Here is a 68,870-nt window from a genome sequence, read left to right on the forward strand (position 1 = left end):
TCTTCTTTCAGAAGGAGGAGCACAGAGGTGTGGGTATTGAAGGAAAAAAGTTAACTCAGTGCCAATGTTGTTTACTATACTGTGCCTACTAATCTTCACCTTGTGTGCACTTTCTTCCATTTCCCCCACATTATAAAATGTTTCCCTTAGTTAGGATTTCAACCATGCTTTGAAATCCAAGGTTCTACATTTTCCCCACTTAGGTGTACATAATGTCTGGCATTTACATGAGTGAACCCTCACATGGGCCTATCTCGTGGGCTCCAAAACTCTACTCCACTAGCTATACAACATTCTTGCCTACTTTATATAATATTTTTTTAGTGCAGCACAGTTAGGAGGTGTGGACTCTGTGACTATTTGTGAAAATCTAGAGGGCAGTTTAAACATGTCATGAAAAGTTCCTTGCAGTAACTTGTTCCTTGACTCAACTTTCCTAGATAACGAGAGAAAAAAATGCCTGGATTCTTTGCTTACTCATTCCCCTCTATGTAAACTGCCCTCTCTCTCTCTCACCTCTAGATAATTCAGGCTTTGATAGCCACTTGCTCTCTCAAAAGGCAGCACAAATTGCTCTTTCAACTGATTTTGACAGTCTTTTAAAGGTCCTTCTATGGTGAAGGGCTGCATTTTATCAAATTACTTCTTCTACCAAATCTTTTTTTTAGGTTTTTTATTTATTTTGGAGAGACAGAGAGAGACAGCACAAGCAGGGGAGGGTCAGAGAGAGAGAGGGAGATACGGATCTGAAGCAGGCTCCAGGCTCTGAGCTAGCTGTCAGAAACAGAGCCGATGCGGGGCTCAAACCCACAATGAGATCATGACTTGAGCCAAAGTCGGACGCTCAACCGACTGAGCCACATAGGCGCCCCTCAAATTACTTCTTTTTATGTCTCTCTGACAGTGAGAACAAGCCCAGTTACCATATGTAGTCTTCCAGTTCCAGGATCAGTGCACAGCAAATAGCAGAAACTTGGTAATTCTTGGCAGAACCAAAATTAAATATGAAAATCAAAATTATTACCTGTTTAAGGAAAAGTAAGCAAACTTAAGTTTGCTTTGAAAGAAAATATTCTCAGAATTAATTTTCATAGGAGCTTTTTAGAAAAAAATGAATTATGAATGTAATTAATTATAAATGAATTATAAGAGCAATAGTGGAGAATAATAGAAAAATGAGAACCAGAAACAGCTCAAATAAAAATGTAAAAAATCATGATTAATTCTAAAACATAATTAATAATGGAGCGACACATCAATTGCTTTTTTGGCTTTCTAATCTCCTCTACTCTTTCTGGAACTTGAAGTCTAGTTTAAAATTTGACCCTAGAAACAATTACTATATTCTAGGTCATTTTATTATTTTTTAGGGGATCTTTCCTCATTAATTTCAAGGCAAGGTCTTAAATTGCAGGAGAATAGAGACAGGGAAAGACAAAATAACTGACCAGTTAGGACTTTCCTCCTCTTACTATCCTTATGGCTACAGAGGAGGTACAGATAAATCAGAGATTGGAGACAACTATTATAAAATTCCACTTAGTATCTTCAGATAAATCAGGAGCTATTATAGTCACTGAAACAAAAACAGATGTTAATAAAAAGAACAATCAGTGAAATTTCTGAAAGGGAGTAGCTCTACCAGTAATCCCAAAGCCTGCCTGACTGTAGCACCCAAATTAGTAGCCATATTTCCAGAAAGACATCCCACTGGTTGTGCAGAACAGCAGTGTTAGACTAAGCTGAGAGCTGACATTGATTTTGACATCCATCTTTTTAATGACCCTTATTAAAGTATAATTTATATATGACAAACTACACTTATTTTAAGTATACCGTTAAAAGAGTTTTAACAATTTATAACTACCACAATTTGTAACCATCATCACTATCCAAATACAGAACATTTCCTGGGGCTCCTAGGTTGGCTCAGTTGGTTACGCACCTGGCTCTTGATTTCACCTCTGGTCATGAGCCACTTTGGGCTCCATGTTGCTCCCCCATCCCCACCTCCCCCCTCTCTTCTCTCAGTCTCTCAAAATAAATGAGTAAAAATTTAAAATAAAATTTCCTCACCAAAATATGTTCAGTGGCTCTTTGCAGTCAATCCCACCTCAGTCCTGGACCTCGGAAACCACTTAACTTCTCTCTCTCTCCCAGTGGGTTAGTTTTGTATTTTCTAGAATGTGAATAGAACCACACAGTATGTGCTCTTCTTTGGCTTCTTTGCTTCATATATGTTTGAGATTCTTCCACGTTGTGTGTTCTTTTCTCTTTATTACTGAGCAAAATTCCACTGTATGGCTATTCCACAGTCTGTTTATTTACTCACTTGCTGATGGACCTTTGAGTTGCTTTCTGTTTAGAGCTATTATGAATAAATTTGTTATGAATTTCATAAGCAAGGCTTTGTATGGACATGTATTTCTATTTATCTTAGGTAAATATCTATGCATGGAATTATTAGATAATATGATGACGGTATGCATAAACTGCAAAACTGTTTTCCAAAGTATGTGTAATATTTTATACTCCTTCCAACAATGTATGAGTTGTGGATGCCTCACATCTTTGCCAACATTTGATATTACTAATCCCTTTCTTCCTTCCTTCCTTCTTGTCTGTCTGTCTTTCTTTCTTGGCATTCTACGGGGTAAGTAGTCATAGATCACTATAATTTTTGTTTTCATTTTATTGATAACTAATAATGCGGAGTATGTCTTTATGTATTTTCTTGGCCATTTGTGTATCTTTGTTTGCCAATTGTCTGTTCAAATCATTTGCTCATTTTATTACTGGATTCGTTGTCTTCCTATTTTTGAGTTGTAGGAGTTCTTTATATATTCTGGATACAAATAACTTCTTCATAAATATCAAAAATAATCTCTCCCACCCTGTGGCACGCCTTTCATTTCTTTAATGGTTTCGTTGAAAGAATTAAAAGTTTTAATTTTGATTAAGTACAATTTATCCTTTTAAAAAATGTATGGTTTATACTATCAAAGAAACTGTTGCCACTCCAAGGTCATATAGATTGTCTCCTATACTTTTTCTGGAAGTTTTATAATTTTGACTCTTAAATTTAGGACTGTGATCCTTTTCAAGGTAATCTTTGTATATAATGTGAAGTACATGATGTGATTCATTTTATTTCTGTGGGTTTCCTGTTATTTCAACACCACTCATTGAAAATATTACCACTTGACCCATTCAATTACCTCAAAATCTCAACCACAAGCCAATTCATATCCAATTTATGGATATATTATAATTATAGCTCTGTATGTAATTATAATTATAATCAATTTGTGTACATATTTCTGGATTCACTATTCTATTCCACAGACCTATATATCTATTCTTTGCTAATATCCGCTATCTTAAGTTATGTAACTTTATGGCATCTTGAAATTAGACAGTGTACATTTTTAACTTGATTCTTATCTTTCAAGATTGTATTCAATATGCTAGATTTACTGCACTTCCCTAGAAATTTGATAATAACTTTGCCAATATCTACAACAGAAAGACTACAGGAAATCTGACTAGGATTATGTTGAATCAATAGAAGAATTTGGGGAATTTTGAAATTTTAACAGCATTAATTCCTCCAACCTGAAAACCTATACACATCCATTTGTTGAGCTCTTCTTTAAAATTTTTTTAATGTTTTTTTTAATTTATTTTTTGAGAGACAGAGAAAGACAGCATGAGCAAGGGAAGGTCAGAGAGAGAGGGAGGTACAGAATTTGAAGCAGGCTCCAGGCTCTGAGCTAGCTGTCAGCATAGAGCCTGACATGGGGCTTGAACCTACAAACCATGAGATCATGACCTGAGTCGAAGTCGGACGCTCAACCAACTGAGCCACCCAGGTGCCTCATGCTGAGCTCTTCCTTAATTTTCCTTAGCAATATGCAGTAATGTTCTGGGTGCAAATATTAAATACATCCTGTTAAATTCATTACAGATACTTTATTTTTGTGCTATACACATAATATTTCTTTTAATTTTCAAATTGTTCATTGCTCATACAAAAAATCCAATAGAGTTTTGTGTATTGAAGTTGTCATGCCATCTGGATAAATTCACTTATTCTAGTACCTCTTTTGCAGATTCGTTAGGATTTTTTACATCTACTATCACATCTTCCACAAATAGAAAGTACTGCTTCTTTCTCTCCAACCTATATTTGTTTTTCTTGCCTGTTGTAACAACTAGGACCTCCAGGAAAACAGTGAATAAAGGAGGTAAAATTAAATGCCCTTGCTCACTCCAAAGGAAAGGCATCAGTCTTTCACTAGCAAGCATGATGTTAGTTGCAGGGTCTTCAGACTCTATCAGGGTGAAGAAGTGTTCTTCTACTTTTAGTTTCCCTAGGATTTTTATTAATCATTGTTGTGTGTTGAATTTTCTAAGTACTTTTGCTCTACCTATGGCAATAATAAACTGATTATCACCCCTTGTTATTCTTTTAATATGGCGAATTACCTTAACTGATTTTTGAAGGCTAAGGTTAAACCAGTGTTGCATGTCTGGGATAAATCTCCTTTGGTCATGAGGTGTTATCCAATTTATATATTGCTGAGTTTGATTTGTTAATATTTTTTAATGTTTTTATTTATTTTTGAGAAAGAGAGAGCACCAGCAGGGAAAGGGCTGAGATACAGAATCCAAAGCATGCTCCAGGCTCAAACGCACAAACCGTGAGATCATGACCTGAGCCAAAGTCGGACACTTTAGTGACTGAACCACCCAGGCACCTATTTTGTTAAAAATTATTCTGTGTTTCGGGGTGCCTGGGTGGCTCAGTTGGTTAAGCATGTGACTTTTGACTTCAGCTCAGGTCATGATCTCCCAGTTCATGAGTTCAAGCCCCAACATCAGGCTCTGTGCTGGTAGTGTTAGAACCTGCTTGGGATTCGGTCTCCCTCTCTGTCCCTCCCCTGCTTGCTAGTTCTCTCTCAAATAAAAATTTAAAAAGTAAATGAATAAATTTTTTAAAAAAAGAATTGTTCTGTGTTTCTGAAGGATTTGGGTCTTTAATTTCATTATCTTTTAATATCTTTGTTTTCGGGAGAATTCTAGCCTTGGGAAGGGTTCCTTTCTCTCTGTTTTCCAGAAGCTTTTATGTATGACTGATACTACTCTTCCTTAAATTTTCGGTAGAAGTCACTAGTAAGTCCATCCAAGACTAGAGTTTTTTCTGTGAGGAGGCTTTTAATTATAAATTCAAATTAAGATATAAGGCTACTCAGATTTTAGGCTTCTTTTTTTTTTTTAATATTTGTGACTTTCACTATGTCCACTTTTGTTTCTATCTTAGCAATGCATTTCTGTCATTAAGATCTATTTTACCTGGAGCAACTCTGTAAAAATTTCTGTAGGGATAATTATTAGGCATGAAACTGGAGGCTTTGTTTATCTTAATGCCTCTATTTTCTTTTACATTAATCTCTGCTTTTATTATATTTTTATATTGTATTTTCCTTGTTTTCTTTGGTTTTATTTCATTTTTTCCCTAACTGTATGCTTTGCTTCTCGATTTTCAACCTACATGCTTTCTCTTTAAAAAGCATTTCTTACTATAAATTTCCCTTTAAATACCTTTTTGCCCATCTCTGAAGTTTTATCTTTAGTATTTTCTTTATCATTGAGTTCTAAGTATACTTTAATCATCATTATTATTTCTTTTTGGCTTAGAGTTACTTAGAAATACATATTTACAAATGTTCAAATGTATTATGTTTGGGTTTTTTACATTTTTGTTATTGATTTTACACTAGATGGTATTGTTGACAGAAAATCTGAGCTGCAGGGGCACCTGGGTGGCTCAGTTGGTTACGCCTCTGACTTCGGCTCAGGTCAGATCTCACATTCGTGCATTTGAGCCCCACGTCGGGCTCTGTGCTGACAGCTAGCTCAGAGCCTGGAGCCTGCTTCTGGTTCTGTGTCTCCTTCTCTCTCTGACCCTCCCCCTCTCATGCTCTGTCTCTCTCTGTCTCAAAAATAAATGAAAAACATTTTAAAAATTAAAAAATAAAAGAAAATATGAGCTGCGTGATATATACCTTTCGTGAATTGTTGCAGCTGGAGGCTGGCTTTATAGCCCTACCACATGATTAGGTTGGTTCGTTTGTTCCTTATGTTCTCAAGAAGAATGTGCATTCTTTCATCTCTGGTTCTATAAACCAATGGTTCTATATGCATCTATTAATCAAGGCTTCTCAGTGCATGATTCAGGTCTTGCATTTAAACTTGCATATAAATTTTTGGTCTACAATTCAAATATATTATTTGTCCACTTCTTGTGTGATTACATCAATTTTGTTCTCTGTATTTTGAGACTTCATCATTTTTATACTGTATTTTATATTTTTACTGAATTCTGTAAAGTTAGAATTAGACTTTCCTGTTGAAACAAGCATTTTATCATTAGGTTGTAAGTCTCCTTATCTTTAGCAATACTTTTTTGTCTTATATTCTATTTTTACTAATATCAATGCAGAAACTCCAACATTTTTTGGTTAGTATTTTCCTGGCGTACTTTTTTAAAATTACTTTTACCCTTTCACTTTCAACCTTTCTTAGTCCTTATGTTTTAGATGTGTCTCTTATAAACATGCAATATCCATGTTTATAACAGTCTATCAGTCTCTGTCTTTTAGCTGATGAGTCAGCTGACTTATTGATATTGTTACCTGAACTAGTTTCTATCATCCTGCTTGTGCTTTTTTTCCTTTGTTGTATTTTTGCATGTTTCTTCTTGCTTCCAGAAAATTATTGGTTTGCTTTCATTTTTTTTAAAAATTTAGGTAAAATATATATATACCATACATTTGCCTCTTAAATCATTTTAAAGTATACAATTCAGTGACATTAATTACATTCACAATGTTGTGCAACCATCACCACTGTCTATTTCCAATACTTCTTCATCACTTGAAACAGAAACTCTCTAACTGTTAAGCAATAACTCCTTTATTCCTCTAGCCTGATAACCTTAATCTGTTTATGAATTTGCCTATTCTTGACATGCCACATAAGTGGAATCATACAATCTTTATCCTTCTGTGTCTGGCGCATTTCACTTAGCATAAAGTCTCCAGGTTCATCCATGTTGTGGCATGATCAGAACTACATTCTTTTTTGTGGTTTCATAATATTCCAATGCATGTATATACTGTATTTTATTAATCCATTCATTGGTTTACGGACATATACCAACATACTGATAAAATATGATATTTCATTTACCTTGACTGTAATAATGAGTTTTGGAACTATGTCATCTTAAGTACCCTAAATTGCTCCCTCTATGCTTTACTTGTGGCTTAGCAGACCGATATCGCTCCACTGTTCACGGGTCAGCATACAGTCCTCAAGTACCCAGTACATGGCAGCCCAGTTCCAATCATTAAAGACACAGCTTTGAATATACTGACAAAAATGAATGCCTTCATATTTGAACAGACATCTCCAAAGAAGATGTATAAATAACCATAAACACATGAAAAAATGTTCAGCATCACTCATCATTAGGGAAATGAAAGTCAAAACCATGAGATACCACCTCACACTCTCAGGATGGCCTCTAACAAAAACAAGCAAACAGAAAGCAACCAGAAAATAATAAGTGTTGATGAGGAGGAGGATGTAGAGAAGCTGGAACCCTTGTGTATGATAGGTAGGAATGTAAAACTGTGCAGCCACTGTGGAATACGGTATAGTGGTTCCTCAAAGATTAAAAATAGAACAACCACTATAAAACAGAACTACTGTATGATCCACCAATTCTACTTTTTGGTACGCACTCGAAAGAAATGAAATCAGAGTCTGGAAGAGATATTTGTGCGCACAGTTCAGAGCAGCATTATTTAAATTAGCTAAATTGTGGAAGCAACGCAAGTGCCCATAGATAGACGAGTGGATACGCAAAATCTGATATATACATACACTGGAATATTATTCAGCCTTAAAATGGAAGGAAGTTCTGACACATGCTACAACATAAATGAAACTTAGAGACCTTATGCTAAGTCAAATAAGCCAGTCACAAAACAAACCAATACCATAAGACTCTACTCCTATGAGATACTTGAAGTAGTCAAAATCATAGAGACAGGAAGCCTGGTGGTTGTCAGGGACTCGAAGAAGGGGTGGATTGGGGGTTAATGTTTAATGAGTATAGAGTTCTAATTTTACAAGATGAAGAGTTCCGGAGATGGATGGTGGTGGTGATGGCTGCACAACAATGTGAATGCTCTTAATCCCACTGAACAGTACACTTAAAAGTATTAAGGAAAAAAAAGAGCTCGAGATAGTAAATTTTATGTGTATTTTTCACCACAATAAAAAATATTTGAGGCGTACCTGGGTGGTTCAGTCAGTTGGGTGTCCAACTCTTAGTTTCAGCTCAGGTCACGGTCTCACAGTTTTGTGGGTTCAAGCCCCGCATCAAGCTCTGTGCTAGCAGCATGGAGCCTGCTTGGGATTCTCTCTCCCTCTCTCTCTGCCCCTCCCCCACTCACACTACCTCTCTCTCTCTCAAATAAAATATAAAAAAATTTTTTAAATAATTCCTTGAGAGAATTTACAGATAGAAAGAAAGGAAATGAACAAACAAAACACATGCTAGACCAAATGCTGAGAGTGTTCTAGAGAAAAACAAAACAAGGCAAGGAGACAGGGAATGCTGGGGAAAGGCACTGGAGGCAGCTGCAGTGGTCAGGGAAGATTTTACCAAGCAGGTGATTCTTGGGCAAAGACCTTGTGCTAGAGAGGACTAGCTCCGCCCTCCCCATCTTAGAGAAGAACTGAGGCTAAGCCGTGGCCTCTGAGCCCGGACTACATTTCCCAGCCCCTCCTGGGTCTTGATGTAGACCCATAACCGATCTCACCAAGGGAATTTGGGCAGACATGCTTTCTCTTACCACTAAGCCAGAGCTGTTAGGAAGCTGGTGTGTCTCCTCCACTGGCTCTTCCCTCTTCTGTCAACTGACGCAGAAGACTCGGAGGCTTCAGAACAGTTGTCCAAGAGAATAATGTGAACTACGTTATTTTTAACTCTCCAATAGCCACATTAATCTGTGTTTGGAAAAAAAAATGGGTGAAATTCATTTTAATAATACATCTTTGGCTATTGTTGACATTGCTGCTATGAACATTGGGGTACATGAGCTCCTATGCATCAGCACTTCTGTATCCCGCTGGGTCATAAGGGAGTTCTATGGATAGGTTTTTGAGGAACCTCCACACTGTTTTCCAGAGCGGCTGCACCAATTTACATTCCCACCAACAGTGTAGGAGGATGCCCATCTCTCCACACCCTCACCAGCATCTATAGTCTCTTGATTTGTTCATTTTAGCTGCACTGCTAGGGATTTACCCAAGGGATACAGAAGTGCTGATGCATAGGAGCACATGTACCCCAATGTTCATAGCAGCACTGTCAACAATAGCCAAAACATGAAAAGAGCCTAAATGTCCATCACCTGATGAGTGGATCAAGAAGATGCGGTGTATATATATATACAATGGAGTATTACATGGGAATGAGAAAGAATGAAATCTGGCCATTTGTAGGAATGTGGATGGACCTCGAGGGTGTCATGCTAAGCAAGATAAGTCAGGCAGAGATGGACAGATACCATGTGTTTGCACTCATACGTCTAACAGGAGAACAGGAGAAACCTAATGGAGGACCGGGGGAGGGGAAGAGGAAAAGAGAGTTGGGGAGAGAGAGGGATGCAAAACTTGAGAGACTATTGAATACTGAAAATGAATTGAGGGATGAAGGGGAAGGCGGAGAGCGGAAAAGAGGTGGTGGTGGAGGAGGAGGGCACTTGTGGGGAAGAGCACTGGGTGTTGTATGGAAACCAACTTGACAATAAACTATTTTTTTAAAAAAAAAGATGTAAAAAAAATACATCTTTGAACCCAATATTTCCAAAAATTATTTCAACATGTATCCAAGATAAAAAATATACTAATGAGATACTTTCTATTCTTTTGTTCAAAACCCAATATGTGTTTTACACTTAAGGCACATTTCAAGTGCTGCTAGCACTTTTTCAAGTAACAGTAGCCACATGTGGCACTACATTAGACAGCACAAGTCTATGATATGGTGGAGCATAGAAGATGAAATGAGGAGGGTCCTTGACTCTCCGTATGGAGGACAGCCATGCATCAACCAGAAACACCCACATTTCATCGTGGCATGAAAAATAACTTCCTTTCTGTTAATTTTCCAAAGATTTGAGATCCATTTTACAGAAACTGATTCCTTGAAGTGCTGTAGAAAATTTAAAAAACGAAAATATAGAGCATTGGTTTACAAATCAAGTAACAGGTAGCACAAAGAGACGTTAAGAAGTTGGAATCAGAGACTCATGCTATGTGCTGATAGAACTATTAACTGTGCACACTTGTGAGACAGAACAGGTACACATAGTGATCCTGTAACATTATAGTAATTTAAAAAAAAAAACAAGAATGCCAACAGAAGCTGTAGTAGTCTGCTCAGGCTGCAATAACAAAATACCACACACAGGGTGGCCTATACAACAGAAATGTATTTTCTCACAGTTCTGGAGACTGGAAGTCCAAGATCGGCCCCAGCAGGGTTTCTGGTAAGACCTTGCTCCTTCACTTTCAGATAGCAGCCTTCTCTGTGTCCTCGCACAGTCTTTTCTCTGTGTGTGCATTCTCCTGGTGTCTCTTCCTCTTCTAGTCCTCTTGGATCGGGTTCTCACTGTTATTATCTCATTTTACCTTAACTACCTCCTTAAAGTCCCTGTCTCCAATCTGGGCACATTGAAGGTTAGGGTTTCCACATACGAATTTGGAGGAACACAATTCAGTTCATAAAAGATGCTGAGTGCTCCTCTCTGTACTGAACAGAGTACGAGTAAGAAATGTGTTCAAAGGGGCACCTGGGTGGCTCAGTCAGCTAAGCGTTCAACTTTGGCTCAGGTCACGATCTCGCAGTTTGTGGGCTGGAGCCCCACATCACACTCTGTGTTGACAGCTCAGAGCCTGAAGCCTGCTTCGGATTCTGTGTGTGTGTCTCTGCCCTTCGCCTGCTCACACTCTGTCTCTCTCAAAAACAAATAAACATTTTAAAAAAATGCGTTTAGAAAAGAAATGGATTGTCTGCAAGCGGAAATAAAATGAAGAGAATCTAGAACTCAAGATGAATTCAGGCCTTGCAGGTTTGGAAAGCTGACTGCTTCTAGATACCAAGCAGTAGGAGATAATATCTGAAATGCTTTGAGCAAAAGTGTCCACCAAGTTGTTTTCGGGTAGGCAGAGGTTTGCAAGGCTAAAACACAGATCGTTAACAGAGTAACTCATTCTCTTCCCACTAAGCCTATTCCTCAAGGGGGCCTCAAGTTAGCCTCATGAAATTACAAGAAAAATAAGTATAGAGGCAAGGAGGGAAAGAAATGGAGCAGGCCTAAGAATAAATTATTTTTTATTTTTTACTGTTTATTTTGAGAGAGACAGAGACAGAGCATGAGTAGGGGAGGGACAGAGAGAGAAGGAGAGAATTTCAAGGAGGCTCCACTCTGTCAGCATAGAGTCTGACGCTGGGTTTGAACCTGTGAACTATGAGATCATGACCTGAGCTGAAATCAAGAGCCGGACACTTAACTGACTGAGCCACCCAGGTGCCCCAAGAATAATATTCAAGAAAGAACTTTGGATGTGGTTACCGGCCCATAGAACTGACTAGAAATCATGGGAATAATGTTTCCAAAGAACAGTGATCGGAGCCTTAAAAAGCCTGTAACTAAAATATCCTCCTACAGACCTCAAGTATCCAACAGCAGTATGCAGGCTGTGAAAGCTGTGCACGCTCCAAGGAAGTCAGATTCTTTACTGCGGCTCTCAGATATCGCCAGAAAGGATAACGGATAAAAAAGAATGCCGCAGAGGGCAGAGCCAAGGACCACAGACAACAGCGAATAAGCAAGTTCCTCCCACCAAGCAGAACCACAGTCTAATGAAGGAACCTCTTACACCATGAGGACAGGGAGACTTCATAATGCCTGTCCAGTTAGATTTGCCATTGCTGGGAACCAGGGACTGCTGAGTCTCCCAACTGCCCTTTCCCAAAGTAGATTTTCTATTGCTGTCCTATTCTTAATTCATATTTTTTATGTGAGGTTTGCTGTGGGGGAGGTAGGCAGACAATGTGACTTTGAATTCATAGGCCTCTGAACCAAAGGAACACATTACCCAGAGGGCCCAGACTGTTTCCTGGATGCAGCACCAGGACGGAACTTCGGGTTGTCTCCTTCAGGAAGGAGGCCACACAGATACTTGGTGGGCAGGAGGCAGTCCATGGCAATATAGCTCACTGCCTCAAGAGTTGTTACTCCCTGTCTCTAGGGTCAGGCTCTCACTGGGAAGGTGCTGCCAAGCTAGCAACTAGCTGTTGTCTCAAGAGAATGTGCACACAAGTGATACATGCCTTGTCTACTGTCTGTTTCTCCTTCCACCAGTGAGAGACAGAGGTCTCTGAGGGTTGTCTAAAGACAGAGCACACAAATGGAAGGAGCCCGGGTCCCAGAGTTGCCACTTATAGGAAATCTACCTGGCATCCAGGAACACAGTTATCAGACTGTTACATGGGTGAGAGATTGACTTCTGTTTTATTAAAACACTTTACACTGAAATTGTAAAGTTTCTTTGCTATAGACGCTCACATGAACCTAATTAATGTGCCCCTGAAAGAGGTAAAAGAGAGAGCTATACATCTTGAGACAAAAAGCATTCCAGGCAGAAAGAAGGGAACAGTAAATGCACAGCCCCTTTCGGCAGGAGAATACCAACTGTGTTCAAGGATTAGCAAGGAGCTGAGCACGGTTGAAGCAAAGCAAACAAGGGGGAAAATTGAAGGTGATAAGATCAGAGTTGTAAAAAAGAGGCCAGGTCCTTAAAACCTTGTAGGCTACCAGAAGGATTTTAGCTTTTACTCTGAAATGAATTGGAAAGCCAGTGCAGTATTTGGAGAGGAAGGAGGACATGATCTGACATTTTAATTTGGATCACTATAGCTGGTGCTTAGGAACAAATTACAAGGGAACAACAAATAGGGTAATCAGCTCTGAGAATATGAAAGCAATCCAGGGAGAGATGGAGGTGGTTTAGAATCGGAGGTTGTGGAGCTGGCAGTAATCAGTGTTCGGATTCTGCGTATACTTTTAAGGCAGTGCCAAAGGCTCGCTGTCTGAAAGTCAGCCATAGATGATCCGTATGCCTCTGGGTGGGTTAGGTCAGAGAACTGCATATGCATCATGACTAGAAATTGGCTCCCAGCAACTCATAAAGTACTTAGTGTTCTCTGCAGTGAAAGGGGAATAGTATTATTGTTTCGGTATAGGTCTAAATAATTAATGTCTAAAAAGTAAATGAAACTAACTGAAGGTCTTATGAATGCTTTCAGAGTTACCCAGCCCAGAAAGAACTTCTCATCGAGATTTAATGCTATTAAGATAGATGCAGCTTCAGTGCCACCTTTAATATTAACTAGGAGATTGTCATTGGCCTGAGAGAGGTTGCTTTGGTTTCCTTTAAACAGAAAACTGTGATTGTTCTAAAACAATCAAAGAAGCAAAAATCAGCTACTACTTTAAATTTCCTATTTAGGAATCCTATCAAGATGTCAGTTTTACAGCTGTGAAATTCAGTGAAACTTGCCTTACAGGCTATATAGAGGTTTCTCTTACTTTCTCTTTACATGTTTAACAAGAGAATCATTAGAAAATAGTGACCAAGATTATTCTTACCATTGTGCAAATTTTATCTCTTGCTTTTACATTTTTAATTTTTGTCCTATGGGTCCCACATGTGGTATCCCCCACGAGCAATATGGTCTGCTTTCCTCTCCTCAATGTCCCAGTTATGCTTCAGCTGAGCTTGTAATTTTTTTATGCCTTTAGAAGAGTCACGGGAAAAAAGGTAAATCATTTACATAACTGTATTTTTCCTCAACTAGCAACTTTGCTTGGTTTATGTTGACACTGACGAAGGTGAAATCTTTTCAAAATTTTTCATTATAAAAGAAACTGCAAGATTACAAAATTTTAGGAAAGAGCAAACACAAATTACCCCAAGTGGATACTCCAGCATCATGTCGTCATGATTGCAAACATCAATAAAGTATTTAACAACCATGAGACAAGTAAAGAAATCATTAAAATGGAAAAACACATTTCCAGAGCAAATTTCAGCAAGCTTAAGAAAATAGAAGTCGCCATGTGGGAACATAATTAAACAATAAGAAGCCCAGTAAAACTGGGTATGAAGAAAGGAAAAAATCCTTGAGTCAAAAGAATAGGAAAAATTTAACTTCATCAGCCAAAAAAATGTCAAATAACTGAAATGAGAAGGAATTACACACATACACACACACAAATACACACACACGTGCATGCACACACAGAGTGTTAGACTATTTCACTATGCTGGTGTAGGTCTATGGGGGAAAAATAAATGCAATAAAATATTAGATATCATTTGCAAAAACCAAAACACATAAGGATAGAAAAACACTGCTGCTTTGCTTTCTTAAATTACATCAAGTAAAAGATAAAATAAAAGAAACTATGCTCTCTTGTGGATAAGGACCTACAACTGTTAAAAGTAACATCACACAGAAGAAACATAATTTTTTGGCATTCCTTTGGCCAAAACACGATCACACTTGATGGCACTTTTATAACAGAGAACATCTGGAGAAGAGAGAAAGAAAACTTAATTAAAGTATGTCATTAGAATGTAGATCAAAAGGGTATGTCCTAACTCACAGGACCTTGTAGCTCCCTGTGTGATATGGTATCATATGTGTGTGCAGCTGAATACAAGAAGACAGAAGTCTCTGTTCTAACATCTCAGAAGCACCAATTTATTTCACAGGCGTGCTCTAGATATCCAGGGAAGATTTTATTCAGATCTTTTAAATCTTTAACAAGAATAATAATCCAGGAATCCCAAGCAATTGTATTAAGTTGGTCATACAGACTGCTGTCTTCTGCACTCTTTTCTGAATCCTTCTCCATCAGGAGACTCTCTCCTCCAAACCTGTTAGGAACGTGGGGTCACTTCCCATTCAAGCCTTCCCCTGGAGGAAGGAACAACTCCTGCCCCAATCCTACCTGGTTCCACTCATACCTGTACCACTCAAATAAGCCTTCCCTGAGCCCTTTCTTCTTGGGGCCTATACCTTTGTGGTCCTGTTCTCCACAGCCACACTGACAGAGTTGCCTGAGAGTAGCAGGGCCATTACTGAATATGCCCAAGAAGTGGTCATGTTGGTTTGTAGGTAAAGGAGCAGAGAGGAGCATTTGGGGAAATATTCACCGAAAGAGATCAAACTTTGGTCCAGTTACAATGCCTCTGCTATTGCAGGAGGGAAGGAATTATGAGTACAGCATAGTGTCTACAACCCAGACTTGGCCACCGGCCTAGAAAATGAATTCGCTTAGAAAACAAATAAGAAATAAAAAGTAACTACCAACAGGGATCGTTCTTGCACTCCATATGTCAGCACAGAGAAACAGTGGCCTGATAGGACTTTGCTGGGTGAGAGGAGAGCACGAGAGGGCACCAGCCATATCCCGTAGTCCATGGTGGTAGCACCTGCCAGAAGCGGTAGCAGCAGCAACACTGGTCCTAAAAGCAGTGAAGACCTAGTTCTGGTTTCATAAGGTAGCAGCAGCAGCAGCCAGCACCCGTGATGGGGGCACAGGGTCATCACAGAGCATCCCTGACTTGAGTGCCAACAGCTCTGCTGGCCAGAGGTGGCCATGCCACCTGGAGATACCTGATGTCACGCATCACTAGTAAGGGCAGAAGGAAACATGTGGGCAGTGGAGGCCTCGGGTATCAGAGAAGATTGAAAGAACTTGTTTTGAGAGTATGTATGACCGGGGACTCTCAAAATTCACTGGTGAGACTAGGGTGAGTCTCTGAACAAGCTAGAAAGTCTGGTGCGTTACATCAAGTTATTCCAAAGAAATTAACACTGTTTTCACCTCCAGGAATGCGCTGAAGAAAGATGTCTTAACAAGCTCCATGGGCGATGGTGGTTAAATGATTACTCTTTCCAGGAACAGTTTGCATTTTAACAGGGACTTCTTGTAGACAATACATTAACCTTTGTACACGAACATTTCCCCGATTGTTTACAGAAGACCTGGGCTAATACATCTCCATCTGGGCTCAATATTCTAATTCTCTAGTTTTCCCAAGGTGGAAGGCCCTGCATATGATAAGGTGGTTCTGGGTTAGGAAAGGTAATATCTGTAGTATTTAAGCATAACTTTCCAGTCCCTGAGCTGCTAACCCCAAGTCTTCTTTCTATCACTTCCAACCCCAGCCTCCTCTTTCCACTGCACAATGGAAACATCTTTGTGTGGTCCTACAAAGGATCACAATGAATAAATGCTATTAGTATGATGCTATTAGGTAGATACAGAAGTCCATTCAGCCATTTAATTCTAAGCTTAGAAGAATAAAGGTTACAAAGGTCAGCCTTTGGCCTGATATTTTTTAATAATCTCCTTATTAATGTATGTACATTATGTAATGTAATAAAGAGGGAAGTTACTTCAGTATTATTTCAGTAATATTCAGTATTATTTCAGTAATATACTTATATATCCAAAGGACTCAGTAGGAAGTAGTTTTAAGTAGTTTTAAGTAGTTTTAAGATGATAACCTAAGTGTCCAGTAAGTATTTAGAATGACCGAACTGGCAGGTTCAGGGGTTTTCCAAACCAGCACTACCACATAATTTTTTTAATCTGTATTTATTTTTGAAAGAGGAAGAGTTTGCACATGTGTACACACCAGAGAGAGATAGAGATAGAGGATCCAAAGCAGGCTCCATGCTGACACAGGTAGTCCGATGCAAGGCTCGAACCCACAAACCACAAAATCATGACCTGAGCCGAAGTCAGGTGCTCAACCCACTGGGCCACCCACTTTAGGTGGCACCCTAGCCCTACCACTTTAAGAAGAAAGCTGAGACCCAGGTAGGCAAAACTTTTGTGTTCCAGGTTATCCAGCAAGCTCTGGCCCAAGGCTGGGTTAAAACCTGTTTCTCTACTCCTCAACGTGAATTCCTTCCCTTCTCTAAGGCTCTGGAAAGTAAGGCAAAGTTTGTCCCACATTTTTTCCGGAATCTCAATTCTAGGGCAGTGATCACTTTCCATTTTCACTTTCCCATCCCTCCAGAGTGGTAGCATAGGTGTGGGGCCACATAAAGGGTGCACCATTATACATTCTCCACTGTCATATTTCCAGAAACAGCTAACCCAGCTCGAAATCCAGGCTGTCTGTTGTGGTCTAGAATGTTTGTTCCACAGCACAAACCCCTCTCCACACCCCAGCCTTCAACATGCACACATGGATACACACATAAACACATGTGCACATCAAACATACCACTTTTTCGTTTAGTGAAAACATAAATTACATGATCACTAAGGAAAATGACCTTGTTCCACAGTGCTGAAAATGACAAAGAGTCTATAAAGATAATGAATGAATTCCTCCGTTCCTTACGGAACATGTAATCACAGCTTAGGTACCTCTCTTAGAATAGCTGGACCTCTGGATGCAATTTGAGATGGAAGCCATAACTGCCCTTCGGTATTAATATGATTTTTTTGTTGTTGTTGCTAAGGCTATGCGCAGGAACCAATCATGGACTTACTCTCCTAACATTGCTTAGGGTCAGCCAACAATAAATCTTCTGCCTTCTCTGAACTTGCTAGCAGTTAGAGAAACAAAAGTATTAGGCCCATGAATGGCAGAAGACAAAGGCCATTTTAAATAACAGCCCTCAGTTTAAGAACTGTTAAAGTGACCCACTCAAAAGAGACTTGAGAATTGCCAGGATATGAAGCCAAGGTTCCTCTGTTGCCCATGTGGAGAAAAATCAGCCTCTAATTCCCTCTGTAACTGCACTTTTGAGAACAGATGCTACACCCAGATGACCGTGGGAATGGAAGAAAAGGAAAACATCAGGGCGCCTGGGTGGCTCAGTCGGTTAAGCATCCAAATGGGCTCAGGTCATGATCTCAAGGTTTGTGGGTTCAAGTCTCACATCCGGCTCCATGCTGACAATGCAGAGCCTGGAGCCTGCTTCAGATTCTGTGTCTCCCTCTCTCTCTGCCCCTCTCCAGCTCATACTCTTTCTCTCTCTCTCTCAAAAATAAATAATTAAAAAGTTTTAAAAAAGAAAGAAATGGAAAATATCTCAGTAAGCTTAAATATTAAATGGAAAACCCAACCTGTCTGATTGACATGAATTAGTATTTCGCTATCGTGTATTTTCACTGTAAAGTGTAAAAAATCTTGGGGTTTGGAATCCTAAAGGGATAAAAGACTATTTGCAAGTTTGATAAGCTGTGGAATAAGTTTTTGCACAGAGGAATGTCACCTGTCATCCATGTATTTTGTCTTGGTCAAAACCCTTGCTGCTCATTCTTTTGTTACACCTCTACCTCACCCATGAGTTCTCATACACAACCACAGCTCCTTCCAAAAATCAGTGACATAGCCATGAACCAGTGAGACCCACCCTTCTGAATTCTGTACCTCCTCCAGAGGGTGACCCACTGGCCCAAATCTTCCTCTCTTCATTGATGGCACAAGAGGGTCCATTTCTGAAATCACTGAGTCAGAAGCATCCCCCAAAATCAATGAATAAGCACACAACCAGCATGATGCTAAGGCACAAGAAACTAGGCATTGGGAAAAAACACAATTCCAGATCAGATAAACTAGGAAATCTCTGGGTGTGCGATTCAGGTGCTGGTATTTTAAAAAATCTCCCCGCAAAGGATTCTAAAGCATAGACAGGGTTGCGAACCACAGGCCTCACACAATATAGAGCCCTGGTGACTGCTGCCATGTGGGCAGCACAAGACTGTCCCAAAGTCAGTGACCTCTCAGGCAGAGTTTATAGAGGTCGGATCGCAAAATAATTAAATCAGCATGAAAGCTGGTGTGGCAGTTTTCAAATATAGCCCCAAATTGTTCGACATTTCTTCCACTGAAACATACAGTGTATCAAAAATAAATTCCAAATGGATGAAAGACCTAAATGTGTTTAAAGACCATTACCTAGAAGAAAACACAAGTGGAAATCTTTTTGACATCGGCCGAAGCATCACCTTGCTAGACATGTATCTGGAGGCAAGGGAAACAAAATAAAAAGTAAAAATGAACTATTTGGGACCTCATCAAGATAAAAAGCTTCTGTACAGCTAAGGAAACAATCAACAAAACTAAACGGCAACCTATGGAATGGAAGAAGATATTTGCAAATGACATATCTGATAAAGGGTTAGTATCCAAAATCTATAAAGAACTTATCAAACTCAATACCCCACCCAAAAAAACCCAAATAATCCAGTTAAGAAACGGGCAGAAGACATGAATAAACATTATTCCAAAAAAGACATCCATGTGGCTAACAGACACATGAAAAGATATTCAACATTACTCTCATCATCAGAGAAATCCAAATCCAAACCAAAATAAGATACCACCTCACACCTGTCAGAATGGCTAAAATTGACAATGCAGAAAACAACAGGTGTTGGCAAGGATGCAGAGATAGGGGAACCCTCGTGCACCGTTGACGAGAATGCAAACTGGTGTACATATTCTGGAGAACATAGGGAGCTTCCTCAAAAAGTTGAAAATAGAACTTCCCTATGATCCAGCAATTTCACCACTGGGTATTTACCCAAAGGACACAAAAATACTGATTTGGAGGGGCATGCACCCTGTTGTTTATAGCACTATTATCAACAATAGCCAAATTGTGGAAGATGCCCAAATGTCTACTGACTGATGAATTGATAAAGATGTGGTTTTATATATATAAATAAATACATACACACACACAATGGAATATTAGCCATTAAAAAGAATGATATCTTGCCATTTACAACAACATGGATGGAGCTACAGTAAATTATGCTAAGCGAAATAAGTCAGAGAAAGACAAGTATCATATGATTTCACTCATATGTGGAATTTAAGAAACAAAACAGATGGGGTGCCTGGACGGCTCAGTCGGTTAAGTATCTGACTTTGGTTCAGATGAGCATTCTCGTGGTTTGTAGGTTCAAGTCCTGCATTGGGCTCTGTTCTGACAGCTCAGAGCCTGAAGACTGGTTCAGAGTCTGTTTTCCTCTCTCCCTGCCCCTTGCCCACTCACACTCTGTCTCTCCCTCTCTCTCAAAAATAAATAAACATTTTAAAAAATTTTTTTAAAAAGATGAACAAAGGGGAAGGAAAGAAAAAAAGAGAGAGGGGAGGCAAACCATAAAAGACTACTAACTATAGAGAACAAACTGAGGATTGCTGAAGAGGAAGTGGGCAGGGGATGGGCTAAATAGGTGATGGGCACTAAGGAGTGTACTTATGATGAGCACTGGGTGTTATACGTAAGTGATAAATCACTAAATTCTACCCCTGAAACCAATATTATAAGTTAACTAACTAGAACTTAAATAAAAACTTGAAATTAAAAAAAAGAAGAAGAAGAAGGGTAGGGTGTGTATCCTTTCCTCTCCTATCAAGTATGGGCGAATCTTTGATGGCTTCCTCCAAAAGATATAGCAGAATTGCTGCTAACTTAGTTCTAAAGTTACATCATGAAAGGCAATACAATTTCCACTTTGTGGACTTGGGTACTCATCACAGAGTACCCAAGAAGTCCAACTGCCTTAACCGCCATGCTGTAAGGAAGATGAAGCTACACTGAGAAGCCACGTGCAAGGACTCTTGTTGATGCCCCACCCAAGTTCTCAGCCACCATCAGTATCCACTGAGTAACTGAGAGATTGACAGAATATTTATAAATTCTAGGACTGGAAAGCAGCAAAGTAAGTACATTAGAGGAATGTCTCCTGATTTGCCCATCAAACGCTCATTTTCCAGTTTCCCTTCAAATTTAACACCACTCTTATTACAAGCAAGAGATGAAATTACAAGTCTGAAGCTACATGTTGAGTTATTCTTGTTCTGAATAGTGGCTACATTTGAAATGTAGATAGAAAAAACACTGAAAATGCTAGGAAAAGGTCTGTATCATAAAACTGCCTAATCTCAAAGAAACAACCATTATTATTTTAAAATAGCAGAGAAATGAATGGACTTCAATCATTTGAATGTGGGTCTAGAAAGCAGAATGGTGGTCCCAAAAAGGAATATTCATGTCCTAATCCATGGAACCTATGGATGTTACCTTATTTAGAAAAAAAATTTTTGTAAATGTAATTAAGTTGAGGCTCTTAAGCAGAAACCATCCTGAATATTCAGTAACAAGTTTCCTTATGAGAGATACACAGAAGAGATTTAACAAATCGAAGGCGAGCAGGCCACGTGACCATGGGGGCAGAGAACTGGGTAAGCTGGCCATGTATCAAAGATTGCTTCCGGCCACCAGGAGCTGGAAGAGGCAAAGAACAGATTTTCCTCTAGAGCCCCAGAGGGAATGTGGCTCAGCCAACACCTTGAACTCAGACTTCTGGCCTCCAGAACTGTGAGAAAATAAATCTCGATTCTTCTAAATCAACCAGTTTGTAGTAATTTGTCACAGCAGCCACAGGAAATTAATACAGTTGGGAAAAAAAGATATTTCCTAATCAAAATTTTCTGCTTCTATGTAAGTGCAAAATTTAATAAATGGCAATTTTATTCTTTTTACTTGTCTCCTTATGCTTCTACCTATAAGATAGATTTCAGGTCAAAATATCACTTCTAAAGTAAAAATGTCAAGTTTTTATTACGATTGTTATTTTCCTATATGTTTAATGTTCCCATGCTTGTCTCTTTGATACCATCTAACAGTGATTTCTAGGCTGTATTTTTTTTTATGTTTTTTATTTTATTTTTGAGAGACAGCAAGAGCAGGGGAGGGTCAAAGAGAGAGGGAGACACAGAATCGGAAGCAGGCTCCAGGCTCTGAGCTAGCTGTCAGCACAGAGCCTGACACGGGGCTCAAACCCATGAACCGTGAGATCATGACCTGAGCTGAAGCTAGACGCTTAACCAACTGAGCAACCCAGGCGCCCCTATTTATTGACTAATTACAGTTTATTGTCCAGTTGGTTTCTATATAACACCCAGTGCTCTCCTCCATGCTCATCACCTTCCTTTCCCTCTCCCCACCCCCATCAACCCTGTTTGTTCTTAGTATTTAAGAGTCTCTTATGGTTTGCTCCCTCCCCCTCCTTAACTATTTTTTTCCCCTTTCTCTCCCCTATGGTCCTCTGTTAAGTTTCTCCTGTTCCACATATGAGTGAAAACATATGGTATCTTTCTCTGCCTGACTTATTTCACTTAGCATAACACCCTTGAGTTCAATCCATGCTATGTTGCTACAAATGGCATTCTTTCTCATTGCCATGTACTATTCCATTATATATATATAAACCACATCTTCTTGTCCATTCATCAGTTGATGGACATTTAGGCTCTTCCATGATTTGGCTATTGTTGACAGTGCTGCTATGAACATTGGGGTACATGTACCCCTATGCATCAGCACTTCTATGTCCCTTGGATAAATCCATAGCAGTGCTATTGCTGGGTTATAGGGGAGTTCTATCGATAGTTTTTTGAGGAACCTCCACACTGTTTTCCAGAGCAGCTGCACCAGTTTACATTCCCACCAACAGTCTAGGCTGTATTTATCAGCAACCTAAATAGAGTACAAAGTGAAGGACTTGATTGAGCATTCTAAATTTTCCTTCAGAGGTGAGGCATGGAGAGCAGAGCACTAGAGAAGAAAGGATAAGAAAGAAGAAGAAATCGTTTGTGTAAACTACATGATTTGTTGGGAAGTGTGTAGACCTGCTTTTAAAAGGATGTCTCAAATACCAACAGCAGGATATCCTACAAAATGACTTACCAGTTATTCCTTAAAACCATGGAGGCCAGCAAAAACGAGGAAAGTATGAGAAATCATCATAGCCAAGAGGAACCTTTGGAGATATGAACACGAAATACAATGCGGTATCCTAGGACATAAAAACATTAGGTAAATTTAAGGAAATCTGAATAAAGTAATGACTTCAGTTGGGTATGTCATTATTGGTTCATTAATTTCAACAAGAGCCCCATACAAATATAAGGTGTTACAGGTAAAACTGGGTGCGGGACATATGGGCACTCTGTGTCCTATCTTCTCCATTTTCCTGTAAAACTGTTCTAAGCACTAATCTTATTAAAACACACCATATACATATGCACACAGCTGTCTCTACCAATATTCATATTTCAAATAAGAAACTAAAGTTGAAGGAAGTGAAACATTTAATACAAATCAGTAAGTCGAGGAAATTTTCTCGACTACTTCCCGGAATGCTAGTGCATGTTGCAAATAATTATTTATTAAGGCTTTACTCCCTTAATTATTGGCGATGTTCTTAAAAAGGAACCCCAAAAAAACTTTTTTCCAGACTTAACAAGTAGAAGGGAAAGGAAAGGAAAAGCACAAAACAGCTGGTTGTGCTTGCAGTCTAGTTTCCAGGGCTAACTGGCGTGCCATCTGCTCGCAGCATAGAGTGGTAACCATGGTTCACGTGTCACACCAGCGTGCGGTGTTACGAAGTTTGTCCCAACAAGCCTGGACAATTTAGCTTCCGCGCAGGTTGCTGAGAGTAGGGGGTGGCGGTGGCAGCGTCCAGAGCGTGTATATCGTTTATCCAAACTCCATCTGCTCTCCCCTCCCCTGGCCGTGCCCGCAGTCTCCCAGCGCGGCAAGCCAAAGGGACCTGACGGGTCTTTTATGCATAACAAAAGAGCTCTCCCCCTTCTCCCGCCGCCCCCGAGCCACCCCCGAGCCGCCCCCACCTTGGCTTTCCCGCGGCCGCCGGGGCCCGCGTCCCCGGCAGGAATTGGCTCCCGGGGCCCGAAGTTTCCAGGTACCCGGAAGGGGGAGGGGGCCGAGGCGGCAACAATTGGGCGGGTGAGGCCGAAACGCGCGGCTCGGAGCGCCAACACTCCTAGGGGCGGGGGGCCCGGGCTGTGCCGCCGGGCGATTGGCCCGGGCCACCCACGGGCCGACGCTGATTGGCCGATTCTCAAATTCGGTCTCAAGGCGCCAGAGGTGGTGTTTTAGCGGGGACTGCGATCCGGGACTGTAGCGCTGGCACTGCCCTGACACCGTGGGGTCCCCGCCAGCTCTGGGAGCTCGGAGCGGGGATCTGCGCGCCTCGCTTTCCCCGCCCGATGTCGCCATCCGCCTGCTGATCTCCTCGCCCCTCTGGTCCCTCGCCGGTGTGAGGTCGTGAAGGTCCCCACAGAGGCAGGAAGCCTCCTTCTCAAAGTGGGAGTAAGTAGCGTGCGCCCCTAAGACCTGAGTGGAGGCGGGAATTGGGGGGAAAGGGGAGCCCCCTCCCCGCCCGGGCTGCCAGTCTGCCTCCCCTCCTCTCCCTCGCTCCGGGGATCGAGGCATTTCTGCCGCTGGACCAGGAGCATGTGAGGTGTCCTGGCTCTTGCTCTCCCTCCCGCGGGTCAGAAGAGGGGACTTGTTCTTCCTCTCGATCTGGGGGGTTCATTGGAAGAGTTTATCCTGGGGATCTGCTGGGAGGCCTGGGAAGGGGCTGCGCTAAGATCTGAGTGGGTTTGGTCTAGCGATCAGGTTTCTCTCCCCCCGATTCAAAACCCCCTCAAAACCGAATTCTTCCCAGTGCTTTGCGCCAAAATTAACTGACCTAGGAGACCCTGTCCTTTCTGACAGATTTGCCCTACCCTCTCCTGACTTGGTAACTTTGTTTTGTGCTGTTGTTTTTCATAAAAAATTATCAGTTTTGTCGATTTTTTTTTTGCCTTCCTAGTTTTTAGTAATTATCAAACACACTTTATTAAGTGTTCGTGTTATTCATGTGCGTTTTGGAGATGGGGTGGCTACACTCCTGGAAATTCCCAGGATGAGTTTAGAGAGGGAGAAGTTCATGTTCATGAGCAAGTAATAAATAGTTTTGTTGGAGGAGAAAACATCCAGTTATAAAATCACTTTCTAATGTAATTGTGCATTCCAGATAGAGGTAAATTGTTTAACATTAAAAGACCTGATCAACCCCAGGCAGCCCAGAATAGATTTTGCCATCGAAGATGGGGGAAATGCACAAAAGGTAAATGGACTTAAATACCTTAAGCGCTAACATATTTAGGATAGTCATGTCTAATTCAATGAAGTATTCCAACATATCACTTGTATTTGTCTTATAAACATAATAATGTTGATCATTATAGAAATATATACTTTTTAAATGGATACATCCAAACCATTAATGTCGAGTTTCTCATTCATTGTGCATTAGAAAGAGGCTAAGTTAGATGTGATGTTGGAACCAATTTATGTGAATCGAAGATGTGCTGGACATTGCAACCAAAAGTTTGTAATACTTCCAGTTGCCAAGAGTGGAATTAGCTAATGCTGTGCAGGAATGTTACCCCTTGGTTCCTGGAATCTAGACTCTACACTGTAATTACTGGATATTTAAAGTGCCACGAAATGTTCTTCATACCGATGAACTATCTCCTCGTGACTGTTGCATCCACCCGAAATTAAGATCTGTGCCTCCCAGACATAGGGAGCTACAATGACTTAGCCCACTGACATACTCTGAATATTTTACAGTGCTATTCCTGGTTCTGTACTGAGACTTTCTCTCCCTTTTGCACCCCTTGTGACTCTTAAGACCATGGTTGTGTCTTCAAGAAACATAACAAAGTGGCCATAGTAATGTCTAAACTACCACCACACCCACATCAGCACAACTGCACTCACCAGCTAGTGCCCTACTGAAAAGGTGTAATAGCTTGCTTGTGAATGTCTACGCATTTTTAGGCAGAAGCCAAATGTAGAACAGAAACTTTGAATATAGATCTGAGCATAGCAACTTACTTGGACATTGAACTTCTCTAGGTTCCTTGTCTTATTTTTAGCCTTGCCATCAACAATGCAACTGTCTGTTTGCAACGCACCTGTTAGGTAGACCTTTGAAGAATCCTTGACAACTATGAAGTTTGGATAGGTGTGCAATTGTATGTTTTTGTCGATTTCTCCCCGCTAGCATTCAAAAATTTTTTGTTAGGAAAAGAAGTATACCAAAACATTGTTGTTTTCAAGAGGACTTTCTCAAAATGAACCTAAGCCATATGAGGATGGAAATGCCCAGACTTTAAAATGTATATTGGGAGTTTCGGCTCTGGGAGTTTCAGAGCAAAACGTTTTGTTTTCCTTGATCATTTGGATGGAATAGCCTTGAAGGAACACGTATGCACTTATATAAAGCCCAAGGTAGCGTCCACTTCTTTCCTTTCAGGTCAGTGATTTTTTTATCAAGTGCCTTCCACAAGGGTGTTCTACTCTAGTTAGTATCAGTGAGTGCTGTGTCCAGGTGAACTTTCCCATTTTAATGGGTGTGGAGAAAAACTCCAATGAGTTCACAAAGAGGTCGGGAAAGTGGTTAAATGTTTGAAATGGAATGTATGAGCAGGGATTCACCTTTCAAAGAGAAGGCAAGGAATGAGAACAGTGTTTCTGCTCAGAGATGAGACTTTTGTCTCCTTTTCACATTGCTGTGTAGGAAAGGAAGGAAGATTTTGAGGGAGGGCAAGAACATGGGGTTTGCAAGAACATGGGGTTTGCAGTAACAGAGATCAGGGTTTGGCTTCCTGCTCTGCCATTGATTAGCTCCATAACCTCGAACTAATGTATCTATTCAGTCACTCAATAAATATTTATATTCCAGGTGCTGAGATACAGTAGCGTAAGTTTCCTAACTTCTCTAAGCCTGTTTTCTTCCTTCCGTAAATTGGAGCTAATAAATAGCACCTCCCTCTTTAAGTGTTTGTAAAGTACCCAGCAATACACACTGTTCACACTGTACGCAGTGGAACTGACAACCCAAAGATAAACATGTAAGGCCCTGAGAGACTTTCAGGGACTCAGATGCAAAACTAACCGACTGTATTATGATTTGCTAAGTGCCATCACACAAGTGGGAACAAAATGTTTGGCAAAATAAAGGAGGAGGAAGTATATTCACAAGGGATCCCAAAAGATTTGGGAGAGGAGGGAACATCGGGGCTAACGAAGCCTCCATGGCTGAGGACATTCAGCCTACAAAAAAACAGGAGTGAGCAAGATGGACATTGTAGGCAGAGGAAACAACGTGAGGTGCAGGCATACAAAAAATGTTCAAGATACTCAGAGTGGCCAGAAACTGGCGGTGCTGAATTGTTGCTTGAAAGCCTCTGGAAGATGCCTGGTACAGTGTTTTGTGGGTCAGCTGGCATTTAGAGGATTTCTCTTTCTTGACTCTCTACACATTGGTCAAGAACTAGAAGTACGGTATTGTGCGAGCATCTTTTTGCTACTCATGGAGAAATTTTTTTAAACATACAGTTTTCAGTTTCATTACTGAAATTCATTTCATCGCATTTACTGAGCCCAGTTGCAAGATAATAAACAAGACAAACTCCTCTTCAGTTGTTTACAGAGCATTTGGGGAGGACAAAGGAAGAAAACGGATGGTTTGGCATGCAGGGGTGAGTAAGAAGGATTGAGCTGTTGGGGTGCTTTGTGAAGGAGGCAAACCTGAACAGGGGCTTGAAGGGATGAATGCTAAGACTTAGGCAAGTGGAGAGGGAGGCAGGTACATTTGGGGACAGTGCCCAGACTTAGTGGGCACCGGTTTTCTCCGAAGGTCATTCATCACTTTTTGGAGTGATCGAGAAAGAAGGTAAGTTCATTTGAAGTATATATCTGGACCCATGTGTGGGAGGCACTGGTTGCCTGATTCTGAAATTCATGAAAGGTCCTAGCCAGATAGAAACTTGTGAACTGTCAACATTCAGGTTGGTTTAAAAGCGCTGTACATGAGGGCGAGGGAACCATCCCAGAGAGAGCGAAGAGAGGACTGGAGAGCTGAGACTCTATGAGCGGAAAACAAGGAACCAATGAAGGATACTGAGAAGTAGGGAGAGAACCAAGAGAGAAAGTGTGCTGTCTCCAAAGGGCTGCATGTTTCATAGAGCAAAGAATAGTCCACAGTCTCAACCACCGCAGTGAGGTCGAGGGAGGTGTGACCTACATGAGAGCAGTGGGAACCCCTGAGAGACAGGCAGAGGAAAGCCCTCAGTGTGGATTACTCATTCTAGAAAATGTGCTCTGAAGGGAAGGGAAGTTCAATAGTAAAAGCTAGAGGGAGACACTTCCTAACATGTCCTCTTCTGTAGTGAGCCTTAAACCACAGGGAGAGTTTCAACAGGCAAAGCTTCACCAATAGCATTAAAGACAAAGTAATGGTGCAGGGCAGGTTTGAAGAAAAGCAAGTGTGCTGTTTGAGCACAATGTGGAATATGCATTAGCTAGAACTGGAAAAGCAGTTGGCAAAATATTGCCAAGGGCCCCGACAACGCTGATAACTGCATATGTTAGTTGAGGTGACATGATCGAAGCTGTATCTGAGACTGGTACCAAGATCTTGTAACTACAAAGCCTTTCTATGGCAGCACAGAGCAGAGTCGAAGTGTTGGTGTAATTCGTAACAAATATCCGTATAGCGCTCAGGTGACAAACTGCCTTCACCTTCATTATATGATCCCCGTCCTCACAGCCACTAGATGGCAGGTAAGCCAGGCTATGTTGTATCCATTTGCGTATGAGAATTGAGAGCCTGTTTCATGGGTTACGTCTCCCCAGACCCTCTCTAATCGAAGAAGTGACTTCCAGGGTGTTGCACTTAGACTTTCTGGCAGACAGATCAGACATGGAGGTAGGGTGCTGGCAGCTAGTTAGGGATGCTCTGGGCAGCCGCCTCTGTGGGTAGGAAGGGGAGGCAACGGAACTAAACAAAGGGAGAAGCGGATCTGGGACAGTCTCCGGGGAAGACTGGAGTTTACCTACCGGGAGTTCTAGCAGGGGCAGGGGGCCAGGCTTTTACATGGTCCGTGCTGCCTCTCCTGGCATTGAGGATGGTCCAGGCCTCCCTGGGAGGTTGGGAGTTTGGAAGAGTCCACTCTCTCAGTCCTGGTGAAATGCTTCCAGCATCAGGGAGAATGAGTCCTTCATTCCTGATGAGATCTCAGCACATCCCTGTGTCTACCACACAGCTGGAAGCCTGGCTGGAAAGCCTTGGAGATAGATACTTTAGTTGGAACCCCTCATTTTATTGGTAAGAAAACTTGGGGTCCAGACAGAACAATTTGTCCAGTATCAAAAAGGCACAGAGCAGAAACAAAAACCAGGTTTCTAGCCTCATTCAAGTTCCCTTTCCATTTATACAGTGTCAGGACTGCACACTAGACAGACAGTTGAAACAGGGTACGATTAGATTACAGTTGACTTTGCCCATCTGAGATCTCAGCATTCACATTTGTTTGGCATTCTTTTTTCTCTTGAGGTAGAGGTGTGTATAATCATAACCTAGTAGGTAACCTAATTCCCCTCCAACTTTTAAGTATTAAACTGTAGTGAAAACATATCGAAGTGTTGGAGGGAATAATCCATCTAAATTGTTCCTCCGTGAGGCAAAAGTAGGAGCTCAGGACTCCTTTGAGAATACGCAGGTCCCCTAAAGGGAGCAGAGAATGAGTGCGGATCTCTGTCCACCTCAGCGAGGCTGGCCCACACCTTATCACAGGGATACTTTTTGGAAAATGAGATAATCAAGGCACAGTGTTCTGTCAGCACCCATAAGGGGCAGAGCACTGTGCCAAAAAATTATGAGGAATGAACCATGGAACTTGATTCCTGACTTCTGGAAGTGCACAGTCTCATTAATGAGTCAAGACACGTACCTAGGAAGTTAAATAACAATATAATGCTCTGTATTGTATTAGCTCTGAGTGCCAGAATGGACAGTAATAAAGAACGGGAAAGAGGGGAACAGATAATAGGTTTTATTGAGTGCTCACTATATGCCAGGAACTATTCTAATACCCCTTGAGGTTGGTATTATGAACTTCATTTTCAGTTGAGAGCATTAAAATATAGTGAGACGAGCAGTCTGCCCTCGCTGATAAGCAGCAGAGACAGGTAACCTGGCCCAACAGCCTGTTGCACAACTATTTCCCCATATACTGCCTCTCCACCGCGCCGCTGGGGGTAAGTGGCCTCTGCATACCTTTTGTTGGATCTATGATAAAGATCACTTTCTTCCAGTTTGCACCCCTGATAAACTCATTTCTAGATGCAGGATTTCAGAAACTTCTGCCTGTCAGCTATTTCTTGCATACCAGTGAAGGTTGTATGTGACCCCAGGCAAGTTATGTAACCTCTCTGTGCCTCAGTTTCTTCATCCGAAGACTGGAAAAATAGTAGAACCTAGGTCACAGGATTAGATGAGGAATTAATGTAAGGAATTAATATATGTAAAGTACATAAAACGGGGTGCGGTGCCTAGTAAACACTCAGTACTTTCCCTTCAGAGGTCCCTTGTAGAAGACTTCATCAGAACTGCAAATCAGTAGGGACGTGTTACAAGACTTGGGTAGATGCTGTGCTCCAGCCTGGCTGTGTCTGCTGCTCAGTGGGAAGGTGTCACCCCCTTACCCCCTCCCTCTCAGTGACACTGGGGCAGAACCTCACTGCAGCCAGCCAGCAGCTCTGCTGGTCCAAGGAACAAGACTGGCCCCACTAACACAAACTCCAGGTCCTCCCAACCATCTTTTCCTGTCTTCAATGTTGTTCCTTTATGGGAAAGCACCTTTCTTAAAGAACTGCTCAGCCAAAATCCAAGCACACAGTAGCTATAGAGTGATAGGTGTATAGGAAAAGGAGGGACAAACCTTTAACTCCTCCACCTTCATCATTATGTAAAATACAATTGCTTGGAGGTGAGTTCTGCTACAGAGAGAACAGAATCTTTCCGTTTTTAAATGGCAGATCCTTATTTTAGGGGAAAGAAACTTGTTTTCATTAGTTGGTATTTCCAAATGTGGCTTCCATACATTTAGTCCTCTTTCAAAGTGGACTAAGGGACATAATGGACCCATCACTGAGCGTTTCTTACAATTGTAAAGGCAGTCTACTCAGAGTGTGGTCTGGGGGCAGGTGCTAGTCCACAAACTAGTGCTAAACTGCAAAAAATTAAGAACTGAATTTGAAAGCCAGGCCCTAGAAAGCTCTGCAACAATTTGATCTTGCCCCCTGTGGCAGCTAAGCCCATGATCAGTGGTCTCTTCCTATTGAACAGGCTGTAGGTTATTTGAGCGACAGATTACATAGAGAGTCACAGGTGGTGGAAAATGCATATGAGTCCTGTGAAATAAAAACCACATATCAGTATGTGAGAGTTTGGAAATAAAAAACCCTGGTCCTTCACCATGGATAGTTTGAGAAGTACTGTCTCAGGGAATAACAGCCCTTCCAGTTTGGTTGGAAATGTGGCAGTTTGTTGTATACTTATCCATTGGTTGGTCCTGCTACAAATTTCTGTATTAGCACCTGTGAACACTGGACCCTAACAGCATAATTGTACTACACCCGTTAATGCAAACTTGTAAATAGAGAAGCAGTATGCACTCAGCCCACATTTGCCCTTGTTATCATCCCCAACAATTGCAAGCATCTACCAGTGACAGATACACTCGACTTCTTTCCCAGAGATGCCATAAGAAGTATGTTGAAAAAGAGTAGATGATAATCATGTTTGAACTGAACCACTCTCGGATTCCATGAACCTTCAGTCTATTTTCATTAGTCCTACCCTGATATTTTTCAGCGGTGAACATATGGTCTCTTTGTATTTTCGTGTCTTGGTGAATGAATGCTCTTAGCTTATACCTGCCCTTTCTCTTTCTTACTAAAATAGGAAAACATATTTGTTGATCTCTCGAGGATGGCCCTGAAGACTCCAGTAAAAAATGAGCCAATTGATTTATCAAAGCAAAAACCCTTCACTCCAGAAAGAAACCCCATTACTCCAGTTAAGCTTGTTGACAGACAGCAGGCAGAACCGTGGACGCCCACCGCTAACCTGAAGGTGCTAATTAGTGCTGCCAGCCCTGAAATAAGAGACCGGGAGAAGAAGAAGGGACTGTTCAGACCCACTGAAAACAAGGATGGTGCCTTTACAGACTCTCTGCAGGTAAACAGGCTGTGCATCTCAGGCTTTATAGAAATTTTTTTTAAGTTTATTTATTTTGATGGAGACAGAAACAGTGTGAGTAGGAGAGAGAGAGAAAGGGAGAGAGAGAATCCTAAGCAGGCCCTCCTGCTTGTCATGGAGCCCAGTGCAGGTTCAAACCCATGAAACCTGAGTTGAAACCAAGAGTCAGACACTTAACCAACTGAGCCATCCAAGCTCTAGAATTTATAGAATTTTTAAATCTATACTTGATTATTTAAGTCATAGTTCTCAATTTTTCAGTTACCATTGAGCCAAAAGCAGTATTAAACTTAATGTCTTCCTTTCTTCCTTTTTTTTTATGGCCATTGGGGTGATTTAATGGCATGTCAGATGTCTATAATGGTAAAATACCTTTAGGCAGGCAGTATCTTTCATCCACAAATCTTTGCTATTTATAGATATCAAAATATATCAAAACTTAATATCTTACGACTAGCTGAAATGGATTTCTCATTCTGTGTCTTTTTCATAATGAGTGTTTTTTTCCTCTTCTGGGTGCTACTCCCTTTACTACTCCCAGTACACATTTAAAAATGATAATTTTTCAGTGGTGCCTGGGTGGCTCAGTGGATTAAGCCTCCAACTTCAGCTCAGGTCATGATCTCACATTCGTGGGTTCGAGCCCCATGTCAGAGTCTGTGCTGACAGCTCAGAGCCTGGAGCCTGCTTCAGATTCTGTGTCTCCCTCTCTCTCTGCATCAAAAATAAATAAAACATTAAAAAAATAAAAAATGAAAATGATGATTTTTTTAAGAAAAACTATTTCATAATTTTGATTTAACGAAGAAGTTTGGACTTTTTAAATGCTGCTGATATTATAGTTTTGCTTTGATTTTGAGAGTAATAGTTTATTTTAGACGTGGGAAATTTCACTATTTTTATATATGTTGAATTCTTTGCTTTGGGGCCTTAAAGGTAGATCATCTTTAAATTATCTGTCCTGTGGAGAACCAGAGCGATTGAATAAGCAGCATATCTATACTTTAAAAAAATAAATCAATCAATGGTCAATAATTTTCACTCTCCAGTTAAATGTTTTCCCAGGCTTGCTAAGAAAAGTTACAGATTTGAGTCTTATTTGTTTTCTTCCTTTTGGTAGACTTTTTATGCTATAAGAATTACCAAAATGAAGAAATTGACAAAAGAAAAGTATGTCCCGATTTACAACTTGAAATAAATAGAACAAAATGAAGTGACTCTGGTATACTTCATTGCAGTGATAGAACTAATTAGTAGATTCTTCCATATAACTAAATACAGACCACACTCTGAGAACCGCTGCCCCAGAGAAACTCCCGTGTGTGTACACCAAGAGACAACAAAAACAATATCGTGGCAGCACAGTTCCCATTAGCGCACACTGGAAACAACACACACGGCTAGCAGTAGGTGAATGGATCACTAAATTGTGGTATATTCACATAGTGGAATATCAAACAGCAGTGACAATGAGAGAACATCATAGCTATGTGCAAGAACGTGGATGAATTTTAAAGACGTAGGCTGACTGAAAAGAGCAAGTTTCAGAAGACTATTTACTAGTTTCAATTTTACAAAAGTTGAAAACCCAAACAAAACAAAACCTAAGCAATATATGATATAGGAACATATACATATGTGATAGAACTATTTGAAAATGGCCATGAAATAATACATACAGATTTAGGAGAAAGGTTACTCTGTCGGGTAGGCAGATAGATGTATATTAATAGTATTGTTCAGTTTGGGTGTTAAAGATATGTACATAAGTATATTTTTTATGACCAAATATTCTATCAAATGGTAGTAAAAAATTATTTTAAAGATATTCCTCAGTAATTTTTAGGAATATGAAAAGGTTCTATGAACAAAACATTTGAGAATTACTGTTCTAGGGTGTATATCTAGTAGTGAAGTGATTAGGTCATTGGATATGCAAATATTCACAAAGTAATTTCTTTCCCAAGTGCTGTTTTCATCCCCCAGTAATGTGTCAACATTTATTGATCTACATCTTCTCTGACTCTTGACACTGTCAAATTTACTAATTTCTGCCAATCTAATGGGTATACAATGGTGAATTGTTATGGTATTCACTTACTTTTCCTTGGTTACTAATGAGGCCCTGCCTCTTTCCGCATGTTAACTGGCCACCATGTTTTCTTTTTCCTCTTCTGTGAAGTGTTTGTGCATGTTCTTTGCTGATTTTTATTGTTTTTTTATATTGATTTGTAGGAGTTTATTGTATAATCTTGAAAATAAACCTTTATTAGTTATATGTATTACAGTTCAATTTAGTGCTTGTGTTTTTTCATGTTGCTTCTTATAATCAATTGTTCCTGCACTATTTATTCAGTCCTTCTTGCTCTCCCAAGTTGCCAATGCTATCTCTGTCTTATGTCGAAGTTCCTTTTATGTATCTGGTTCTTGGCTCTCTTCTGTTCTGTTGGCCAATTTATGCATCCCTATACCAATACCATCTTGTAATAAGCCTTGATATCAGGTAAAGCAAGACTCTAAACTTACTTTGCCTCAGAGTGTGTGGGCTATTCTTTGCCTTTTGTTCTTCCATATATACTTTAGATTGGACTTTTTTTAATGTTTATTTATTTTGAGAGAGAGTCTGTGTGTGTGTGTGTGTGTGTGTGTGTGTGTGTGTGTGTGTGTGTGTATGCACATGAACAAGTAGAGGAGGGGCAGAGATAGAGGGAGAGAAAGAATCCTATGCAGGCTCTATGCTAGCACAGAGCCCAATGCAGAGCTCTATCTCATGAACCATGGGACCATGACCTGAGCCAAAATCAAGGGTCAGACATTTAACCAACCAGCCACCCAGGTGCCCCTTCAGATTGGATTTTAATTGGAATTGCATTGCATGTAGATTAATTTGTGAAGAATAAAGCCACACTGAGCCCTCCTATCCTTGAAGATAGTATATTTCTTTAAGGTTTAAGTATATTTCTCTAAGATCTAATTTTTGATATTTTATGCAAATAGATTTTTGCTAGATTGTCCCTAAAAACTTTATCATTCTTATTACTATTGTAAATAATGTCTTTTCATTTTTCTGGTACTACCATATGGCAATGCAGCTGATTTTTTCAAATCTATTGTTTTGCCTTTACAGCCACTTTGCTAAATTCACTTATCATTTTAATAATTTATCTGAGATATTTTTGCATTTTTTACGTAAACATGTCTTCCACAGAATGAAAATTATGCTTATTCTTTTCTAATCCCTGTGCCTCAGTTTCTTTTTCTTGTCCTCAGGCACTGGCTAGGGTCTTCGATATGAGATAGAAGAGGTATTGTCATAATGGGCAACCTTATCATTTTCCAGATTTTAAGAAAATACTTCCAAGATTTTTCCATTAAGACATGTGTTTGCAGTTGGGTTTTTATGAATACACTTTATTAGAGAAATTCTCCATTTCTAGTTTTCTGAGAGCATTTTTGAAAATCATGAACGGGTGTTAAATTTATCAAATGCTTTTTCTGAAGCCCATTGAGATAATCATACCACTTTCCTCTTTGAATCTGTTCGTCAAAAAGCGTTTTACTTTTGCGGGTTTGGAGTGATCCTTTTTCAAACGTGGGTTGCTGAGACAAGGACACCACTTTAGTGTCCTTACAATAAAAAAGAATGAAGAGGAGTAAGACTTAGCTGCCCTTGTTCAGTTCCATGAACCCTTGGACAGATGTAAAAAATAAAACACTTTGGTGACGCACTGCAGGCCAGTGGATCTGAGATTTTTATGTCAAGAGGAATCACCCAGGACCTAGATTCTGATACATCAGGTCTGGGATGGGGCTGATACCGGTGATACTGATCTACAGTGTAATGAGCACATTCGTAGCAAGGGTGTAGCAAGCCATAAATGCCGATATTGTTCATTTTTTAAGCTTTTAACAAAAGACTCATTCTCAAGTTTCAAAGGAGAAAAAAAAAATCAGTCCAAAGAAAGCAACCAGTAAAATGTTAAGAACACTAGGTTAGGTAATGAATGTATTTTAACCAGAATCTAGAATGGTATGTACTGGGATGTCCCCCAGCTTTGCCAACAACTCATTTGTCCATGCATTTCTTCTGCACTTTTCATGGAATTTCTCCATAAGGATGTTAACTGTGACATCTCTTCTCTCCCTTTTGTCTGCCCTTTGCAGTTTGATGTTGTAGGGGACAGTGCTGTGGATGAATTTGAAAAGCAAAGGCCAAGCAGAAAACAGAAAAGTCTAGGACTCCTGTGCCAGAAGTTTCTAGCTCGCTATCCAAGCTATCCCTTGTCAACCGAGAAAACAACCATCTCCCTAGATGAAGTTGCTGTCAGTCTTGGTATGTATCCTCAGATTACCTGGAGGCTCGTCTCCAGTCACAGTGGGAAACTGGTTTCCTCGGGCAGGCCAGAGTCTTCAGATGGCTTCTCATTAAGTAAAGAGTGGGCTCCCAAAGGATAAGGACACAGGAGCAAGTAGAACTTCCTTCTGTCATCAAATTTCTCATCCTTATGCAGAGGATTCAAGGGAGTCTTCTCGGCCTGAGGGGGGAACGAAAATTTGTGGGTTTTGACCTTATAAATATTTGTATAAAAGGCTCACATTAAAAATTAGTATATCACTTTTAATTTCGCATCACTGCAGGCAAAGCATATTTTCAAATACCTTGCTGTTTATTTTTTAAAATGCTTCTAAGAGTTCAGACCTGGTGTTACTTCCGTTACCAAACAGGATTTGAGGACAAGAGCTTTATGTTTGAAGACATACAGTGGGAGACTCACAGCAAGCCTCCCAAACTGGAGGGGGCACGTCTGGACATAAACAGCTAAGCCTTGTACACGTGTTCACGCGCCATGGCGTGTGCAACGAGGGGTCCACGTGTTCACGCGCCATGGCGTGTGCAACGAGGGGTCCACGTGTTCACGCGCCATGGCGTGTGCAACGAGGAGTCCACGTGTTCACGCGCCATGGCGTGTGCAACGCGGAGTCCACGTGTTCACGCGCCATGGTGTGTGCAACGCGGAGTCCATGTGTTCACGCGCCATGGTGTGTGTAATGTGCAGTGCAGAATGGGCTCTAAATACGCAGACAGCTGCCTCAGAGTAGAGACCCCTAGTGGACATGGCTTGCAGTTGGTCTCATGATAAACATTGTTGACAATCTTAACTAAGCAGAAATCACAGTGATTTGAAGGTTTACGGTGTCCCCTTAAAAATTAAGAGTTTACATACAGAAGAAAAGAAAATCTGCTAAACAGGCTTTATGATAGATTATATTTTTAATTTATTCTCTTTCTTCCCCTAACCCTGAAAAAAGTCTCCCAGTAGATGATTGTCAGTCTGAATTATTCAAACTGATGGCTAAAACTGCTTTAGTTGCTGGGAACTGAGATAATGAGGCACTGGATATGATGGAATGACCAGGGGCTGGGCTTTGGGTCAGATGGCGCGCTCCAGTTTACAGGCTGTGAGTTTTTAAAAAGTCGCTTAACCTTTTCCTGTCTGTAACCCAAGATTCATAGCACCTACCTTGCAGAAACTTAAGAAAGTCGGGGAGAATGTCAGCAACATGCCTAACTCAGGCATGGGAACTCTTACTGTTAAGTGGAACAGTTTCTATTCAACTCTTACTAGATCTCTCTCTGCCCTCCCCAAGCTGTCCTTTCCCCCTCTGGGAAAGGAAGCACAGTGCCTGATTGGGGAGCCCAGAAAAAAACAGTATTTGGCATCATTGCCACTGAAACAAGAAAGGGAAAGTGACCCAGCGGATGAAGGCTTAGTGTACACCCATTTGAGGCACAGGCCTGGAAACTAATTTTACAGAGGATGAGGGTAAAACAGCAGCACACAGTATCCTCACTGATTCATGAAACCAGCTTCCTGCATACACCCAACTTCCATCCATGGATGTTGCACTCATGTCAGTGCAAAAGACAAAAAATTAGACAAAAGCTCCATCAAAGACTAAAGGAAGCATGGTAATAACTGATAAATCCTTGGGGGCGTAAATAATGCCATGATTAGGATTAACAGGATTACGTTGATACAAAAGAAAAGGGCTGGTTGCCAGGAAAACCCTGCCTGGCAGAGAAGCCTCCGAGTAACCTGAAGGTCTCAAGACCTGTGAAATGGAACTTTCTAGTGCACCGGCCAGTAGACAGATTAACCCAGTCCAGACTGAAAAGATGATTGACAGATTAACCCAGTCCAGACTGAAAAGATGATTGTCTAGACAGGCAGCTGCCACAGTGGCTTTTACCAGCACTTCTATTAAACACCCATTGTGCATATTAAACACTCATCTAACCCTTAAAGCGGTCAGAATCTTCCTTTATTTTCCCTTCTTAGGATGTCTGTTCACTAGATGGAGATTTAACAGTTTGTATCAAATACAGAATCACAGAAAGCCCAGCATATGGCTGGCCCTGGGGTGTCTCAGTTGCATTCACATGACATTTCTAATGGGAAGGTTTATGAAATGTTACACTCTAAACAAGATGTGTTAATATATGAAAACAGACTGGAATAAAAACCCAGGCAGATCGGGACAAGGGGCTGTTGGCTGCCCCTGCCAGCACCTTTCAGTAGGCATCTGGCACCGAAGCCTGCGCTTCTGAGGATGAAGAGCCTTTCAGGGTCATGAACCAAAATGTTCTGATTGACTATGAAATGCCTCTTCCTGCAGATGATAGAACTTCATTTCCCCTCCAAAGTTGTCATCAGAATTTGGTCAATTTCTTGTGTTAAATCTTTGAAGGGCCAGAAGCTACATTCACTGAGTCTGCTCTGATTATATAATGGCTCCTGGCAAGTGAGCAGAAAGACGGCATCTTTGTAGCTGGACCAGTTTTCTGGGAGATGCCCGGAGGTTTTATGATGGGTACTCAGATGAAAGCAAGGGAGCCAGTGGGTTCCAAAAGCCTAAGGGCCCATGGCACAACAGGATGAGTCACAGGAAAGTTTTAAAATCTGTTCCTTTTGTGACGTCTCATGCTGGCAGGGATTTTAGGTATTTCCAACGCTCTGGACAAATATTTACAAAATAGTACATAACAGTAGATACAAATTGACACCCTATCGGAAACCCTTTACATTTATGGTCACATGTAATCTTCATCATCTAATGAGATCAGTACGAAGGCACAGAAAGATTAGCCAGGTAATAAGGGATAGAGCAGGGATTCAAATCCAGGCAGTCTGACCTCAAAGCCACCACACTAAACTATGATAAATATTTTTGGTAAACGTGATAGACAGCCCATAATTCTAGCTATTTTGAGAGTGTTGGGAAAATGGGTAGAGATTTGATGAACTTCATGGTCAGCCTGTATTTTACATGAAGAGTCTCTGTGCTTTATTCATGGGCTGTTTGGCCCAAACAGCTATGAATGGGAGCACAGGGACAGTTACCAGTGGCCAAGATATGACCAAAAGGAACCTCGTATGTTGTTCAGCCCTGGCTGTAGATTCCTCCAGCAGCTTGAGAAGGGTGCCCAAGCTCTAGACTCCTGAGTTCCTAACACAAAATCGGAAACAAAATATTTGCCATCTATTTTCCTTCCTGGGCTATTAAGAGAGTTAACAACAGGGGCGCCTGGGTGGCTCAGTCAGTTGAGCGCTGACTTCGGCTCAGGTCATGATCTCACAGTTTGTGAGTTTGAGCCCTGCGTCGGGCTCTGTTCTGACAGCTCAGAGCCTGGAACCTGCTTTGGATTCTGTGTCTCCCTCTCTCTCCCTGCTCCTCCCCAACTCACGCTCTGTCTCTCTCTCTTTCAAAAATAAACATTAAACATTTTTTTTAAATATCAAAAAACAAAGAGGTAACAAGATAATTATTTCACATCATTCAAACTCCAGGAAAGGATAGAATTGTCCCAATGAGGTGTCATGCATTGGACACAGTTTATTTTATAGTCTGCATAATTAGGAGTCTAAATCAAAATCAACCAAATAGCATTCATCAAGTATCCATTAGACATACTAGTACATGTGGTGCTCAGTCCCTCCTGTTTTAACATGAAGTGTTCACATGGTTTACCTAATAGGTCTAAAGAAATATTACTTTAAAGATGTATTACTATTGCTGTAATAGAGATAGAACTATCATCCATCTCTGGGTGGACGTTTTTTAATCCTAGCTCTTTTAAGGGTTAGATCCCAAGAACATCCTGATATGCTGAGTTTGTGGGGCATCCACACTTGCTGGGCATTGCCCTGGGCACCATGTAGGGCAGCTTACAGACATGGACCAGGCCCTCCAAGAATTTTTACTCAAAAATGTTTGCCTGCATGATGGTCATCTTCTATCTTTCAAACAGGCGTTGAAAGGAGACGTATCTATGACATTGTAAATGTGCTGGAATCACTGCATCTGGTCAGCCGGGTGGCCAAGAATCAGTATAGCTGGCATGGACGGCACAGCCTGCCAAAAACCCTGAGGAGCCTCCAGAGACTGGGAGAGGAGCAGAAGTATGAAGAGCAGATGGCACATCTCCAGCAGAAAGAGCTAGACCAGAAGGATTGTAAACTCGGAGAACGTAAAAAAGACGGCTGTCCAGATTCTCAAGATCAACAGCTCCTGGATTTCTCTGAACCCAACTACCCCTCTTGTGAGTGCACTGTAAACCCACACAAGTGATGTTTCCTTCCACAGAGATTCGCTGCTAAGGCGGGAAGTGCCAGACTGACAGCCCTGGAGGGAGATGTCCTATTCTATCTGCTGAAGAAAGGGAGACAGATGGCTCCCCCACTGGGCTTCCCACTCGACCTCACTCAAGCCTGTCTGGTGGCAGTTCACTTGGTATTTGGTGTGTTTGGACCATAGATCGCTAACAGCGCTCCCGTTTCTGATTGGCAGCCCCATGCTGACTTCTATTTGTGGGGCTTTAAGGAAATTTCACTTTGAAAGAAGTTATCTTTTCAGAGAATTCAATTTTTAAATTCTATTTAGGGCAAATTAGTTAAACATGAACCCCGTTAGGAGAACACGTTGATAAGAAAGATGGATAACCCCTGCTGTCATTTGATACAGAATTTTTTTTTATTTATATCTACATGGTTCTTCCCTTCCCAGCTCCTATTGGTCCTCTTCCTGTTTTAACGGCTGATCTTCATCATTCTCACCCTATACCCCATTGCTAAGATGATAAAGTGCAAGCATCACTCGGCAGTTCCCTAGCAGATCTAATAGGGATGGAAATGTGGCCCTGGTTTTCATTAGCTTTGCTGCCTCACGCCTTTAGCTCCACCCCATGAGCCAGTTCTTATCCTAATAACCAGAGGAGACAGCCATCTTTCGGGGATGGTTTGCCTGCCATCGACAGCAACAGACATCTAATCAGTGTCTCCCATTCATTTATAGCTTAGTTCTTCACTTCTTTCTGAAGAGCAATGGAAGGGGTGAGAACCTACTGTGTTTAAGATATAGTCTAGATATTGTGGGCACAGAGATAAATACAGAGAAATATAAACAGAGTTCTTGCCTTTGAAGGAACAGCTAATTTTCTGAAAACAGTCCCTGAAGTCTACCCTTCCTTTTCTCCTTCTGCATTCATCTTTTCAAAAAGTTGCTTCAGGAAAACTACCTCATGGATTTATTCTATGAAGTAGGAGCGTAAAGCATTAAGAGTGGTTTCAAATATGCATTTCGGAGTTTATGCATACTGTAGAGTAATTTTGCAAGCCATGGGAAAATCCATCTCATTTCTTGAGGCTCCTGGCTAGCTCAGTCAGGAGAGCATGCAACTCTTGATCTCAGGGTCATGAGTTCAAGCCCCACATTGGGTGTAGAGGTTACTTTTAAAAAAAGAAGAAGAAAAGAAAATCCATCTCACTTCTTTACGAGCCATCTTTTTGTGCTGTGTCCAGTAGGCTTCTGCCTATAACAAGAGTGATCTTTCCATCTGCTGGTAGAATTAGTAGTTCTGGCAAACTCTAAGTACTGTCTTTCATGTGGTAAATTATATGTTTTGATGCTTTCATTTCATTCCCTTTGTAGCATCTGCAAACAGTAGAAAAGACAAGTCTCTAAGAATTATGAGCCAGAAGTTTGTCATGCTATTCCTCGTCTCCAAAACGAAGATTGTTACTCTTGATATGGCTGCCAAAATACTGATAAAAGAGAGCCAGGATACCCCAAACCATAGTAAATTTAAAAGTAAGCATCTTCACCTAAATCCACTTATCAGTACAAAAAGGGTAGTATTTCATATGTTATCTTCTGCCTATGAGAGTGAAAAAAAATTGGTTTTGAGAAGTGCAGTCTTCCCTGCACTCATAAAGGTTCTTGGTGCTGTGAAAGGTAAGTTAGTAAATACTAGAATTCCCATTAAGTTCTGTCCGATGCCTTCCTTAGCAGTTAGAATGGATGGTGGAAGCAGAATGCCATCCATCCCACAAATGCAGGTCAGGGAGCGTGTAAGATGCTTTGTGTTTCTCTTTAGTATTGCTGCTTCCAAGACAGAATGTCTGAGTTTTCTCTCCCCTTTTTTCCTCTCCCCCTGCCTACTCTCCTGATGGGTGGAGATGAAAATTGTCTGCAGGTAAGAACCAGAGGAATGAGCAGGGCAGGGTAGGGGTGGCGGGACAAGGCTGCTGGGCAAGAAAAGAGAGTTTCCGAGATTGTACCCCAGTGCGTCTTCCTTTTCTGTCAAGCCTGGGTCGAGCCAAATGTCCTTGGCTGCCAGTAGCCCTCAAACCCTGGGAAGCCATGAGCTCAGCGTTCTCTGCTTTTTCTGTTTCCATTGGAGGTATAGGCACTCTGTGGGAGAAATGTAGGTAAAATTCAGCTCTATCAGAATTGGGAAGAAGATTGCATCTGGGGTGAATGTTTGATGTTCCTGGACCATCAAATCAAAGCTCCTTTGATTGGTCTTAGCTACAAAGTCAAGTGGGTTTCCTACCTGTGAATTGATTTCTTGAGTATTGCCCTGCCTATCCAGTCTTTTACCACCCCTTCTGAATTTCTCCTCTAGTACCTGCATTTTCAAATGTCTCTCCCCCAGCCCTCGTAAGACTCAGGGAATGCCCACCCCACCCTCCCCCCCTAGGTGGCCAGATGCCAGGATTCCTGTGAGGAGCTGCCTGTCTTCAGCACAGCTGAACCTCAGTAACCTTGAGCCCTAAGCAGTCTTGTGTGCCCAGGAGCGCAGCCTCACAAGAAGCTCTGGGGAATCCCTGTCATTTTCACAGGCCAGCTGCCTGCGGGAGCTGGTGCCACCCCCTCCTGCTGGGAGAAACTCAGAGCAAGCTCTTGACGTGCCACATATCAGAATTACATTTACTAAGCCTTTAATTACAGCCCCTTCCCCTCCCTTGGTGTTCTTGCAATCTCGGCGCTCCCTGCTCATCACCAGGTGCCTCTCACAAGGGGTGTGAAGTTGTGGGAAAGCAAAGACACACTGACCTTCCCATAGTATGTGTCTTCAGATGCATCGGCTACATAAATCCTGGGCGATTACATGACAGAGCCCTTGGCCTCTGCTGCACCCCACTGCTTTCTGCTTGAGGTTTATATGGCAGCCGAGAAAAGTGACCTATCACATAAACTAAAATGTAATGGTGTTACAGACGGTGTGACCATAATTGTATTTTGTATCTTCAAGCAAAGGTACGACGCCTCTATGACATCGCCAATGTTCTGACCAGCTTGGCTCTCATAAAGAAGGTGCATGTAACAGCGGAGCGAGGCCGTAAATCAGCCTTCAAGTGGATCGGGCCCGTGGACTTCAGCTCCAGCGGTGAGGGGGCATGGTTTTGCTAGGGACCTCTTCTATTTACAATCCCCAGTTCCTTTTCCGAATCACGCATCTACTGCACAGTGAAACTGATCCGCCTTTCCCATAACCCGTGTCATGTTCAAAATTAGACTAGCGGTATCACTCTTGAAACAATGAACGTTGGTCTGTAAATGGTGTGTGCGGCTGGCTCCCATATGACAGGAAGGGAAATCCTGAGAGTTGATAACGTGGGAGTTTCTGTAACTAAATTATAGTTCATTCGCATGTTTTATTTTATTCCTGAGTTCCTGAAAGTTTGGGATTGAGGATTAAAAATAACACTTCTTGTGAACTCTGGTTGTTTCTGCATCAGCAGAATAAAGCATCATTTTTCTTTGAAATCCCAGATAATGTTAAAATTATATCAATTACTGTCACAAAACTAATACGTGGTGAGATGGCTTCTAAATATAGGATGGATGTCAAGAACACCTTTTTGGTAATTTATTTAACAGGTTACAAATGTTATAATTTTACTAAACTAGAGCAAAAAAGGGTATTATCTTCCACTTATTTGACAGGTAATATCTGAGCAACTGGGGACCGGATCCTACTGAACCAGCTACTTTACATATAGCTATGCTGCCTGGGAAAAAAAAAAAAAGCCATTAAAGTTATTTTTAAATTACCCTTCCAGTTTTGGTATTAGTGGCATAAATCCCTGCCACTTAACCCAGGCTTATAAAAGATATAGCTCTCTACCTCACTTACAACACATTATTCACTTAGGATCTAGATGAAACCACTTAAAATCAAGTATAACTAATTCAGTCCAGCCAGTACTTGCTGCATGTAGATTGTGCGCAGGCAGTTACTGTACTAAATGCCACGGAAGACTGAAAGACGCATATCACGCCATCTCTGCCTGCGTGAATTACACACCTTTGCCATTTTCCACACCTCTGCCTTTGGCTTCTAGCCTTTTCACTTGTGAAGCCCTCTTCTATATGACACAAACATATTCTACTCTGCTTTCAAGATCTGACTTGAGTGTCAGCTCCTCCGTGAAGTTTTCCCTGATCCCCCGGAACAAGGACTGTCTCGTCTGAGCTGTTGCACTGCTACCGTACTCGGTGATGTTGACATCATGCCATTGACCCAGCTCTATGCGTTTGAAGCCAGACTCTGTCTTTTTTGTTTTCATTTTTAACAACTGTATTAAGATATAATTCACATAATTCATCAACTTAAATTGTACAGTTCAGTAGCTTTTAGTACAGAGTTGTGCAACCATCACCACAGGCACTTGGAAAACACAGTTCATCCCCAAAAGAAACCCTGCCCACATTAGCACTTATAACCACTCCCTTCCAGCACAAGGAGAAAATTAATATATTTCCATTTCTATTGATTTACCTATTCTGGAGATTCCCTATAAATGGAATCACACAACATATGTCTTTTGTGACCAACGTCATTCACTTAGCACAATGTTGTTAAGGTCCTTTAGCCTACATTGCATGTATCAGCACTTCCTTGCTTTCTATTGTGAAATACTATCCCCTTATTATAGATATGCCACATTTTATTTATTCATTCATCAGTTGATAGAAAATTTGGATTTTTTCCAGTTTGGGCTATTATGAATAATGCCGCTTTGAATATTCAGAGAAGTTTTGATACGAACATCTGTTTGCATTTCTCATGGGTATACCCAGGGGGTGGACGTGATGGCTCAAATGGTAGCACCATGTTTAACATTTTAAGGAATGATCAAGCTGTTTTCTAAAGAGGTAGATTCTCAATGAGTTAAAAGCAGACTCAGCCTTTATTCGTCCATGATTACCCTGGAGTATCCAGATCAGTGCCTTTACTTGCTTTAGTTGATTAATGAGCTTCTATTGAAGGTATAATTAGCCTACATTTGAAAATTAGAAAACGATTAAGCACTACACACTGTGGTCCTGGCTCTGGGGGACCTCAGAGAAGATATGGGTGACATTCTGATGGACAGATTAGGTTTTGGAGTAAAGGAGAGCTGTTGAGTTCAAGGAACAGATACCTAAGAACAAATCTGGTGCTTATTTAAAGATCGGCCACCCTGATTTAAGTGGAGGGCATGGCTAGCGAATAACAAGACATAAAATGTGATTGGTTGGGACCACATTTTAGAAGGCTTCAAGATACATCAGGAACTCAGGCAGAAGTGACAAGGGATCTTTAGATAGATTAAAAAAGAAGAGGGACTTGATGGGAGTAGTGTCATTGCAGCAAATAAGGTATTTGGGGAACTGAGCTGGTGCTAAGAAGTCTCACGAAAGGATTTGTGTGACCAGCTGGAAGGGCTCCAATCTGATCAGGCGAACAGGACTCGGGACTGGGTCAGGAACCTCACTGTGAACTCACTTTCTCTACCCAGCAGAAACCTGGTCTTCTTTCTGTATCTCTAGTTTCATTACTGACAACACCATCATCATTATCAACCCAGCAATCTGGAACTTCATATTACCTTTGATTTCCTGAATTTACTCTCCTTCACTCCTTGAGTCGTGATTCCTCATGGGTAAACTTACTAAGTGTCTCTTTGCTCTTCTCCTTCCCAGCATCATGGCCTTTTTATCCTCTTGGCAGCTTTTTTGAGATATTATGACACAGAATAAATGGCACATGGTTAAAATTACAGTTCAGTAGATTTTGCATTATATACACCTGTGAAATAATGACCGCAGTCAAGATAATGAACCCATCATCCTCCAAAGTCTCCTGTCTCTATAATTCCTCCTTCCTTGCCTCCGTTTTGTCCCCAGGGCAACCACTGATCTGCTTTCTTTCACTCTAGAGTTGTATATGTTTTCTAACATTTTTTATAAGCAAATTATATACAGTTGATGCTCATTATTCAGAGTGCATATTTGCAATGATCTACATATTCCCTAAAATTTTTTGATAATTCCAAAATCAATACCTGCAGAATTTTCTCATTTATTCACAGACATGTGAAGAGTGGCAAAAAATTTGGGTTGGCAACACCCTTTTTTCCAGCTGAGGTCAAACAAGGCAATACTCTACCTTCTTGTTTCTCATAGGTATTCCTACTTGACTCTCATGCTATAAAAAAGGGTCCTTTCCGTGGTCTTTTTAGTGCCATGTGTTCATATTTTTGTGCTTTGTGTTGGGGATTTTTCCGTTAAAATGGCTCACAAGTGTCGTACTGAAGTGCTAGTGATTCTAAGTGCAAGAAGTCTGTGAAGTGCCTTACAGAGGAAATACATATGTTAGAAAAGCATTCAGGCATGCATTCTAGTGCCTTTGTCTAAGAGTTCAAGGCTAATGGATCAACAGTGTATATTAAATAAGGTGTCTTTAAACAGACACACATATAAAATAGCATTATGTGTTGATCAGTTGATGAAAATGTTGTGACCAGAGGCTGGCAGGAACCTAACCCTGTATTTCCTCTAAGAGCAGTGGTTCAGGATTTGCTAATTCAATGTTCATGATAACTTCACAGAACATAACTACCATGAATAACAAGAATCGACTGTAGTGTGTATACTCTTTTTATCAAGGTTCTTTCACTCAGCATAATTATTTTCAGGTTAACAATATTGTAGCATGTATCAATAATTTATTCCTTTATGTTGCTGAATATCCCACTGATATGGATTTATCATTCTTTATTCATTTATTTGTTGGTGGACATGTGGATTATTTTCAGGTTTTAGCTAGAAATTTATAAATAAAGCTACAATGAATATTCATGTACATACCTTCATATGGTAGAATTCACCAGTGAAGTCGTGTGAGCAAGCAGTTTTCTACACGAGATGTTTTTAATAATAGATTCCATTTTTTCAGCTATACTGGTGTTCAGTTTATCTCTAGTAGATCTACCTTTTCACTTTGTATTCAGTTTGCTCTTTTTCTAATTTCTTAGGGAAAAAGTGGAAGTCATTTTGGATCGTTCTTTTTTTTCTACTAGGTATTTAATGCTATTAAATTTTGCTGTAAGTACTGCTTTGTCTCTATCCCACAAATTTTGATATGTGTGTTTTCTCTGTCTTTCAATTCAAAATATTTTGTAATTTACCTTTTTTTTTCCTTTCATTTAGATGTGTGCTCATTTCCAAATTTTCTGAGATTTTCCAGATTTTTTTCCTTATAGATTTTAACTTCATTCCATGTGGGCAGAGAATATACTTGATATATAACTTGAATCCGTCTAAATTTATTGAGGTTTGTTTTATGGTACAGATACGGTCTACCCATATGCACTTAAAAAGAATGTATATTCTACTTCGTTGAGTGGAATGTTTTATAAATGAAAACTAAGTCAAATTAGTTGATTGTGTTGTCTAATTCTTCTATATCCTTACTGACTTTATGTTTATATCTTCTCTCATTTGTTGGTAGGGGAATGTTGAAATGTCTGATTATAGTTGCAGATTTGTCTGTTTTTTTTGGCTCTATCAGGTTTTGTTTTGTGTATTTGAAGATGTCATAAGTACATAAACACTTAAGATTAATCACTATGTCTTCTTGGTGAATTGACTGTTTTCTCATCATGAAATGAACCTTCTTTATGCTTGATGATATTGTTTATTCTGAAATCTATTTTATCTAATGGTAATATAATCACTTTAGCTTTCTTTTGATTAGTTAGCATGGTATATATTGTTCAGTCTTTTAACTATTGGTACCTACATTTAAAGTGAGTTTTTGGTAGGTAGTATATGATGGAGAGTTTTTTCATCTAATCTGATAATTTCTGCTTTTTAATTGAATTGTTTAGACTATTTACATTTAATGTGATTATTGATATTTTAGTCTGTCTTGCCATTTGTTTTCAATTTGTCCCATCTGCTCGTTGTTTCTTTTTACTCTTTTTCTTCCTTCTTTTGGATTTATTAAGTACTTTTTATGCTTCCATTTTACTGGCTTTTTTGGCTTATTAGCTGTAATTCTTTGTTATGTTATTTTAATGGCTGCCTTAGGATTTATAGTGTGCATCTTTAACTTCTCACTGGCTACCTTCAAATGATATAATACTTACATAATGATATAATAGCACACTTTCATTTCTCCTTGCCTGGCCTTTGTACTATTATTGCCAAAGCATTCTACTGCCCTTGTGTTATAAACTCCATAATGCATTGTTATCATTTTGCATTAAACAGTCTATTGTCTTTTAAAAGACTTTATTCTTTTAAAAATTTCTATCTGCCCTTGTAATCACCATTTCTGTTGCTTGCTTTTTTCTGCAGCATCTGATCTGCCATTAATCCCATCCACTCTATTTTCATTTGTAGCATTACAGTTTTATCACTGGACGTTTGACTTGAGCCTTTAGATTTTCAATGTCTCTACTCAGTATGTTCATTCTTTCCTCTAGTTTTCTGAATTCACGGAATTATAATACCTGTTTTAATGTGTCCGTCTACTAATTCTATCATGTGTCACTTTTGAATCCATTTCTGTTGATTTATCTCTTCACTGTGAGTTATATTTCCCTTATTCTTTGTGTACCTGGTAATTTCTAATTGTATGCCAGACAGAGATGTTGGGTGCTAGATATTTCAGTTTTTCTAAAAATGTTCTTCAGCTTTGTTCTGGGGTGCAGTGACCCTTCCCATACTCCAACATAGAAACATTCTCCAGGCAGTCAGCGGAGGCAATCATAGGTCTCACCTCATTGGATTCCTGTCTTTAAGGATCCTGTTGTCCAGTGTCTTGAGAGCCATTGTTTTAATATATTTTGTCTGACATTCTGTGTCGGGAAGGGGGATAAATTTGTTCCTTGTTACTGTTTGGACCCATTTTCTTTTTGATTGTATAATTTTTGATTTTCTAAAAAGACCATTTAGGGGACTTTTGTAAAGGTGATTTTGTTTTTCATTTTTTATGTTTTTTAAAATGTAAGTCTAGCGGTCCCTTCAGTTTATTAGTATTTTTATTAAAATGGGGGTACTTTGGGGTACCTGGGTGGCTCAGTCAGTTAAGTCTCAAACTCTCGATTTCAGCTCAGGTCATGATCTCACACTTCATGAGTTCCAGCCCCATATCGGGGCTCCACAATGACAGTGCAGAACCTGCCTAGGATTCTCTACTCCACCTTCAAATTGCACTCACTCTCTCTCAAGATAAATATTTCTTTAAAACGTGCATGTTTTTTGGGCTCTGTGCCAACAGTGCAGAGCCTGCTTGGGATTCTTGCTCTCCCTCTCTCTCTCTCTCTCTGCCCCTCCTCTACTACTCATATTCTCTCTCTCTCTCTTTCAGAATAAATAAACTTAAAAAAATGTGCATGCTTTGAACCTGGAAAGAAAAATCACAGAAATGAACAGAGTAGGAATGACTAAGCAACAGGGACTATTTCTATGTAGAAATATAGGTCTGGTTCTATCTAGGAAATTCTATCCTGATTTTACACAGCCTCTCTAAGCAAAACATGGACCTGCAAGGCCCTTCTATTCCCACTGTTCTGCAGCATTTCAACCATGAGGTTTTTGCTGACCTTATTCCCTTGGTCACTTAGTAACTGAGCCTTCTACTACATAAGAAAGACATAATAGAGCATAATAGAAAATAGAGATTTGTATACTCCTTGCCCTAGAGCTGTGGCATGTGTGGGTGATCCCAATTAATGTTAAAATCTCTAAATATGTGTGTTGGGCTAGCATGGTTGGGTTTTCCTTTGATATCTCTGCCCAAAGAAAGCATCTGAAATGTCAGGTCCATTCTAATTTGGGTTGGAGAACATTTTGCTCTACTTTTGTTGCAGTTTGGATAATTTTAGAATATATATGGATTCGGTATCACTTTATAGTCTTTTACTAACTCTTAAAAAAAATTAGTACATCAAAAGAAATTGGGGTTTGAGACAAGACTCATAAAATTCCTTTGATTGTCTTAGTTTCTAATTTATAGGATAGCTCCATTACAATTACAGGCTCTCAAAGCTATATCCTAAAAAGGCTAAAATTATCCTCAATTATAGCTACATAACAACACTTCCAATTCTCTCATTTATTTAGATGAAGAACTAGTGGATGCTTCTGCATCTGTCTTACCAGAATTGAAACAAGAAACATATGGCCAGATTCAAGTCTGTGCAGAACAGAGGCTGGCTCGACATGGTTCTTTTAACACAGTTCAGGCTTCTGAGAGGATCCAGAGGAAAGTGAACTCAGAGCCCAGCAGCCCTTGTAAAGAAGAACAAGGTATCTGCCTTTTCTTATTCCACGGAATCCACCAGCTGTCATGTAACAGTCACCCACCCTGGGTATTTTAAAATGAGCTGACTCTAGGCCCTGCCCTAGAGTAAAAGGATGGTTGAGGGTAAAACAGTTGCTGACTTCACAGGGAATGAACATGGCCCCGTGCCTGAAATTCACCCTAGTTGGCCATGAAGATCAACTGGTTTGCCAATTTGATCTGTTTGATGCATCTGAGACATTCATCAGGTTTACAAAGCAACGCTTATTTTGTTTGTTTTGTTTCTAATTATTGATGAGACCTGAATTCCCCCACTAACAGCTAGCTTCTGGAAATTTCTCTTTGAATCAAAACCAAAATGGATTTGAGATAATCTTATAATCCCTGAGCTGTGAATAATGAATCTTGCTATATATAATTAGTGTGTGTAAGTCTCTTACCATATTTTGTTAGAGTTTTATTTTCCTTTTCAGAATCAAGTGGCTACTCCTTAGAAATTGGAAGTGTGGCAGCTGTTTACCAACAGAAAATAGAAGACAGTTCAGAGTAAGTAGTCTTTAAAAACTGTATTCTTTTCTATTTTTTGGTGTTAACTTGGAACACATTGAAATGCAGCCCACCAAAAGGTAAATTTAGCAGTCTTGCTCAGAAGTCAGTCATTTGTTTATTAAGAATTTTCTGGGGTGCCTGGGTGGCTCAGCTGGTTGAGTGTCTGACCTCTGCTCAGGTCATGGTCCCACAGTTTGTGAGTCCGAGCCCCCCATCAGGCTCCCTGCTGTCAGCACAGAGCCCACGATCAGATCCTCTCTCCCCCTCTCTCTCTGCCTCTCCCCTACTCACACACACACACTGTCTGAAAAATAAAAAGAATTTTCTGTTTCCCCTTTGTGCCTAATGCTGTTCTGGTTATAGCATCAAGGACACAAAAGTAGGAAGAATATATCCCCTATGCTCATGAAAACTCATAGGGAAAAAAACAAAAACAAATACACTGAAAAAAGACAATTCACTACTAACATGGCGCTGAGAACTGATGATTGGAGCTCCAGGAGTCACTTCATCACCATAGCTAACTTTGTTTATGAACCACCAGATCCTGTTCCAAAAGTTTTATATATATTAACTCATCTAATCATAACAAACGTTTGAGGTGGTTACTGTTTTCTTCATTTTACAGAAAGGAAATGGAGATGCAAAGAGGTTAAACAACTTGCCCAAAGTCACAGTGATGATAAGTGACAGAGCCAGGATTCAAACCCAGGCTCTTTGATTCGAATTTTGGGTCTGATTTTGAAGAAAACCACATATTATCAAAGGAAGCAGAAGAAATGCTAACGAGAACAAGAGTGTGTTTTAAGGACAGATTTGGGGAGAAATAGATTGTGACATGGGGTCAGGGAGTCCTGGGACATTCAACTGATTAGCTATAATGATTTGTCCAAATAGGATAGTAAAGGGAAACATCATTCATAAAAAGAACTTGGGGTGTTGGCAGTGAATAGGTCAAGTTGGCAAAAAGCCTGAAAAGCCAGGTAGAAGAGTTTGGGTTTAGGAGACAGAAGATAACGAACTATGCAGACTCCGTGGAGAAGAGCACTCTGGCTGCTTCTAGTAAACAGGTGGGATTCAGCATTGCAGTCCTTCTGGCTTGTCATCGTGCAGATCTGAGCTGCGTCAGCTACAGACGGAAGAGTAGAAATCAGTGTAGCCGGTGGGTCAGCAAGACATCACAAAGAAGGCCTGGGACTCAGATGGGGGCGCTGTTATCAGTGGAGATAGAGAGGTTGTGGATGGATGACCGGAGGGAGGATGGTGACTCAGCATGGCCATGGTGAGCTTCACACAGCCGCGTCGTAGCGGTCACTCAGAGAAGCTGTGATCAGACAGATGCACTGACCTCTGCAGCCTCGTGACTTCATTCTATCTTCAGCACACGGACAAGACTGGACAAACTAGATCATACTGATTAGTTCTCAGAGGAATCTAAAAGGATTTTCCTCCTCTGGTTTGAGAAATATACTAGAAATATATGTCTTTTAATATTTAGAAATTTTTCCATAGAAAAGGCTGAGACATTGTTTATAATCTTATATGTTAAATGGGGGTTAATTTTGAATGTGTTCTGCCTAAAAATTGTGATATTGAGCAGAATGGGACCAGAATGGCAGAAAATACGTTAGTAGGCAACTTTATTTCCTCACTGCCCATTTCCTTTATGGCACAGTGGAAAATATGAGACAAACCAGATAGATATATCCTTTATATATCCTGAAACACTGATTGAGGGTCACCTAGGTGGCTAAAGTCAGTTAGACATCCAATTTTTTTTTCTAATGTTTTATTTATTTTTGAGAGAGAGGGAGAAAGCGTGAGCAGGGGGGGTCAGAGAGAGAGGGAGATACAGAATCCAAAGACAAGCTCCAGGCTCTGAGCTAGCTGTCAGCACAGAGCCTGATGCGGGGCTCAAACCCATGAACCATGAGATCATGACCTGAGCCGAAGCTGGTCACTCAACCAGCTGAGCCACCCAGGTGCTCCTAGACATCCAACTCTTGATTTTGGATCAGATCATGACCTTGCAGTTTGTAACACTGAGCTCTGCGTGGGCTCTGTTCTGTCAGTGCGGAGCCTGCTTGGGATTCTCTCTGCCCCTCCCACATGCACTCTCTCTCTCTCTCTCTCTCTCTGTCAAAGTAAATAAATAAACTAAAAAAATAAACAAGTGAAAATTAATAAAAAAATAATAAATAAATGAATGAACCTCTGGTCCAGTCTTTGTTATCTATCATCACATCAGAGCTGGGTGACCCTCAATAGACTGATTAGTCTCTGAGCTTCAGTCTTGTAAACTGGTGGTGGACAGCTATCATTATTATAAGTATGTAAAACAATTATAATATGCGAGTCATATAGCATCTTTGTGTACATACACTACTATGTAACTGATAACTATTAGATGTAGAAGAGGCAGGGAAGGAGCCAGGCTGAGCTCTAACTTGAGATTCCCCAAGGTCCGCCCACCCCATCTCTTTCCATCCATCCAGGTTACAAGTCCTCTGCCTCAGGGATTAGTTAATAGCTCAGGGGGCACACTTCAATATCAGCTTGAGCAGCATTGTCTCCTTTCCGCTTTGGTACATCTCTCTTGAGGAAGGCAAAGAATCAGGAGCTGGTGGAACATGATAACTTCTTGAGACCCATTATGTTTCTTTTCATTACAGGGGGAAAGCCTTTGCCAGTAAGAGAGTGATGCCTCCGTCAAGCAGCCTGGACCCTGTTGCTCCTTCCCCTACCCGGGCTGTTGACTCAGAATACTGTGTTAATCCTTTAGCACACCAAGTATTTTCTGTGGCCCAAACAGACCGGCAGGCCTTCTCCATGCAGAATAGTCTGACTGCACAAGCGGGTGTCTCACTGTCTTCTGCAGCCTCAGTCAGGAAGACCCCAAAGCCAGCTCTGCTGACCGGCCAGCCCTTGTTGTACGTGCCCTCCACCCCACTGTTCCTGCTGTATGGGAACGTACAGGAGGGACCGGCCCCAGGGTCAGGCTTGGGGTCAGAGAGGGACCGCAGAAGCTTGGAGGTCACGGCAGCAGAACAGCCACCCACACCCTCAGGTCAGAAGCGCCTCCGCAAGGAGAGGAAACCTGAGGAGGAGCAGCCAGCCACTAAAAGACAGAGCAGGGACAATGAAGACAGCCCTCTAGCCCTTGTCATGCCCAAGGTAAGACAGTTCGGGTGGGTGTGCTTAGTGACATCCCATTAACCCAGAATTCCTTCCCAATAAAGACACCCAGATAGTAGTAAGATATTGGGTCTGGAATGAAAGGTATTCCATGTATCACTTGTATAACTGAACCTGGGACTGGCTGTCCCGTGAAGTCTTGCCATAAAGTAGGACCATAAGAAAAGTAATTTGGGGGGCACCTGGGTGGCTCAGTCAGTTAAGCATCCAACTCTTGATTTTGGCTCAGGTCATGATCTCAGGGTTCATATCAAGCCCCATGTCGGGCTCTGTGCTGAACATGGATCCTACTTAAATTCTCTCCCTCTCTCTCTGTGCTCCTCCCCCCAGCACATGTGTGCATGCACATGGACTCACTCAAAAAATAAAAAGTAATCTCTATAAAACTCCTACTTACATAAAATGCTAAACGATATATGAAAAATAAAAAAAGACCCATAATCCCACCACATAGAGGCAATGTTTGTGGATCTCCTCCCTTTTGCTATGTTTTTTGTTTTGTTTTGTTTTCAAACAAGTTGAGATCATTGAAATACTCATCTTAATCCAGAAGGCACTGGAGTCCCAGAGTCAGGAATACAAGTGCTGTTTGGCTTTCAGTGTCTGTTCTCATCACTGTTCAGAGATCCCGTTTCCCCAGCTACAAAGTGGAAGGAACAAAAATGTCAGCTGTTCGCATCTTCCACATGGTGGCCGCCCAGACGTTAATGAGATATGACCAGGTAGACACTCTGAGAGCAGAAGCACAGTCTTGACCTCAGTCCGTGGTGGGTCAGCCAGGCACACTCTTGGAGATCAGTACCTTAGTTAAGACCCCTTCTCTTCGATTCCTTTCTCTTGCCAGAGTGAATTTTTCTAATTGTGTGTATAGCCTGGGGTCACAGAACAGTGGGGAAGGCTGGCCGAGGTATGTCTTAGACAATCAAGACTGGCTTTGGGCTGCCTGCAGTTCGTACTGGGCCACTAACAGGCACATCCACACCCTGGATATGTTAGAGCTCAAAAATGTTCTTTCATAGTCCAAACACCTTCGCCAGTTTTTCATTATCAAAATGCCATCATTTCTGTGCTTCAGAATCCTAAACCTCCAGGAGCACATGCCATGTCCTTGATAATCAGACCATCCCTAGAAGCGTGACCAAAACAGCTCACATACACGATGCAGTGTGGTACCCAGTGATCTCTGACCTTTCTGTTTATGTCTTAGCTATTTTGAGAATGCTGTTCTTGAGATGTGCTACTGGGATTTTTACATGCTTTTCTGGTTCTTCGTTGGTTGTGTGCTTAGAAACCCTCAGGTTCCACAGACATCGCTTCTCCCAAGACCCTGGGTCCCCCAGGATCTGCACCCCTGGAAGACACTCACACAGGGAGCCAACTCTCTGCTGCAGAAGAGGCTTCAGGAAAGGCTTCAGCAAACGGCTGCGTGTCTTCTCAGTGGGGAAATCCTTCAAGAGATGCAGAGATTGAAAAGACTTCAAAAGAAAATGAAAGCACCAAAGAGTCCTCTTTGCTGCAGTATTTTTATGTACAGTCGCCAGCCGGTAAGGGATGTCAACCTGTGTTGGAGCGCCTTGGGGTAGTCGGATCATGAATTAGATTAAATCTGTGTCCACATCACCTGACCAAAGTAGCCCCCCGGTGAGCTGCTGTGTTCAGCCTCTAGGTCATTTTACTCTAAGCCCCTTGTTTCCTCCCTCTATGAACTGAAAGCTAAGGCTGTCATCATGCTCACCAACTGGAAGGATACTAGGAAAATAATTAGGGCAAGTGATTTTCTTTTTTGATAAGTTAAACTTTATTTGCTAAAAAAGCACAGTTCAAAAGATCATTCTGTTTCTATAACTCAGCTGAATCTGCCATTGGTTCAGTTTACTGAACAACATGAACCTCGTGGCCACTACGTACAGCTAGTAGGCCCCCATCTTGTATATCCAGAGATACTGAGCGTGTCACTGTGGTCGAGGGCCAGGTCTGGAGAGAGAGGGCTGGACGTTAAAGCCACTTACATTCTCCATGAAGTGGTCGGCCATCCTCACCGGTAAAGCAGCACTCACCATGGCCGCTGTGCCGTGGGGATGCTCTCAAATTTGAACTAAATTTTATAAGATAATACGTCGAAAGCACTTCGATAATAGTGCCTTACAGAAAGACTCAAATGCTGTTAGTATTCCAAAATAAAGCTGAAATATAAAAGATCCCTATTTTTTAAGATGTGCACCATGTACATAAAGCTGCTCTTGATGCAGAGACTTAAATTAATTTTCCTGAGTTTTCCATTCCGTTCACAGGTTAGGTAAGTGGTCTTTTTTATTCTCTTATCTAGAAAACATTCTTTATTCCATAGCAGGTATTTTTTGAGGGTTTGACATTAAGCATGGTACTCAGTGGCAGGTATATTGATGAACAAGAAAAAGACTTGGTCCCTGCTGAATGAAAATGACAGCCCAGCACAGAGATGATTAGCTTTTTCTAGGCCAAGGACACACTGACACTTTGGTAAGGCCTGTGGATTCCTCCTCACAATGTTTACAAATGCTTGAAATTATTAAATGCGTACAATTATAAGGGAAGCCAATTATACAGAAACAGAAAACGTAATGTTTTCTAGTGACAAAGTCAAGGTGCTATTACCATTGCTGGATTTGTTGCCTGTGTGATCCAAGTCGAGGGAAATATAAATTTGCTAGAAGTTTGTAAGAATAAAGATAAAAATTTTCCCATCCAAATCCATTTGCCTCCTTGACGTAGAAATGACATGAATTGACCCTCTCAGGAGCCACGGGCATCTACCACCTTATCACACAGATGGATGTGGGGTCTCATTCGTGGCCATTGCTGAGGAGAAGCAGTGCAGGGTAGAGAGAACACAGGAAGGAGGTTGGCTGGTCAGGCAGAATCCATCCATCGTGGGTTCGCATTTGGAAGGGCCATGCGCAGTGTGAGCTGGAATGGTATCTTCCTGTTGTGTTGACTTTGCCGTGTTCTGCCTCTGTTTCAGGATTAAATGGTTTCAATGTGCTCTTATCCGGCAGTCAGACCCCCCATGCCCTGGGGCCACCTTCAGGTCAGCTGCCACCCCTCAGCATTCCTTGCATGGTCTTACCATCCCCGACGCTGGGCACTTTTCCTGTTCTCTATTCTCCCACAATGACCAGACCGGCTTCTTCTGCCCCTGGTGCTGTCCCAAATGCGGGACCTGTGAATTTTGGCTTGCCTGGCCTCGGATCAACGGCTCATCTTCTCATCAGTCCTGCAAACATGGTTACTCCAAAATCGTCGACACTCCCCCCCACAGACCCTCAGCTTCAGGGTTCGGGCTCCCTCACCCTGAGCCCTGTGATGTTGAGATCACACAGTACCGTCCAGCCTGAATCCTCCATATATGGGGGGCATCCGGCCCCCGTGGTAAAATTATACAAGGTGAGTCCTGCAGTGAGCCCAGGAAGGCCACCACTCTGTGACAGGGTCTTTCTGCCTTTCATTAGCTTTAAGTCACATGACTGTAGGCAGAGGCTCCAGGTCAGGTCTTCCAAGCTTCCACTGTAGACCCAGAGTTATCTGCTTATTTTATAAAGCATAGAGATATTAAGGCAGGAAATGCTGGGCTTTAAAGACAAAAATATTTTTTAGTTGTCAATCTGTTCCTTAAAATGAGAGGGACTTCTTTTAGTGATGGTTCAGGGGGATTTGCGATGAATGCTGAACATTCAGATGATTTCTCCAGGCTTTCATTTCATTAGATCAACAAAGGAGACCACACTAAGTTTTCATTGTACAGCTATAGAACTAATCGAGAGAAACAGAAGTCTGGATACTAATGCAAAGATTCTTAGCATCTATTTCTTAAAATGCAGTGTTTAGGAGATGGGAGATATATATGATATATACATATGTACATGTATGAATATTATAATTGATACAAATTCATCAGTACCCTATTTCCTCCCAAACTCCCATTGGTTGCCATCAATAGGTATGTGTTGATTTCCTCTTGTGCCTTAGGCATTGTTCAGAGTGGTTACTTCTCTCTCACAGAGGAAGAGTTACACTGTGGCCAAAAATATTTTAGATAAGCATCAGAGGCTCACAAGTTTGCTAGACATTGAAATAACATGTTAGTTTCTAATCAAGGTGATTATAATGTAACATGCTTTCGAATCACCAGTTATGTGCCAGGCACTAATCCAGGCAGTAAAGATATGCCAGTCAACAGAATAAAGGCCCCTGGCCTTTGAGGGTACATTACGGAGATTAATATTTAACATTTAACACAAGAGGATACATATTAGCAAGTAAATAAAGAGGCAAGACAGACACAGACATTTGCTATTTGCCCAGAGTGGTCTAAAATGCTTCATAAATATGCTCTTGTTTAATTCCTGCAGTTCCGTGAAGTTGTCGCTTTTATCATCCCCATTGTATGGATGAAGAAATTGAGGGACAGACAGGTTAAGTAATTTGCTCAAGGTCACACAGAGGGTTGTGCCCATGGCATGCTTCTAACCTCTTTGCTAGGCTGCCTTTCTGCACACGAAATAACAAAGTTCATTTCTGGGAAAGATCAACCCGGATGAGTGGGACAGAAAAGCACAAAGGAGAGAACACTTACATAAAGATCACAGTGACACAAGCCAGGACAGGGCTTACTTCGTTCAGATACTGAGGACAATTTTGACCTCACTGCTGTTTTTATTTGCCCTCTCAGTCACCGGTTCCAGTGACCCCCAATAACACCCGACGAACACATCGTGAGACATTTTTCAAGACGCCTGGCAACCTAGGAGACCCCGTCCTTTGGAGGAGAGAGAGGAAAGTGGCACTAAACACCAGCTCGGCACAGAGGAGACTCGAAATCCCCAGCAGCGAGGCTGACTAACCAGTCACCTCGCCGGGGGTGGCAGGATCCAGCCACCTGAATGTCCCTGTCACAGGTGATGCCCTGATGCCGAATGCAGAAAGCGAGCCAGCCGTCTTCAGCACACGTCTTTCCTCTCTCTTTCACTCCCTGGTTCTAGTTACCTTCTCACTATTGTGCATCCTCTATTTTCCTGAAAGTAATTGTTACTAATTGTGCACTCAATACCAGTTACAGTCCAGACTGCGCATGGTGTCGCAGTGAAAGCACCGACTGACTTCTGTGGTTTTGATTCAAGAATCCTCTTATTGCTGGAAGCAGATCTTAACACACTACTGGAGCCTTGCGGTTTTTCTTCTGGGGGCAGGGGGAGCTGTCTGTCTAGCCCTTAACCAGGGTGAGCGTCTGGGCATGTGGTTCCCCTCACCCTGACTATAGATCTGTGGTGAGAGACACGTCCTTTCTGCAGTCTCAAAAAGCTACTGCTTCCTTAGGCTTCATCAGGAAGCCAACTCCAGTTGTGAATCCTATGGTATTATTTATTTTGTTCCTGAAATGGGATTTAGTGCAAAAAGTTTACAACTACAGCAAAACACATGTTCTTCAGGGTATGACGACTTGAATGTTTATACTTTTTTCCTATGATTTGCCCTGCACTTACTCTGCAACCTAATAATGTGGATAAATGTATATGCATGATAGAATGTCAAGACCAAAATAACTGTGAATGGCACACCTTGCTATACTGAACTCTGCTAACCCTATCCGGGCGCGAGAACCAAGAGGACCAGGCCAGCAGCCTGAGCACTGACCCATGTGAACAGTGAGGTGTCACTGTTCATTTGTAAAACTCCTCCCATGTGCAGTTTCCTTCGCTATATGCCCGGTGGGTGTTTTATTTAAATGTTAACCATAGAGTATCAGGTATGGAGGCCTTCAAAGAATTGCTGTTTATTGAATAAATCAGGATGGTAGCAAGTGATTATATGGAAAATTGGGACCTGGATAGGACCTTATGGTAGAATTCTGAAGAATAATGATGTGGAACTTGATGTAGGAAGATAGGTGATCATTTATTTTTTCTTTTGCTTTTTTTCTTTATTTTTGGAAGGGTAAGAGGGAAAGTGGACACATTATGTTCAGTGTCCAAGAGTATGCAAACCCGTTACTTTTCAGAGTTTTTCTGAAAAATAAGAGGGGTGAGTGCAGGGCTTTCACTGAGCCAGCATGAAGACACTTCTGGAAGCAGCTATGCAACACTCATTTGTTAAACCAGATTTCATTAAGTAGCCCAAATGGCTCTTTTATTCCTAGATTTATTGATATGTACCTCATTCTTGTTTCTGCCAGTAAATGGCTTCCTCCCTCCCTCCCTTCCTTTTTTTTTTTTTTTCCTTTCTTTTTTAAGCTTCTATCTTAGATTTCGAATCTTGGTGTAGGGTTCTATTTTATTTTTATTTTTGGACCCAATAAAATGTTCTATGAAATAAAAATATTAATTTAAGAGACTCTGGGAGTCTGAGCAAAGTAGCTTTATATTAACTAGAGGATAATATTAGCCTTATTACCCCCACAAGATTTTTGAAAACTTGAGGTAGATAGCCAGATTAAATAAATTTGTTATTATATAAAATTTTTATCAACACTAAACTTTTAAAGTTTACAAGATTGCATTCTTTTTTCCTTTTTACAATCTTTCCTAGCGTTAAATGGATAAAATTATGGTTCAATCATCAACGATCTCCTGGTAATGATCACCCTGAGCTAATATTTGTTTTCTACTTTTATTGAAACAAATAAAAATTGCCCTTTTCAGGACACACAGCATCTATATCTGCACAGGGTACATGCGTTTTTAAATATACCATGCTTCAGAACTTCCACAAAATGTTTTCACTTCTACGTTTGGAAGAAATCTGACTGATTTTCCCCTCACTGTTTTTGGATGCTTGCCACTTATTAACTTCTTTGCATCCTTTTTTTTTTTTTTTAAATTCTGTTCACATGATAACCATATAAACCTCAGAGAATTCACGGTTCTTGAGGGGTGTTGAAGAGCAGACAACCCCCTAAATGAGACTATTAGGACCATAGTCCTATGGTCACAGGAACATACTCAGCAATAGAAAACTAAGAACAAATCCCTTTTGTATCCAGCACCCACATTTTCACGTGGCTTTGTGATACATAAAAAATAAAAACAGAATGATGGGGTGGTGGTTTCTGTCAGGGGAATGTGTGTTCCTTATGGAGCAACTGATGAGACTGAACCGCTAAGCTAGACGTGGATGGTTGGGGAAGCGGAGAAGTAATGGCAATCTTGAGTCTAGCATTGTATAACTTAGTAAAAGAAAAAAATATATGTGGAGGACCCCACTAAGGACACGCAGCTATGAGTTGTCACTGAGGGACGCGTGTGCCTGACGCTGTCCAGGGTTTGTGAAACCCGTCCATTCTGGTACAAGAGTTGGGAGTAGAACTTATACTTGAATCTACCTACCAAGTTTACACTTCTCGATTCCTTTTTGTATGGTGCTATTTCTGTATTTAAGTAACTTTTTTTTTCAATGTAAAGCTGCTTTCAGCTAATCTTATTGCACTGCTCAGTTTGGGTAGGTATCAATTTTATTGCTGCTTCCTACTTTTGTTTTCATCCTCTAGCTCTGCTCTTTTTTCTAAGCGCCATATTATCTATAGCTGTCTGCTTGTAACTTTACTACATGTAAACTGATTTGTTTTTCTTTTAGAAAAATATTAAGCTTTATAAAATAGCAATAAAAGTTAATTCATTTAATGAGATGTTGGATGTATTTGTTAGTGGGCTGTGTGCACCAATTGCAGCAAAACCGTTAACAGTTGCAGCTCAGCTAACTAGGCCTTCATAAAACTCAAATCGGATCTTTTGATGGAGACCTCCCCATAGTTCCCAAACAGCAAGCCTTAGTATGTCAGAATTACACAGGAGCTTGAGAGGGTAGCGGGACTATGCTCTTGAGCCTCTGATTTCGACAGTCAGAATCCCTGTAGGTTTGGAGCTTCCAGATGATTCTGATGCCTATCCACTTAAAAGAAGGGCATGTGAATGCAGACCACTTCCCCAACTTCTCATGACATCTGCAAGGTTAAATGTTTCTCGTTCTAGCAAATGTCTACCTTGAGTTCAAAGCCAAATTCCATTGTTTACCCTCACTTTCAAATTAACCTACAATTAGACCCAATCTGATTTTCCCTACTTTGTCATATCTCCAGTCATTTATGTCACATCGTCAGTTCCCCGACCCCTGCTAAATTGTAAGGTACTGGGGAAAACAACAGCATTGAAACCCCAGTATTAAGCCAGTCTTGGTACTCAGAAGCCCCAAAACGGTGAAGGGAGGAACTATAGGATCCCACCTAACAGAGCTTTCCCTTTGTGAGCCTGTTAGAGTCAGCTCCTGCGTTTCATTTTACTGTGGCCTCTTCCAACACATCACTTCCTGTCCCAGTCTCCAGCCCCTCTCTCACAAGGCATATACATACAGTCAACCCTTGAACAACAGGGGGTTTAGAGGACACCTGCCCCCGTGCAGTAAAAAATCCAGCGTAACTTCTGACTCCCCCAAAACTTAACTACTAACAGCATACTGTTGACTAGTAGCTTTACCAGTAACATAAACAACACATATTTTGTATAAGCACTGTACATTGTATTCTTACAATAAAGCTAGAGAAAATGTTATTGAGAAAATACATTTACAGTACTATATGTATCGAAAAAAAATCTATTGAAGTGGACCTGCACAGTCCAAACCCATGTCATTCAAGGGCTAGCTGTATAACCCAGGATTAAAGGTGCTTCTACACATTCGCCAGGATTAGTTAGGATCTTACTAGCACATATTTAGCAGTATATTATGTTATAATGGGGCCGTGCTGTATTGTAGGCATCTACCAATATCTGCTCCCTATAAGCCCCTCCTTTTTGTCTTTCACCGAGTAAGGGCAGTGATAAGCAGGACTCATGAGGTAGTCATGAAAGCGAATTTGGTCTCCCAGCACTCAGGTCAGGTGCTGTGACTTCTCTGGTTACCACCAATAAGAGACGTTCTATAGCCATTTTAAGTTACAAAGACAGTCTCAATTTATGCAGACGAGCATTTAAAACATCTGCACCTGGGGCTCATGATGAGCAAGGAAGGCATGGACCTTTGTTTCTACTGAGCATTTCTCCTTCCTCAGCGTGCTTGCCTAGATTACTAACCCTGGCAAGGTCAAAGCGTTGGAACATTTGCCTGAACTTCCTGCGATGCAGGAATACGTTTTTCTCCAGCCCCTAGTCGCCTGCAGTCTCTGGTTTTCCTGCAGGCCACTCCGCACGGGCTCGAGGGCGGGATTTAGAGCAGCCGGGGCCTGACACCAACCGCCATTAACCCACATGCGGTGCCCTTTGCCCTGATTCTTGGAGGAGGTCCAGCCAAACTCATGGCGGCCTTTCCTTCCTTTTGCTGCCAAAGCTGCTGGCTCACCCACATCCCCTACACCCCCCAGGCCAGTGTCAGACACCAGAAAAGGGCAAGAGGCAAGCAACACCTCCCACACCTCCCCTTAGTGGTTCTGGGGAGGCAGAAGTGCGAAGCCACAGCATAATTCTCCAAAGAAATCACAAATCCATTTTTATTTCCATTTGCTCAACCCTTTCAAGACCTATAGGTGAAGGGATTCAATAGTCGCATAAGTGATTTGCAAAACTTCTATCAATTTTTTGGAATGCAGCCTTTATTACAAGTTGGTGCTACAGCCAAGTTATTTAGCATCCTGTCATTATAAACTTCCATTGTCCAAGGTTTCTTTTTTCCTAGATGACTCTTATGGCACTTACTATCTCATAAAAGTAATTTTTGATAGCTGTTAATTTTTTAGTGTGTGAAGATCAGCATTTGAAAATGCTTGAGAAATTAAGAAATAATAAAGCTAAAATAGTTTTCTTCTTTTCATTCCATTTTGTAAATAGCCTACTGTTAGTCTTTAGGTGAACTAGCTCTTCTGCACAAGCATCCACAAGCATCCCAAATGTGTCCTGAAAAACTCAACTATTAATGTTTTTTTTACATTTTTTAATGTTTTGTTTCGTTTTCAGAGACAGAGTATGAGTGGGGGAGGGGCACAGAGAGAGAGAGAAACAGAATTTGAAGAAGGCTTCAGGCTCTGAACTGTCAGCACAAAGCCCAATGCAGGGCTGGAACCCACGAACCATGAGATCATGACCTGAGCTGAAGTCAGACACTTAACTGAGCCACCCAGGCGCCCTGATAGCTATTAAGAGTCACATATAGGATTGGAGTGGCAAGATGGCGGAGAAGTAAGGCGCCCCATTACCTCCGTCTACCCACAATTATCAAACTGAGAAGAATTAAAAAGCCACAGCTCTCTGATCTCCCAAGAACAGAGGTGTGGGACAGACCCCTTATCCACAGCAGTCTCAAGATTGCCTGAGTCAGTCAGTGCGAACTGGGACCGGAGACTTTAGGGGAGGGAGCACCAGCTCCGGAGACGGAGCACTGCGCGCCCAGAGGCTTGGCGCCGGCCCGCTGAAACCCGCGTGTCCCCAGGCGCACCGCTCCTAGCTGGGCGGGGCGGCCAGGAGACCCGAGGCGGACAGGTCAGCAAGGAGCCGCGCGGTGCGGGGCAGCGAGAGACCGGAGGCGCACAGATTCCCGCACAGATTCCCGACAGTCGCTCTCGCGGGGCGCCGGGTAACCAGAGGCCCACGGATCTTCACAGCCACGAGTGGTACTGCCAGGCAAGGCAGGAGAGAGACCAGGGGAAGAGAAGTAGAGACTGAATCCCCCACAGCGCAATCCCTGCAGAGGAGAGATTCAGCCCCCAGGACTGAGGGCCGCTGAGCGCTGAGAGAGATCTGCCCCTTCAGCGGGAGTGTTCAGTGGGACCAGGCAGCTGACCGACTTCAGGTGGAGCCAGGGGAGAACTCTGACTTCACAATCCCCCTATTCGATCCCGACCAGAAAGCCGCCCACCTGCAGGCGATTTTAACTGTGGTGGCAATATTGAGTGTGCAGGCAAAGACTTAGAAACCGGGCAGAACTTAGAAAACAGAAACAATTAGATCCGCCCGAGGCACAAGAAGGTTGGACTCCAGAGAGTGGCTAGAACGCATGGTCTGAGGGGGACTTGGGGTGCTCCTGGCCATTCTTCTCCTGGAATCCACCAAGGCGGGGCCTCAGAGAGCAGTCCCTGAGACTCCGCCCACCTGCACCAAGCCACGCCCATCCACGCTGGAGAGCTGCTGTGCTTTTGTTTATTACTGTTAAGTGGGGGTTTTCCTTAATATTTTTAATTTTTAATTGTCCCCTGTCTTCTCTTTACTATCTTCCTATTTCCTTCTTTTCTCCCTTTCTCCCTGGAATCTGGGAAAGACCAACAATTAGGCACTGCTGTGCTTAGATCAACTCTTACCATCCAGATAGTTTTTCCTTTATTCCATCCTTATCTCCCCCAACCCCCACTGCAGGTTTTAAGCCCTCAGACTGTACTTTACCTCTGACTGTTGCTGTCCCCGCCAACTCACTGCCTGCTTTTTTTTTCTTTCTTTTGTTTTTTTCTCTTTTTTTCTCCTCTCTTTTCTTTCCTGTTCCTTTTATTCTTTCCCCCTTAGGTTTGCTTCCTTATCAGTACATTTGTGTGCTTGTGTTCTCTGTGTGTTTGTCTGTCTGTTTTCTTTTTCAGGGCTACCTCAAGAAACAACCCAAAGGACACGTAGTGGAAAATCCCAAATATCGCTGAGTAGGGAAATAAATTAATGAGGCATAACAAGAGAAATTGAGAGACACCAGTAAAAGAACATCTCCTGAAATGACAGACCCTAGACACTCCAAGAGCCTCCTTCTATAGAGGAATACTAATAGGCACACAGTGCAGAACGAGCTTTTAAAACTGACAAGAGACAGAAAGCTAGCCAAAATGATGAAACAAAAGAACTCTTCTCCAAAGAAACTCCAGGAAGAAATCACAGCTACAGAACTGCTCAAAACAGACATAAGCAACATAACTCAACAAGAATTTAGAATGATTGTCATAAAATTAATTCCTGGGCTTGAAAAAAGCATGGAAGCTATCAGAGAAGATATTGATACAAAGACTAGGAACCTTCAAAATAGCTCTGACAAATTAGAAAAGGCTCTAAATGAGATGAATAATAAGATGGAGGCTACCAATGCATGTATTGAAGAAGCAGAGAGGAGAATAAGTGAATTAGAAGACACAGTTATAGCAAAAGAGGAAGCCGAGAAAAAGAGAGAGAAAATGATTCAGGAGCACGAAAGGAGAACCAGAGACCTGAGTGATACAATCAAATGGAACAATGTCCGTATAATAGGAGTTCCTGAAGAGAAAGACAAAGACAGGGTGCTTGAAGGCGTGCTAGACCAAATTATACACAAAAATTTCCCCAATCTGGGGAAAGAGAAAGACATTGAAATTCAGGAGACATACCAAACTCCCCTAAGACGTAATATAAACCGACCTTCAGCACGACATATCATAGTGAAACTGGCAAAATATAAAGACAAAGAGAGACTTCTGAAAGCAGGTAGGGAGAAAAGGGCCTTGACATACAAAGGGAAACCTATCAGAGTGGTTACAGACTTATCTACTGAAACTTGGCAGGCCAGAAAGGAATGACAGGAAATCTTCAATATGATGAACAGGAAGAATATGCAGCCACGAATTCTTTATCCAGCGAGTCTGTCATTCAAAATAGAAGGAGAGATAAAGGTTTTCCCAAATAAACAAAAGTTGAGAGAATTCATCACCACCAAACCAGCCCTACAAGAAATCTTAAGAGGGACTCTATGAGGGAAACATAGCAAGGAATAAAGGTACCAGAGACATCACTACAAACATGCACTCTACAGGGAACACAATGAATCTAAACCCATATTTTTCAATGATAACACTGAATGTCAATGGACTGAATGCTCCAGTCAAATGACACAGAGTAGCAGAATGGATCAAAAACCAAAACCCATCTATTTGCTGCCTACAAGAGACTCACCTTACACCTGAAGACACCTTCAGATTGAAAGTAAGGGGATGGAGAAATATCTACCATGTGACGGGAAGCCAAAAGAAAGCTGGAGTAGCCATACTTATATCGGACAAATTGGACTTTAAAATAAAGGCAGTAACAAAAGATGAAGAAGGACACTATATAATAATTACAGGGACTCTACATGAAGAAGAACTAACAATTATAAACATTTATGCGCCAAATTTGGGAGCTCCGAGATACATAAAACAATCACAAACAAAAGCAATCTTATTGATAAGAATGTGTTAATTGTAGGGGACTTTAATACCCCACTTACAACAATGGACAGGTCAGCCAGACAAAAAAAATCACTAAAGAAACAATAGACCTGAATGGCACACTGGAGCAGATGGAATTGATAGATATGTTTAGAACTCTGCATCCCGATGCTAGGGAATTCACTTTCTTCTCAAGTGCACATGGCACATTCTCCAAGATTGATCACATACTGGGACATAAAACAGCCCTCCATAAATACAAAAGAACTGAGATCATACCATGCACACTTTCAGATCACAATGCTATGAAACTCAAAATCAACCACAGGAAGAAGTCTGGAAAACCTCCAAATATGTGGAGGTTAAAAACTACCCTACTAAAGGATGATTGGGCCAATCAGGCAATTAGTGACGAATGAAAATGAGAATACAGCAATTCAAACTCTCTGGGATGCAGCAAAGGCAGTCTTAAAAGGAAAGTTCATTGTAATACAGGCCTACCTCAACAAATCAGAAAAAGCACAAATGCAAAATCTAACAGAGCACCTAAGGAAACTAGAAAGGGAGCAGCAAGAACACCCCAAACCCAGCAAAAGGAAAGAAATAATAAAGATCAGAGCAGAATTAAACAAGATAGGATCCACAAAAACAATTGAACCGATCAATGAAACCAAGAGTTGGTTTTTTGAAAAAATAAAATTGATAAACCTCTAGCTAGGCTCCTCAGAAAGAAAAGAGAAAACATGCAAATAGACAAAATCATGAAGGAAAATGGATCTATTACAACAGATCCCTCAGAAATACAAGCAAACATTAGAGATTACCATGAAAAATTATATGCCAACAAACTGGACAATCTAGAAGAAATGGACAA

At 41.2% G+C, this 68,870-nt stretch overlaps 1 protein-coding gene across 1 annotated transcript; it reads left to right on the plus strand.

Moving 5' to 3' along the window:
• Positions 1–24,924: 24,924 nt before the first annotated feature.
• E2F7 (E2F transcription factor 7) lies at positions 24,925–59,923 on the plus strand. Its single transcript, XM_029955449.1, has 13 exons — positions 24,925–24,930; positions 25,083–25,175; positions 31,869–32,144; positions 36,330–36,498; positions 40,477–40,767; positions 42,156–42,314; positions 43,762–43,896; positions 50,910–51,095; positions 51,564–51,636; positions 54,312–54,813; positions 56,123–56,378; positions 57,836–58,257; positions 59,543–59,923. The coding sequence occupies exons 1-13, from the start codon at positions 24,925–24,927 to the stop codon at positions 59,711–59,713; spliced, it is 2,739 nt and encodes a 912-aa protein (XP_029811309.1). The 3' UTR covers positions 59,714–59,923.
• Positions 59,924–68,870: the final 8,947 nt, after the last annotated feature.

This window comes from Suricata suricatta, chromosome 10 (genome assembly GCF_006229205.1).
Source record: "Suricata suricatta isolate VVHF042 chromosome 10, meerkat_22Aug2017_6uvM2_HiC, whole genome shotgun sequence".
NCBI classification, from domain to species: Eukaryota; Metazoa; Chordata; class Mammalia; order Carnivora; family Herpestidae; genus Suricata; species Suricata suricatta.

What these genes read in the sequence shown, in the direction of transcription:
- E2F7 (XM_029955449.1), top strand. An exon ending in ATGGGGGAAATGCACAAAAG is followed by an intron (nt 25,176 to 31,868) that starts GTAAATGGACTT and finishes TTACTAAAATAG; the next exon opens with GAAAACATATTTGTTGATCT. An exon ending in TAGCCCTTGTCATGCCCAAG is followed by an intron (nt 54,814 to 56,122) that starts GTAAGACAGTTC and finishes TTGTGTGCTTAG; the next exon opens with AAACCCTCAGGTTCCACAGA.